The sequence below is a fragment of the Triticum aestivum genome, chromosome 6D, assembly GCF_018294505.1.
Source record: "Triticum aestivum cultivar Chinese Spring chromosome 6D, IWGSC CS RefSeq v2.1, whole genome shotgun sequence".
Taxonomy (NCBI): domain Eukaryota; kingdom Viridiplantae; phylum Streptophyta; class Magnoliopsida; order Poales; family Poaceae; genus Triticum; species Triticum aestivum.
In genome coordinates this window covers 393,997,015-394,069,103 of record NC_057811.1, presented here as the reverse complement: position 1 = coordinate 394,069,103, position 72,089 = coordinate 393,997,015, and the positions used below count along the sequence as shown (strand labels likewise).

Below are 72,089 nucleotides of genomic sequence, written 5' to 3'. Positions count from 1 at the left end.
GTGATTTTTCAACCAGCTTTGGTGCACTTGAGCATGTGCTTGTATTTAAAATTTGAATTATGCACACAAAGGTGACACGTTCCCTCTCAGAACCACGAGCCTTCTTGAGAGAAGCTCCGGTTTGCAAAAAGCTTATACCAAAACTTGCTCCTATTCTACAATTTTTTTTACCACAGCATGGTAGTACCATGACATGACACCATGCCAAGTTTCATGATTTTCAGGCGTGTTTTGGATTTACAAGAATTTTAAAACCAAGCTTCTCAATGTTCTCGGCTGAACCATGATGCCAAGATGTTTGAATTTCATTCCCATTTCTTGCATGGGACCTAGAAATTCACCCGAGGACACACATGTGATTTTTCAGTCAACTTTGGTGCACGGGAGCATGTGCTTGTAGTTCAAATTTGAATTATGCACATCAAATGACCAGAAACTCAATTAATGTATAAAAAAGGCCAAACGAACCCGGAACAATTCCAAAATTTAACAGGGCACTCATATAGTTCCATGTTGCCTCTTTAAAGAAAATCTGGGGGGAGGCAGCGTATATTGTTTCGCACACAAAGGTATAAAGAAATAAAGTAATAAAGAAATTAGCATACCTATTTAATTCTTGGGTTCTTATTATTTATGCCACTAGTTGTGTATCACTACTCAGTTTTGTCATTAGAAGTTACAACTACTCAAAAAATGCCATCGATCCGTGAGATGCCTGCTCAAAAATGCAATTAGATATCTAAAAAATGCCATCGTTAAGTTAGATGTTTGCTCAGAAATGCCATTAGACATTGTTATTTTCACGTCAAACCCGTTGACCATGTTACATGACAAAAATAAGACGATTCTCACAATGATAAGTTAATGGTGTCCAGCACAACACACCCCTCAAATAAAACTAAGCACCCTTGAATTCTTTGACAAAACTAAGCACCCTGAAATTCTTTGACAACTAAACTGCTGGCTATATGATGTTGGCCATATATATTGTACGTATATAATGTCAAGAAACGAGTGGTAGTACTATACCAACTAAAAGATGAAATGTACGAAATATAACAAGAAGAAACATAACATAGTTCTGCTGGGGGCTCAGCACAACACACCCCTCAAATAAAACTAAGCACACCAGAAATTAAACTAAGCAACTAATCTGGTAGACACTGCATTAGAACCACCATGAGCAACGACACTGCCACCTTACTCAGAGTCCTCGTCCACGTCCTCGACTTCGTCCTTGTCCCTCTTCCTCTTGGGCGATACTTCTTTGCTTGAACCGCACACTTGGCTCTTGCTCTTCATCCAAACCTTGTAGATATGGAAACAAAGGTAGCCATCCATTGCAGCGTAGTGGATGTGGTCTATATCTAGTACATTCCACTGCCATGCATGATGATGAAATGTGTACGGAGGTTTCTCTAGTTTACTGTATGAAGGATGAACCATGGCTTCTGCCAGGGTCAGCATTGAAGGCTGAGAGGAGGACACCAGGCTTGCCTTCTGGAGATCGAAGGGCTGGCCTACAATGAGGCCTATCCGACCCAGGATTTCCTTGTTGTTCCTAAAGTCTACAGTAACAAATTTGACTCGGCCGCCCTTGAGGAACTTCTTAAATTCCTCGCACTCAACGTCGGCATGGCATATGTGGTAGACCAAGCATAAGTCATGCACGCAAACCTGGATCACAGCGGGCTTCTTCTTCTCTGCCTCCTTTAGTTTCTTCTCGCTTCCCAGGACTGTGGTGTACTCAACATCTAGCCCAGCGACCCACTCATCATTTGAGTTTTCGAACATGCGTTTCAAGCGAGCAAGGCATTCTTTCACCGTTGCGGAAGAACGGGTGTAGATGACGTCGAACTCATCGCCGGTGATGGTTCTAACCTTGTACTCACCGCCGATCATGGAGATTTGGGACGCCATGGACTTGGGAGGAGGGTTAGGATTAGTGGAACTGCCGTAATGTGAAAGGACAGGACGACTAGGAGCGGTTTATCGATTGTAAAAATGTCGAGTGGGGGGCGCGTGCGAATGGCAGGGTAGTGGCTTGCCTGGTGGATAAATGGATTCATGCACAGTACTATGGGGGCCCAATTAGATATCATGTCTACTCGACACCCAATTAAATGGCTTTCGATGTCATGTCAAGCAACGGGAAAATTACAGGTGATACGAAGCTTTCCATTCTCCCATGATACGGGCTTCCGAGAGCCCTTGGATCTGAGATCGAATGGTTGCATGGCGTGATTCTAGACCTATGGCTGAATATCCTATCCTGGAGGGTTATTCTATAAATTTTCAGCAACTTAGCATGCGACCGTTCGATCTCAGATCCAAGGGCTGCCAGCAGCCCGTATCATGGTCGCGCCTACCATGACCGTCGCCTCGCTCGTGCGGTCGCGCCCTTGGAGATTTAACACGGTGCGTTAGGCTATATGATGTTGGCATTTCATACATAGTCATCACTTAGTCACTCATACAACAAGGTTAGCTATAAGGTTGGCTATAAGAGTATTTTTTGTTTACTTCTCTCTATCTCTTTCTTCATAGTATTTATTGTATTTGCCAAGGAGTGACCTCTTCCAATGAAATGTTGCTTAGATGAGGTGCTATGGGCATTAAATGGCTTAGCAACTCAAGTCCCCAATGCATAGGTGCTTAGTTTTTTGTTGCTAAGTTTGCTTCATCTAGGTACACGCGCTTATCACCGTTTCTTCCTGGGGTCACCAAACTAGTCTCTCTCTTCTTAATTAACTTGCCACATCAGACTTTATGCCTATGTGGCAGGCTTAGCACCTGTAGGATCAAGTAAAATAGTGGGCTATAAGCCCTCTTTACATGGCATTTTTGCATATGTGGGGGAAAGAGGCAAGGAAAAAGTGGAGGAGTGGGCTCTCAAGTAAGAGCCAGCCTCTACATGGTGGAGCATTGTGAGAGGCACCCATATGGAGGTGGTCAGGAATCGGGAGACTCACGCCGGTCGTAGCGCCGCAGTTAAAATGATAATGGCAAGTCAAATCACCGGGCCCCACCTGTCCAGAAGTAACTCGGTGTCAAATCACACAGCCCTACGTTTGCAGCAGCCTACTCCCTCCTCTTCTCGCGTCTCTGTCGAACCGACTAGGTGGAAGTGCCCCGCCTACCGCGCGGGAAAAGCCCCGCCCTCGACTTTTAAATAGTACAGTATACTGATTTTGTATCCATGGATTGCGCCATGGAGCAAAGCCTCAAGAAAATGGCGGTACACATGTACGGAGTATACAGCATGCCCGTCGCGTTCGCGTCGCAAACCAGACGGTCGGTCGGTCTGGCACGCCGCTCTCCGAATGGAACGCGCGTCATATTGCGTTTGCACACACATGTGGGACAGCAATTGGGAACCGACCATAGGCACACTCCCCGGCCCCGCAAGTCGGGTGAGTTAATAGAAGAGAGAGACGAGCGATAGTACTACTAGAGAAGTGTTGTAGGAGTACATACATTGGTACCTGGACGATCCCTGCAAGACACGGAAGATCAGTTCATCCATGCATGTGACCAGACTCCAGCAGACACGCCTGGATTGGCTATCGTCTACATATCGTGCAGGCTGTGTTGTACAGGGTTGTAGTTCTGGTGAGAAATCTAAAAAAAGGTTTCTTGTCATCTCGCAAAATTAGGTGTCATGTGCTTCGGATCACTGTGAGGGTTAAACAGCGCCAACTGAGTTGGGCTAGTCATTGGGGGACATGCACGAAAACTACTCGGCTGCCATCTAGGTCAAGCCGGCTATGTTAATTAGGACATTTATCGACGGACCCCTTTTCTACGAATTTATCTTTAATTTGAGCTTTGATCCTCGTCTAGTTTGTCTGTCGGGATTCATCTTGTCTCCTTTGGGCAGTGAGGTTATGATTTCTTGTCATGTGGCATTTTTTCGTGTTATAAGTTATAATCCGGTGCTTCAGATCAAAATGACAACAACTGCGCCTCCGGGGCACGTGCATGAAGACTTCTCGACAGTCATTGCCGAGGTCAAGCCGGCTCCGGCCGGTAGACAAAAGAAAACTAGTACTCCACTATATAGGCAGGAGCCTCCGCGCTTGCTTGCTAGTGTTGCTCTCTTCACACTGTCTCGTCCTCTCCAGATCTAAACACGACAACGGTGGCCACACTCTCTCTCTCTACTCACCGCTGGTCACAGATCCAGCCGGATCCTCTCCGCCGAGGAAGGTGAGAAGGTGCAATGTTCACGCGGTCGTCCTCGGCGACGGCTCTTACCCACTGCCGGTGTGTCCCGATCAGCATGCCTTGCCGTTCTCTCCCAAGCATCGCTGGTGAGGGAGGGCCTCCCACCCCTTCTTCCTCGCTGCCGTAGTGTGGGCAGATCCGGCCTCCCGCCGCCCACCTAGGGACATCCTGGCAACCCTCAGGTATAACTTCCTTCGAAACCAGCCTTGCTCTACTTCCCGAGCTCCTGACGTCGCTGCATTTGTATCTTTTACTATTTCTCAGGCCCCCTCGTGTAGATAGGATTGATCGGCTGTTCAAAAACCACCTAATTTTTTACTGTTAAGAGGTAAAACTAGTTCATGCACTCGAATCTAGTAGTACTTGGTTCGGACAAGGAAGAAAGGGGGTGGGGGAAGATTTGTTACCTGAATCTAGGACTTGGTCGAAAGAGGAAATAATGGGGGCGAAAAGTAGCAGAGACTGGCTATCCAACTGGTGTCTAGGTCTAATAGGGAAATAAAGGGAACACAGTACAAACTCAATATAAACCCGATCTATTGGTTGAAAAAGGAAAGAAAGTGGGGACTGGGGGACAAGTCAACAGAGTAATTCCAGCACTAGATTTGCTAGCCTCACACAGTATAAGGTGGCTATATACCGAACAAAAATGGGACCAACCCAGATATCCTCTTCGGATGTTTGTTGCCCCGAGCCGCTCTTATGTAATGCCACTGGTAAAATGTAGCAGTCGCACTGTTTAAGTAAGGACACGTTAAACCAATGTTGTTTTCAATGTAATGCCTCCAGTAATATGAATCAATGGCACTTTTTTTCATGTCCTGCTAAATTTCCCATTAAGATAAGTTGCTTCTTTTCCTTAGAGATGCAACTGTCCTGGTCCACCTACTCTCCAGGAGCTTCACGACCAACCTTGATGTTGCTCAATTTTATTGCAACTAATGAAGAAGAAACTCTGTGGGTTTCGTTTTCTGATGGAAATGGAACCGGGGCTGGAGCCCTTTTCTTAAAAGAAGAAGAAGAAGTTGCTAGCTCATGGGACATTGCTTCATTTTAGGTGAACTTCACCAAAAGGTCCCATGAATTGAATCATCCATGTTGGTGACTGGTGTCATCCCTTCTACGATGGCGTTGACTGCAGATATGGTTCCCATCACGAGGTATGTTCCTTTTTGGTCTGACCGTTTGCCGAAGATCCTGCATGTTGATCCTGCTCTTGTGCTACTGTTTTGGCACTGCCATGATAAAGCAGTAATGTTATTATTTTGCACCTTAATCTAGTGGCACTATTAATTTGAGGCAATGTTTTGGCACCGCTAGTTCCACTATTTTTTATATATCGAAAGAGGGGGTTGCCTCCGATTTCATTAAAGAAACCCAACCATAGAGAACTATTATCCAACAACATCTCAGTGTAAACGGGCAGTTATGCAACAACTACTAGAACGGACTGAGTACTAGAAGGAGACAAGTTCGCCACATAAGCTAGGCAGGCAGGGGGACGCAACACCAGATCGACCAAGTTCGGATTACAACCCAAATGCTACCACAGAAACATCAGGGGGAAGATACGGACTGAAAGAGCCAGCTTCAATATCCCTGTCTAAGCACCCCCGGCCTTCATCCTTGCGACGCACGGTACACCTCGTTTGCCACCTGCTTGACCCTAGTGTCACTGATAAAATGAAGTAATAATACCGTTAAAATAGAGCGAGTGTCCTCTCTATCATTTCATTTCCAATGTAGATAAAGAAAGTGCTTCTCCTTGTTAATGTATGTTTCATCAACTAGTCCCATTGTTAATGTTTAAGCGTTTCTGCAAACTGGGGTGCTTAATTTTAGTTGATCTGCACAAAAATAGAGATTTGAATGTCTCAAGGCCCCTCCTTGTACTACCGCTGTACACTGATGTTCATCACTGGCAGAAGGTGTATCGGGGAGACTTGGGTCGATTTCCAGTATGATGTAATATTTTCTTCTATTTATTAGTGTATGTTTCATCAACTAGTGCCACTATAATGTAATCACGCCTTTTCATTATCTGTGCAAACAGGGTTATTCAGCTGCATTTTGGTGGAACTGCACAAATGTACGGATGGAACCGGCATATATGTAGAGTGTGAGGTGCCAAGTAAAAATTACCGACACCAACCATGCTCCATCTAAGCATTGGCATCCACCACCATCACTGGGATGTGTGGCGCTCACTGTGGATGGATCTTTCTCGGCAGCAAATCCTCTAACCAAATACTAGTAGCTTAGACTTGAAAAATACTAGTAGCTTATATTGGCAGTTTTCTAGGGGTGTACTCTTTTCTGAAAGAAGCACCAATCTATTTTTCTTTATTTGTACACAGTGTCACAATTTTGACCCAAAGGTCCAGAGCTATTTTAGGGTGATTGGCGTAGTACTCAGAGACTGATTGTAAACATGATTTTTATTAGTTGTCACACTGATTGTAAGCATGAGCAGATGGAAGATTAGGTTAGTGCGAAGCTTACCTTAAACCCTACCGACGCCGTTGAAACGAGGCGAGCGTCGAGGGAACCGTGGAGAACGGCGGGGAAGCGACGTCGCGCCATCCGGCCTCCTCTTGCGGTGGGAGAACGAATACTCCTGTGGCTCCGGCTGGCTCTGCGCCCTCACGAACGGCACACCGTACTCGATCGATTCGTTATCCCCTGGGTGCTCGAACTTCGACCTGTACGCCCACCACCTCCGCCTGACTTTCGCCTCGGGCGAATCTGTCTGCTCCATCGCCCAGAGGAGATACTCGATGAACTCGAAGGACTGCGGCGTGACTGCCGCCGAGGAGTACATCGCCGCCCTCATCGTCGTCGTCTCGCTCTTTCGCATACATTGCCACATGGCCCTCACCGTTCTAGAAATCTCCCACTCATTGTCAAACCAAGTTAGGATCTGCTTCAACCTGGCTAACTTTGCCTGGTCGCCGCCGGTGATCGGCCTGATTCGCTGCTGCATCCCCTCCATAGATGTCCTTCTGAGTGGTCTGGTGCTAGCTTTGGAAGATGGGAGGAGAGACGGTGGTCTTGCAATAGAGAAGAGGTAGAGGCGAGACGATGGTTTTGGAATGGAGATGATGGAGAGGAGAGGGGGTGGTTTTGAAATGGAGAAAAGGGAGAGGTGAAACGGTGGTTTTGGAATGGAGATGATGGAGAGGAGAGGTTCCCCTGCCTTTCGGTCGCTGACAGGTGGGCCCCGCGCTTGGTGGGACCCATGTGTCAGTGTCTTAATGGCAGGATGGGCTACGTCAGGGGATCCTCGTCCGAGGAGAGAGGAGGTGGTTTTGCAATGGAGAAGAGGGAGAGGCGAGACGGTGGTTTTGGAATGGAGATGATGGAGAGGAGAGGAGGTGGTTTTGCAATGGAGAAGAGGGAGAGGAGCGTGCGGCAGCGATTTAGGATTGAATGAGAGGGCCGGCACGCTGTGACTGGATCAAAATCAAAATCAATTTACCCTTCAATTAAGAAAGTGACCCCACATTAACTAGTCTCCCTTTTATTCTGGGTCATAATTGACCAGGATTTTCGCAAATAAAATATATGTTATACATTGCAAAAATAATATAATTTGAAAGTACATTCAGATACGAACCAAACGATACAATTTTTGGTGACATGCATTCACATTTTGCTTGTCAAATACAGTACGTGGCCAAACTTTGACCCAAAATACGCAAAACAAAACAAAATACTTCCAAGACCAGTGCCGCTCTTCTCCTCTTAAACCACCGCCGCTCCTCTCATGTTCCAATCTAAATCCAGCGCCGCTCCTCTCCTCTTCCATTTCAAAACCACCGCCCCTCCTCTCCTGTTCCAATCCAAAACCAGCATCGCTCCTCTCCCGTTCTAAACCAAAACCAGCGCTGCTCCTCTCATCTTCCATTAAATATCCACCACCGGCGAGTGAAGGTGCTGTGGAGAAGTAGATCGATGGAGGAGTACAACCGATACGTGAGGATCGCAGACGGCGACCCTATGAAGCTAGCTAGGATGGTGGAGATACAGTCTTGGTTTGACAACAAGGACCAACTAGCGGCGACGGCGACATCCATGGCCAAATATCTGCAACAGAGCGAAAAGGCGATACTCTCGGAGGGAGTCGTGCGGGAGTACATAGAGCTGCTCCTCTGGGCCATGGAGCAAACAGATTCACCGATTCCGATCGTGAGGGAGCGGTGGTGGGAGTATCAATCCCAGATGGAGCATCCACCAGAGATTGAAGGATCGAGCATCTACAGGGTGCCGTTTGTGAGGGTGTCGTGCCAGAGCGAGCCGGTGGAGTCTTCGTCGAACGAACCCAACTGCAAGAGGAGAAAAACAGTTGGCCCGACGACGCTTCCCCACCATCCTCTCCCTCACCGTTCACATTGTCTCACGGGGCGGCTGTCTGCCACCGAGGAATAGGAGGGATTTCCCCCCAGACCAATAGTCGGGCAGGTTGTGAATTGTTAGGAGGAGCTTAGGGTTGCTAGTATTTGTAGGTTGTGAATTGTGTTTTGTGTTGTGTATTTTGAGAGTACTTTCAGATATGAATGTCTTTCGAATTTTAGATTTTGCAGTATTGAGCATGTGAAGTATTTTATGAATTCTAGAGATCTATTTTTAGCACTTAAAAAAATGTAGTTTCAAGGAGTATAAAAGTGCAGACAATGTGATTCTCATAGAAGAAACTGCAAGTTTCAGTTTCAGATAAGAAACTCCAAGTTCAGTTTCAGATAAGAAACTACAACTTTCAGAGGCAGAGCATTTATATTAACACGGCCTTTTCAAACAGTGTTAACATCATGCTGGAAGTTTTTTTCATGGTCAAAACTGGAACTACCAGCCAGTTAACATCATGCTGATCAACATTCATACATAGCACATCTTCATATGATGCACAGTCAAAAAGATATGCTATTTTCAAGATGCCCACACAATGTCAAGTGTGCGAAAAACAGAGAAAACGAGGGACGCTGTTGTCTGCCGTTGTGAACATGCTGAACAAACGAGAGGAATTTGGAGAGGACTGTACGTGGAGAGGCGGACAGTCGGGACCCACCAGGTCTATGGCCGTACGCAAGCAAGTGCCTCATCGAAAAAATACTTCCTCCTAATGCTATACTAACGTTGGGGCCCACGGGTTTGTCAACATAGTTACATTTTTTAGGTGCTTCAACGTAGTTACCATAGGACATAAATTCACAATGAAGCCGGGGAGCTGGCAGGTATCATTTATTATCACCGGGGCAGCAAGTATCAGCTGGGTTTTGGGCTGCCCCGTCTAGGCTTTCTTTTTTAACATGCGCAGCCCACGACCTCGGATGGGAGGTCCATAGGCCTGTTTGTATTTTCTTGAGGGCTGTCATGTATCGACCGGCCTATGGACCTCCCATCCGAGGTTTTATTTTTCCTGAAACATCGGCAGCCCAATTTATGTAATTTTTTTGAAGAAAACGCAGAGGTCTGTTCTATTTTTCTATATAAGAATAGGAACGCCTAGTCCAACTTATGTTTCCCTTCTAACTATATTATATATATTTAAATTATTTTATATGTTATTATATATTATTGTTATTGTCATCATATATTTAACAGATACTTACATATGTAAGAAAACAATATCCCACATCTTATTTAAATATATATATATAACAAAATGCTCAGCCCTGTTTATTTTTCATAACATTGTTGCGCCCACCCCAACATTATAATTAGAATAAGCCCAGCAAAATCATGTATTTCGAGAAAGTGCAAATGGCCTGTATTTTTTTAGGAAAAACATAAATGGGCCGCATGGACGCTACATTATTTGTTCACCGAGGCCAGCTAATGGACTGTAGTTCAAAAAAAAGAGATCAAATGCACTGTAAATTCTACCCCGCAAAAAAAGACTGTAAATTCTGAAAAAATGGGTTGAATACGTGCCACATTTTTGGAGGCTGAAATGTGGGCCAATAGTTCAAAGCCAATGCAAGTCGTTGTCAACTTAGTCAACAAATGATTCTGACATCGTTAGCCGTTGGATTTACATCCAACGACCGGCATCCATCTTCAATCTCTCGTCTTCTTCCTCCAGCGCCGCCGGGACCACCTGCTCCAGCCTCCTGCTGCTAGCAGCTCTGCTTAGCATGGTTCGTTGTGAAGCGCTACTCCACCGTTGGCCAGGCCATCCCTCCACCCCTCCACACCTCCTGTTCTTCTCCACCGACTGCCGAACCACACCGCACCAGAACCAGTTAACCCTCGTACACCTGTCCGTCTGCGACTCTACTCCCGCGTCTTCCCATCTCCGGCTCGTTGCTGTCCGGGGCCTCACCGTCATCCACCCCCTTGGATGCGCTCGACGTGGAGTGGTCAACGAATGACACCATCGGAAGTAGAGTGTGCGTGGAGAGGCTGACAGCTGGGTCCAAGGCCACACGCAAGGAAATGCTTCCTTATTACGCGCAAAATAATGATTCCGCCACCTGACAGCTAGGACCCACCGGAAGGGCCTCTGTATTTTGTGAAAAACGTTCCCATCGCTGACAGGTCGGACCCATCAGCTATATCTTCGCACGCAAGGAAGTGCCTCCTTATTACGCACAAAAAAAATGAATACCCCCTGCTAGCTGGGACCCACAATAGTGGGAGGCTGACTTGTGGGCCAACTAAGTTGACGGGGACAGAGGGCTTTGTCAACTTAGTCAATATGAACGATTCTAGCTCTAGTGACCGTACGATGTCCATCCAACGGCCGTAGTGCTTCTTCAACCTCTGGTCTTCTTGCTCCAGCCGCCCAAAGCAGCGCCGGTCGTGCCTCGTGCTCCTGCCTCCCATGGCCGGTTGCGATGCGGCGGAGGCCTCACCGCCCCCTACTACTCCCACCGCTGGCCAGGCCATCCCTCTACTCACCCACACCCCCTGTTATTCTGCGGCGACGGTAGCCTCACACCGCAGCGAACCAATGAACCCTCGTACTCCTCTACGCGTGGGCATCCACTGCCGCGTCTTCCCCGGCTCCGCGTCGTCCCCTTCCTAGGCCTCACCGTCGTCCACCGCCCTGGTGCTCTCGGCGCGACGTGGTCAACGTGATCAAGGAAAGGCTTCCATCGGACGTGGACTGTACATGGAGAGGCTAACAGCTGGGCCCACGGCCGCAGCAAGGAAGTGCCTCCTTATTACACGCAAAATAATTATTCCTCCACCTAACAGTGGGGACCCACCGGACGGGCCACCGTATTTCGCAAAAAAAACGTTTCCCCTTGACTGCTGGGACCCACCAGCTACATCTTCGCACGCAAGGAAGTGCGTCCGGGCAAAAAAAATGATTCACCCCCTGACTGCTGGGACCCACCAGCTACATCTTCGCACGCAAGGAAGTGCCTGACAGTCGGGACCCACCTGGTCGAAGCGTACGTAGCGTTGTCATTCTGGTCGCGAACGTGTACGTACATACTGGTCGATGTAGAGGTGCGCACGTGTCGTAGTAGAGGCGCGCACGTAGCATGTACACGTATGTACAACGGCCAGTGTGCAAGAAAGAAAATACGGCAACGTACGTACATACGGGCAGGGTCTCGAACGCCTACTCGCGCATACGTACGGCCAGGGCTTGTGTACATGGCTGGGTCAGAACGGAGAAACAGCATCGTCGTCGTGTTCATGGGGAGGCAACGGATTGCGTCGTGTTCATCGGGAGGCAACGGAACGCGTGGGAGCCAACCGCCTTGGACGGAATAGCCGATGGAAACGAGGCCTGGCATACCGCAGAACGGAGGAAACGGCCTTGTGTTTGACCGGCCACGTTCGAAATGGGATCCTGTTCATCGGGAGGGGTCGGGCGTACTGAAAAATGGAGGAAACGGACCTCCTACGGTCGAAACGGGGGTCCTGTTGATCGGGAGGGGTGTGGCGTACCGCAAAACGTAGGAAACGGACTTGTGTTGGAGCGCTACGGTCGAAACGGGGGTCCTGTTCATCAGGAGGGGTGTGGCGTACCGCAAAACGGGACTCCACGGGATACTGTTCATCTCCACCGTCAACCCCCTCCAGCCTCCACGGGCTACTGTTCATCCACCGTCGACCTCCTCTAGCCGCCACCTGCGACTGTTCATCCACGTGCTCCTGCTCATCCAGCCTCCATCGCGCGCTACTCCACCAGCTACTGTTCAACCAGCCCTCTCCACGGGCTCCTGTTCAACCACCCCTCCACGGGCTACTGTTCATCCAGCCCTCCACCATCTACTGTTCATCCTTCCCTCCACAGGGTGGTCTTGTTCATCCTGCCCTCCACTGGGTCCTGTTCATCCAGCCCCAACCGGCTCGATCGATCGGGGTCCTGTTCATCCAGAGGCAACACCACGGGGTCCTGTTCATCCACCCCCACCGGGAACTGTTCATCCAACCCCCAGCAACGCTCACTATTCATCCAGAGGCAGCATCGATCGGCTTCAGTTAGCAGCAGTAGCGAAGGAATCGCTCGATCGGGTTCAGTTAACAGCCATCGATCGATCGCTCGGGTTCAGTAACGCATAGCCTGCAGTGCAATCGCTCGGGTTCAGTTAGAGCCCAACGCCTCGCACCCACGCGCGTGCGTGTACGAGAGAAACGCGCATCGCTCGGCCCCGACCACCCACCGTAACTGGGAACACCCTGATATTTTCCTCGCCCTCACTTCTACCACGGTTTTTTCCATCATGTACGACCCAAAGAATGTCATGCAGCTGCGTCTCCGGCCCGCCCAGGACGAAAAGCCCATTTTCTGTCATGATTTTTTGTCATATAAGTAGAACCCCACCACATCTATGATGATACCTTGTTTTGTCACAATTATCGTCATAGAAGTGTCATAAGTATGACAGAAAAGATTTTCGTTCGGCCCAAAATGTCACGGATGTGTCTTTTCTTTCTAGTGTGTCCACCTGGAACTTCTTTTTTGCTGTTCAACATGTCCGTCCATGAGAAATCTCTTGTTGAAAAACTTACGCCTCATGGACAATAGTAACCTCGCATTCAACAGGAAGAATGTGACAAAGCTTCTGTTTGCCTGGTTGGATGCATATCCTTCCATCGTTATTGTCCTCAAACGAATGTCATGAGAACTGAGAAAATCCTGGTGCTTATTACGCCACCGATTGGATATATGTTTTTCTCTAGGTGTTAGTGCCTAAGTAGACATGAAGATTGAAAACAGTTAAGGTCTGAAAAAAGAGTATGTCAAAAGAGCGACAGTTGAACGTTAATTCTATTACAATATATATGGGCTTTCAATGTGCATGAAATCATCACCTTTATATATAAATTCTCCAGAGATCGAAAGCATCGCAGCAAGCCCATAATTATGTTCAGATCAAAACTAAACATTCGGATATATAAGATCTTGACAGAATCCAGCAGCATTGATAGGCCATCCATGGACGAACTCTTCATTGAGCATATAACATAATATTAGTACCCAAAGTGTACTCCAAGATGATATAAAACTTATGCGCACAAATGAAAAATGCAGCTTATGATTACAAATGTGTAAATGATAATATACAGTACCTGAAAAAGTGAGGAGCTAGACACCAACTTGTTGTGATCATTAAACGGATCACTAATTACACCCAAGGTCTCCAGTTTGGGCACGGAGACGACAGTTATTTGCGAAGGTTTATAACAATAATGAAGGAGCAACCTTTGAAGTGAAGGGGCATCTTTGATGATGAGCTATTGTCCTTCAAAACAAATTCCAATGCTTTTAAGGTGAGGCAACTTTATTTGGAGACAACTAATAGCTATTCCCAAAACAATCAGCAAGCTCTCCAGGGCAGGGTAACTGGAGTGGATGATGATGTGCAGTGAGGCCTCCAACAAATAAACCACCACAAGCAAAAGTTTTTTTAGCAGTGGGACTTGAAGCATTTGTAGTAGATCGTCTGGTAGATGGCACCGGGAGAAGGTGGCGGTGTGAAGAGAGGAGGAAAACCACGAGATGGACAATGGTGGTGTGGGCACAAATTCTTGGTGTTCGGTTCGTGGTATGAAACTTTCGTGGTAATGGTAGAACCCAAACTGCTGGAGTTTTTCGAATTCAGGGGATGTCAGCCAAGCATCCACCGTGCAGGGTACGGAGAGCAGGTAGCGTGTCGGGATGCTGAGGAATTGAACGGGGACCTGCTGTTGAGAGGAGACGATGGCCGCGAGGAGATCAAATTCAGGAAGGATAGATATCTGACAACAGTCGAGATTGAGGGGCGCGGTGCGCCATAGAGGGCGCCACCGAGTTGAGAGGACTTGTGTGCGGCAGCAATCCTTGGTTGGGAGAAGCGAGATGATCTCCCCAAGGATGTCGTCCGGGATATCGCTAATGCGGTCCACCAGAGATTCTATGGGTTCCTCAGATCTGGGTGGGGGGGCTCATCGCTTCTCCCCGCGCTGCCGGGTGCGGGATCTACAATCGGCGTCGCCGCTGGTCGGAGCCTCATCTTCTTGGCGCTGGGGCCAGACGACTCCATTTTCCTTCTGGGTGTTGTGCCGAGCTCGTGGGTTTGAGCAGAGTAGCCAGAGACGAGCCTAGTGGCAGTGCGAGTGGGGAAGAAGGAGGGCTGGGGTTTTCGGTAGGAGTGGAAGAAGAGGAGCAGGCGTTTTCTGTATGAGTGAGGAAGAAGGTGAGCGGGGGTTTTCTGTACGAGTGAGGAAGATGGGGAGGGGGAATTGGGGGGCAACGGAAGCAGGAGAGTCCAACGAGCTGCAGTATAAGTGGAAGCGAGGAGGAAGGAGGGTTTTTCTGGGATCGCCCCCTCTTCAAGAAATATGGGCTTCTCCTCGCAAAAAACAAAAACAAATGGGATTTAAGATGGATAGGCTTTTGCATCGGCCCAGTCGGCTGCCCGTGTTTCATACTGGAGGGCCTTAACACTAGAGGCAGCCCATTTGAGACACTCTACAGCTCTCCAGCTTATTGCCCATTCAAAATAAAATAAGAGACGCCTCCAGCTTAATTATGGCTCCTCATCGGTAACATTTTTCAACTTGAAAAAAAGTTATATCTCCTTTTCGGGCCGGCTTGGCATCCACCAAATTAGAGGATGGTGTACTGCATGCAGACAGTCACACTAGTCGTAGCGCGGCAAAATGAGGGGTCAAATAACATACCCACAATATACATAGATTAACTGGGATTGTGAGGGATTAGATCATGTACAAGCCAAATTCCCCTCCATTCCTCTCCAAACCCCTTGGGAGGAGGTTGAACCGAACAAGGCCTAAGACTAACCACACTGGGAGCAACTTAATTCCATACGGTATCATAATATGATATTCAACCCTCTCTTTCTTCATCTAATTCTACGCCACCTCATCAAATTTGCCTAGTTGGCATGCATGATACTACTTATGATACTCCCATTACAACCAGCCTGGTAGAATCAATATACCTAATCTAAATGGTCGCCGCCCGATCTCTTTGTCCTTCTCCAGCATCCGGCTGAAGAAGAATCGTGCAAGACACCGGCTGTTTTCGCCGTCGTCGCCTCGGCAGTAGCCTTCATGGGATACCAACGGCGGCGTCCTCCCGTGTTCTACTTCTCCACGATGATGGCGGCGGGCGGGGACGTGCTGGCCGTTACCTCGTCGACATCCGCGTAGCCGCATCACGTCGTTGCCATCCGCGGCGGCTTCTTTCTCTGCCTGCATGGCGTGGCTATGTGTGCGTCGATGGAGGATGGTGCAGTCGCAGGCACTAGAGGCGCTGTACGACGCGGCGGCGTCAAGGGCAGCGACGATGCCCGTGCCGCCGTGCTCACCGACAAGCCGACATGGAGCAAGTCGGCACACTTCCTCAAGTTGTATTGGAGCGGCCAGCTGCGGAACCACGCACTGGCTTAATGCGGCAACTACCTTCGACGGGTTAGGTGAGGTAGGTGGAGCAGCGAGCTGCCTCGCTCGTAACTGCCGGGCTCGGCGGGCCACCTAGACGACTTTTATGTCAGAGAACTGCTCTTCCTGCTCATCGGATGCCGCCGAAAGAGTGGAGAAAATGGTGGAATGAGGAGCTTGGCCGGCGTACTGCTCTTGAATGGACGTGTGTGGACGGAGTGGGTTTCTTGCATTCCACGCGGGTTTCTCTATCTCTACTCTTATAAAAACAGAGTTGGTGATGATGGTGTGCCTACCATCCTGCAATTTAGGCCGTCCGATTTATATCTCACAGATAGGAAGGAAACTATCATAATTTTGCAAAAAGAGATACCCACACCCCTCTCCGCATTTGCAAATAACGCCTTCCCTCATTCATCCTTTTCTCCCACAAGATAAACTACTCATACAAATGCATCTTCATGTTCCATGCAACGCATGGGCATCTTGCTAGTAAATGTAGGTTTTTGAATGCGGCGAGGAGGCGGGTACAGCTGGGAGTGTAGTGGGCGGCGCCCTCGGCCGGTGCGCCGCTTCAAATAGTGGATGCAGTGAGAGGCCGCGTCTGCCCTTACCCCCTTGACCGTGGACCTTGACCATGTACGTCCGGCTTTGAGGACATTATCCTTGACAGTGTATGCCATCTTGTGTCCAGATCTGAGATGCCACGTGTACCAGATGAATGAATCCAAGTTCGACCACCATGATGCTAGGTGCGAGCCGAGGAACACTGTTGGAGACACCCCCTCATAATTTTCCTACAATGGTCGTTTGATTCATAGGATAGAATGCTATAGGATTTTTTTCCTATGAAATCGCGTGTTAATTGGCAATCTAGCATCCACTCCAACTTTTTTTCACTTCCTTTGTTTTTCCTGTGTCAAACACTCTGGTTTTTTAGGGGAACACTATGTTAATGCTATGGGATTCAAGTGGACATGCCACTCCAATCCTTTAATTTTCCTATTCCTACGTTTTATGTTCCTACGAAGAGAGTACTTGCTCTAAATGATGTGCCGCTGCAAGAGCCGCCTATATTAATTAACCATGCTCTAAAGAGATGGACCGACTTTGGCTATAGTATACTGTACTAGGTTAGTAGTTGACCTTGCGCTTGGCTCTTCGCCTCTTCTGGAAGTCGAACAATAATTATGGTACTACAGTAGTACTTTTGGCAATCTAACACCAAATGAACTGCTGCACGTCCACCGCTTGTAAGCAAAAGTTTCTCCTCATACTGCGAGTCACCGCGCACGCGTTGGCGAGGGAGAAGGCGTAGTAAGCAAGCTTCTCGTCATTTTGCGAGTTGAAGGGACACATCAAACTTATTTAGTACTCTCTCCAAAAAGGGCCGACCATGTCCATGGCTACCATCCCGTGCTCCGTCATTGAGTACATGCACTATTCACGTGCCATCGAGGAGAAAAAATATTGCGTAGTAGGTGCCATCGAAGTGCACGACTCACTTACGCACTACTTATCTGATTATCTCAATTTTCTTGCATGACACGTGCACCTTGATGCTAGATGTCCCACGTGTTGGAAAAAGGATGAACAAAGCTCATGTCAAAAAAAAAGTGGAAGAACATAGATTCCCGACGACCGAGAAGGGGCAAGGAACCTCGCGGGTGGAGCGTTTGCACCCATAATATGTTATATTATTCAGCGATATAAAATCAACCAAATCTCTCCACATTCCTATACCATTCTATAGTGTGAGAATAACTTTGAATGTTACCTCTGTGGGACACCTAGTTATAGTATATCCAGCAGCCCGTATCGCTTCTCGCTCCTCATCCTTATAGCCTACCAACTGTACCTTATATACACTTGCTCTTTGAGCAAAGGCCTCCCTAAGCACGCATTAATTTCCTGGGCATGCTTCTTTCTACTCAATGTTGCGTGCACTTTGAGCATGTTGGCAACTTCACTGCTAGCTTGCTGGCTCATCTTGCAATTGACGCTAACGCATTGCAACACTCCTGCAAGGCCCAGAGGTTAATTTGAGAACAAGTACCTCGAGGTCAATTTGACACACATGCCTTATAGGTGGACATAAGTCATATCACTTTTTTTGGAAAGATGTCCTTAAGTAACACGATATACCTTCATTCAAGCCAATTAACATGTGTTTAAAAAACAAATATTATCAAAAAGTAACGCGATAGACCTTCGATTAACATATGTTCAAAAAACAAGTACGACTGCAAGACCCAGAGGTTAATTTGAGAACAAGTACCTCGCGGTTAATTTTACAGACATGCCTTATAGGTTGACAGAAGTCATATCACTTTTTTGGCAAGATGTCGTGAAGTAACACGATAGACCTTCTTTCAAGCCAATTAACATGTGTTCAAAAGACTTTATCAAAAAGTAACGCGATAGACCTTCGATTAACATGTGTTCAAAAAACAAGTACTCCTACAAGACCCAGAGGTTAATTTGAGAACAAGTACCTCGAGGTTAATTTGACAGACATTCCTTATAGGTTGACGAAAGTCATATCACTTTTTTGGAAAGATGTCATGAAGTAACACGATAGACCTTCCTTCAAGCCAATTAACATGTGTTCAAAAAACAAAAAAATATCAAAAAGTAACGCGATAGACCTTCGATTAACATGTGTTCAAAAAACAAAAAATGTCAAAAATTACAAAACAAAGACCTCGAGGTTCAACTAATAGGCCGGAGCACTGTATACATTTAAGCCAACTAAACGTTTATAGTAACCCATCCCATTAGTTTAACATCGAGTCCACTTCCCATTCGGTCACCCATTTGATGACTACTCCAGCCTCATCACAGTTAACTTGGGAGTTCTATTGGATGAGCAATCGGTAGGGGCTGGTCCTTGCCGATATAGGAAGGCTCTTTGCATAGTGGGTAGTAACATAACTGTGGTGACATGCAAATCTTCATTTATTAGGTTATAGACTCATATTGCATTAGGACATGTGATGTTACAGTAACTAGCTAAGTTACTCAAACTACCTCTCTCCTCATTAACTCATTGCCACATAAGCAAATTTGCTGAGTTGGACTCGATGTTACTCCTGAAGTTACTCCCACTGTGGCTGGTCTTATAGTATAACCGAACTCTTTGAGCAAAGGGACTCCCTAAGCACGCATTAATTTCCTAGGCATGCTTCTTTCTACTCAATGTTGCGTGCACTTTGAGCATGTTGGCAACTCCACTGCTAGCTTGGTGGCTCATCTTGCAATTGACGCCGACAGATTGCAGCACTCCGGCAAGGCCCAGAGATTAATTTTAGAACAAGTACCTCGAGGATAATTTAACAGACATGACTCATAAGTTGACAGAGGTCATATCACCTTTTTTGGAAATATGTCATAAAGTAATGCGATAGACCTTCTTTCAAGTCAATTAGCATGTGTTCAAAAAACAAAAATTATTAAAAAGTAACGCGATAGACCTTTGATTAAACTGTGTTCAAAAAACAAAAAAAATCAAAAATTACAAAACAACGACCTCGATATTAACTAGATGGATGGGTCACTCCAAAGGTTTATTATAAACCTTTTGCAGTGACCCATCAATCTAGTTAATATCGAGTACACTTCCCATTCGGTCACCCATCTCATGACTACTCCAGCCTCAGCACAGTTAACTTGGGAGTTCTGTTAGATGAGCTATCGGTAGGGAAGTGATGTCTACTATGCAACTTTATTCTTGTAGACACGTGTTGGGCCTCCAAGCACAGAGTTTTGTAGGACAGTGGAAAATTTCCCTCAAGTGGATGACCTAAGGTTTATGAATCCGTGGGAGGTGTAGGATGAAGATGGTCTCTCTCAAACAACCCTGCAACCAAATAATAAAAAGTCTCTTGTGTCCCCAACGCACCAAATACAACGGGAATTTTTATAGGTGCACTAGTTCGGCGAAGAGATGGTAATAAAACCGTAGTAATGATAGTAGATATTGATTTTTGTGATAGGAACAATAAAAAAACAGCAAGGTAGCCAGTAACAAAACTGAGCACAAACAGTATTGCAATGCTTGAAAATGAGACCTAGGGTCCGTACTTTCACTAGTGCAACCTCTCAACAATGCTAATATAATTGGATCATATAACCATCCCTCAAAGTGCGATGAAGAATCACTCCGAAGTTCCTATCTAGCGGAGAACATAAGAAGAAATTGTTTGTAGGGTATGAAACCACCTCGAAGCTATTCTTTCCGATCAATCTATCCAAGACTTCGTACTAAAATAACACCAAATAATTTCAGATTCATAATACTCAGTCCAACACAAAGAACCTCAAAGAGTGCCCCAAGATTTCTACCAAAGAAACAAAGACAAGAACATGCATCAACCCCTATGCATAGATTACCCCAATGTCACCTTGGGAATCCGCGAGTTGAGTGCCAAAACATATATCAAGTGAATCAAAACGATACCCCATTGTCACCATGAGTATTTCATATGCAAGACATATATCAAGTGCTCTCAAATCCGTAAAAGTATTCAAACCGATAAAACGAAATCTCAAAGGGAAAACTCAATTCATCACAAGATAGAGAGGGGAAAACACCATATGATCCGACTATATTAACAAAGCCCGCGATACATCAAGATCGTGACATCTCAAGAACACAAGAGAGAGAGAGAGAGATTAAACACATAGCTACTGGTACAAACCCTCAGCCCCGAGGGTGGACTACTCCCTCCTCATCATGGCGGTCGTCGGGATGATGAAGATGGCCACCGGTGATGATTTCCCCCTCCGACAGGGTGCCGGAACAGGGTCTAGGTTGGATCTCGTGAATACAGAGGCCTTGCGACGGTGGAACTTCTGATCTAGGGCTGCCCCCAGGGTTTTTGGAATATTTTGTGATTTATAGGGCCAAGAGGGGTGCGGGAGGCCACCGAGGTGGGCACAACCCACCTGGGCGCGCCTGGGCCCCCAAGCGCGTCTTGGTGGGTTGTGCCCCCCTCGGGGCAACCCCCAGATGCTATTCTAGCGCGCTGGATGTCTTCTGGTCCAGAAAAAATCCACAAAAAGTTTTGCGGTGTTTGGACTCCGTTTGATATTGATTTCATGCGATGTAAAAAACAAGCAAAAAAACAGCAACTGGCACTGGGCACTGGGTCAATAGGTTAGTCCCAAAAAATGATATAAAGTTGCTATAAAATGATTGTAAAACATCCAAGAATGATAATATGACAACATGGATACTTCATAAATTATAGATATGTTGGAGACGTATCAGGAAGCTGATCCTTGCTGATATAGGATGCCTCTTCATATCCTTTATGACGTACCCGGATGACCGCCTGTTGCTGCCCAATGGCCAATGCCATGTCCCCCACGAATGTAGAAGCTTCCCTCCCTCGTCTAGCTGGTTCGCGCGTTTTCCCCTATTTTTTGCCGCCTGTCCGCCTATAGAACCGCCTTGCGCCGACCAATTCCTCTCCAAGCACCTAGGGAGGCAGTTGAGCCAAACAAGTCTAACTTGTTTCTAGTGGGTACATTGACGTGGCATCGAAAGGGTGTGATAGCTGACTCTAGCAAAATAATTGACTACCACGTTTGCATACATGAGCATGGGGCCCACTTGTCAGCGTGCTAGACCGAGGAAGGAACGCAAGAAAAAATGGAGCACGGAAGGGTGCAAATCGATTGGCTCACGTGTGATGACCACTGGAGCAATCCACTCAGATTATACTACGTTAAAAAATTCATGCAAACGCGGTCGGTTATACTGTGAGTAGGTGATCGTGCGCTTGGCTCTTCGCCTCTTCCGGAAGTCGAACAATGATGATGGTACTACGGTATAGATACTTCTTGCAATCTGACACCGAATGAACTGCTGCACGTCCACCTCTTGTATTAAGCGCACTATCGTAAAGCAAAATCTTCTCCTCGTCCTGCGAGCCACCGCGCGCGCGTGAGCGAGGGAGAGGTCGTACTAGTAAGCAAAGCTTCTCCTCATTTTCGAGTTGACGGGACACATCAAAAGTAGTGTATTAGTCTCCAAAAAGGGCTGACCATGTCCATGGCTACCATCCCGTGCTTCATCATTCAGTGTGTGCACGATTCACGTTCCATTGAGAAAATAATGTTACGTACTCTCGTTTCAAAAAAAAGGTGCATACGTGCCATCGAATAGAATAACTTAATTTATAAAAAACGTGCCACCGCGTCATGATCGAACTTTGATTCATCCACGTGTGGTTCCCATGAACAACTACTACACTCGCCAAATTATCTAGTGAGCTACCTCTTCGTACAGAAATGAGCTCACCGTGTACCCGCGCGTCAGTTATAGGGAAAGAGGCAAAGAGTACCTGCGTCGGTGCCTGCACCTCTTCTTTTCGTGCTCGTATTCCTTTTTTTGGGTGATTCGTGCATGTACTCCACCTACGTTCATGACCATTGGTGAGTCTCTTCTACTATACTTAACTCCATTTTCTTGCATGACAAATGGACCTAGATGCTGGATGTCCCACGTGTCGGCAAAACTTAGAAGAACGCTTTCCGACGACCGAGAAGGAGCAAGAAACCTCACGGTGGAGCATCTGGACTCTTTATATTTTTATTCGGTGATATAAAATCTACCCAATCTTCTCCACAGTAGACTGGAAGAGTCTGAAACACGGCAGCCCAGTGTAGTTACGTCATACATGGCCAACCCACACTATCACCATATTTCTTGGCCTCCGTGCGACACCTAGCTCTAGTAATCCACCAGCCCGTATCGCTTCTCGATCCTCGTGTCTCAAAGTGCGGCGGGCTGGCGATTTTGCCGTCTATTGAGGTCGGTTAACTCATCACATGTTAGTGACATGCCAAGAGCATTCTAAAAAATTTACTGTACTCTATTGTTATGCCAAGAAGAGGAAGCACTTTGACCGACAGACCAAACAGACGTGCCGTGCCGTGAGTGGGTCCAGTTTCTCATTTTGAACTTGTTTGGTGTAGTAGTAACACTTGGTTTGACCATTGATAAGATTTTATGTAGGGCCTAATGTATTCTTCGAGTTCCCTTTGACTATTGATAAGATTTTATATAATTTGAAAATTATATCATTCGAAGAAACTTTCATGTTCTGTTTCCAAAAAAAGATCCTTTCACGTATGAATTTAATGGTATGCTTTGAGCAACTTGCATGTCCTATACTGCTCTTGTTTGGATACTCTAACTTAGCTAGAGGTTAGACTAACTCATGACTAACCCTGAACTAACTCTAGCCAACGAGGTGTTTGGATGACAGGGTTAGATTGACAATAAATGCACTTTATGGAGAGTGAAAATTGATTTTTCAGTGGGCCCCACGAGAACTAGCTCCAATTAGCACCACTTGGCTGGTGGGATAGAGAGAGAAAAGTGATTTTTCAGTGGGCCCAATGAGAACTATCTCCAATTAGCACCTCTTGGGTGGGATAGTTTTTTTGGTGGGTTTGGTGCAACTTGCTCCAATTTAACCCTCGTGTTTGGATACTTTAGGGCTATTTGAGTCCCAACTAGCTCAAACTAGCTCTAACCCATGGATCCAAACAAGCCCAAAGTTAGTCTCGGAAAACACATTAAGCCCTATATACATGGACAGACGGAGTACATGATACTAGCAAACGCTCACCATTAGTAGTAGTTCATTTTTTGGTTCGATTTTTGATTCAGCTGCTGTGTTGCTACCGTCCAATATTCGCATATGGTTGTTTCTAGAATAGAAAAGGAGGTAGTACTTATTGTGGGAAAGGTGAAGTGATGGTTGCTTCACCTATTACTCTGGGAATATTGGAGTACCAGCGGATTGAACGAAGAGAGAAATGATGTTGCTTCGTCCGAGCAACTTACTGTGGCAAAGGTGGGGCTCTGTGATTTGACTGCTCACTAGTCATTATTACTGCGGCGCAATAACCGTGGTGAATCTTGCCTGCAGTTGTGCACTCAATATTGTTGCATGGCAGGTGGACCCGGATGAAGGATGTCCCACATGTTAGCGAAACAAAGTTGAATTGTTTCTGGCATCGCTATCAATCCATCAGGATTTGTTTATATGTACACATAATTTTCCAGCATAATGAAATTGTACTGTGATGCTATGAAGGTTTCAACTTTGGTTCCCGCAGGAAAAAAAAGGTTTCAACTTAGGATTCATGTGTCCTCTTGCCTCAAGATTGTCTCATTACAACTTTCCATCAAATACAAATGAAACTACCATGGCTGCTAATGCATCTCAATGGTTCGCAGATCAGCGCCGATATTCACATCACAACTGAAGACAAAGTTGTGAGAAGGTGTACAAATAAAGAAAAAAAATATAATTGATCGATGTTGTTCATAGGCATGGCTCCATTTCCCGGGCACAGTGTTCATTGGTTGTTAGCTAGTTTCACCCAGCTTTGTAGCCAAAAAAGAGGTGTATGGAGGACATCACAATCCGATCATTTTGTCCAACTCCACTAAAATCGAGTTGATCATCCCTGTTTGCAAATATATTCAGTCAGTGTGATTACAATAATAGTGGAACTAGATGATGAAACATAACACACACAAATAGAAGCTGATCACCTCTGTGATCTATCTTTAGGACTAACTACTTGTTGGAGGAGATTAGGCACGGAGTTGGATGAGGAGGATAGAAAAACCAATCTCCCTTTCTGCGGTCCAACAGAAATGTAAAAACATTGCCCGTGTGACATTTTGGCAGAACTGCACAAAACACTCTTAAGAAAAAAGTGATTTGTGCAGTTCACCAAAAGGTCGCAATAGAAACGAGGTGGAATGGATAGCCCTGTTTGCAAAAGGAGGTAGAAAGGAAATAGTTACTGCCCAATAACACGAGTTGAAGACACATAGCCGACAAAAAAGAAGCATTCCATGTAATAAGGGACAACATGGTGGTTTATCAAAACCGGTTTGAGGACAAGATTGCAAGATGGAACGTATGCCGGCCTAGATACATTTTAAGCAAACAACTAAAGAGGATCCACATGCAGCGACGTGGGAAGATGGGCAGTGGAGCAAGGCCGGTCGGGATACCTGGGGCACTACAAGAAATATGTCAACTAGTGACCTTCTGTCAGTGACCCTGGAAGAATTGGTCATAGATCTATGACCATTTGAGACCAATTGGTCAAAAGCTGTTCAGGGGGCTCCAAACCCTAAACCATTGCGACCATTTTGGTCCGAATGGTCGTAATTTCCTTACACGAAATGGTCATAAAGCAAACAGCGCTGGTCGCTGCCTTATTTCTAGTTGTTAACGACCAATATAGATGGTCATAGCCTTGTAAATTATGGTGGGTTGTGATGACCAGGCGCCATCTCATCAGTTTTGCCTATGTGTCATGTCCATGTGTCAATTTTTGCCCTAGGTTGTGAAGCAACCTATATTTATGTTATTCCAAAAATTCCCAAAAAATTCTCATAAATTGTTTGGATCATATCTTCATCAAATATGTCAAAAACCTTCCTTCCCTAGTTCAAAAATAACTCAACATTATTCATTTTCCTATTCTGTTCAGAGCAGCACTTTGTGAAGGAAGTGTTATTTATATATTCTTGATTTCCCTAAAAATTTGTGAAGACATTCTTCTTAGTATATGATCATCCTCAGCCAAAACTCACGCCCATTGGCCATGTGCATTTCCCGTACGGCTAATCAAACACTTGGCTGCTAATTCATCTTTGAGCATAGTTCGGTCTCCTCATGAGAATCTTATGTTGTAATTTTCTTCCTAGCACCTACCTGGGGAGTGCCCAACCCACTAGACATGCCTAGGCCGCCCAGAACGCATGGCAACACCACGGTCACACGGTGACCACGCGGCGGGCATGCGAGCTTATGCGCTTTAGAGTTGGGGCCCTCGGCCACCGTCCAAACCTCAATGTCTCGCCATAAAACCATGTATTTTTGACTAAATAGATACTTATTTACCTAGAAATGATTTTTGGAAAAATTAAGACCAAACCATGAGGCAGCTGCAGTTCAAATTTAACCCGCTTCCAGCTGAATCGGCGGGAATTTGTCTTTTTCACCAGAGGTGGGTCAAAACTTTTGACACCCAACCATTTTGTCAATTGTGCATTAAATATGGCCTAGTATTTTATAAAATTGATTAGGTCCAATTTTGCAACAAATATATGGTAGGTCCTTCAAAAAAAAACTCATTTCGGGCACTCGAAAAATGGAAAATGTATTTTCCGTAAAAAGAAAATGAAAACTCCCTTAGGCAACATTGTTTGGAATTCCAAGATTGATCATTTGAACAAACTATGCCATGAATGTGGCCATAAGATTGATCATTTGGCTTGAAAGACATGAATCTTCACGCATGATAGCTCATTTCTGAGAACACTTTTTTAAAATAATTTCCGTATTACAAGTTTATTATTTTTCCTGGAAACTTGGTCACATATAATGACACAATGCGAAGGTTTTCCAATTTTTTGATATTTTTTGAATTTTTTATGCCTGTTTCAAAATGCGGTCAAAACGGCGGGCTTGACCATTCCTAGCTAGTGGTTGAATCTTAGATTTTTTTTGTGTTTCTCTGATTAAATAGATACTTATGTACCTATAAATGATTTTTGAAAAAAATTAAGAGCAAACTATGAGGCAGCCGCAGTTCAAATTTGACCCGCTTCCAACTGAATCGGCAGAAATTTGTCTTTTTCATGAGAGGTGGATAAAAGCTTTTGAAACCCAACCATTTGGTCAATTGTGCATTAAATATGTCCTAGTATTTTAGAAAATTTATTTGGTACAATTTTACAACAAATATTTGGTAGGTCATTCACAAAAAAACTCATTTTGGGCACTCGAAAAATGGAAAATGAATTTTTCGTTCAAAGAAAATGAAAACTTCCTTAGGCAACATTGTTTGTCATTCCAATATGCACCCTTGTGCACAATATGAGATCATTTGAACAAACTATGTCATGAATGTGGCCATAAGATTGATCATTTGGCTTGAAAGCAATGAATCTTCACACTTGATAGCTCGTTTCCGAGAACACTTTTTTAAAAGAATTGTCGTATTACAAGTTTATAATTTTTCCTGCTGACTTGGTCACATATAATGACGCAATGCGAAGGTTTTCCAATTTCTTGATTTTTTTTGAATTTTTTATGCCCGTTTCAAAATGCGGTCAAAACGGCGGGAATGACCGTTCCTTGCTAGTGGTTGAATCTTGGATTTTTTTGGTATTTCTCTGCTTAAATACATACTTATGTACCTAGAAATGATTTTTGGAAAAAATAAAGAGCAAACTACGAGGTAGATACAGTTCAAATTTGACCCGCTTTCAACTGAATCGGCGGAAATTTGTCTTTTTCACGAGAGGTGGATCAAAACTTTTTACACCCAACCATTTGGTCAACTGTGCATTAAATCTGTCCTACTATTTTAGAAAACTGACTTGGTACAATTTTTCAACAAATATATGGTAGGTCCTTCACAAAAAACTCATTTTGGGCACTCGAAAAATGGAAAATGAATTTTTCGTCCAAAGAAAATGAAAACTTCCTTAAGCAACATTGTTTGTCATTCCAATATGCACCCTTGTGCACAATATGAGATCATTTGAACAAACTATGCCATGAATGTGCCCATAAGATTGAGCATTTGGTTTGAAAGCCATTCATCTTCACACTTGATAGCTCGTTTCTGAGAACACTTTTTTAAAATAATCGCTGTATTACAAGTTTATAATTTTTGCTGGTAACTTGGTCACATATAATGACACAATGCGAAGGTTTTCCAATTTTTTGATTTTTTTTGAATTTTTTATGCCCGTTTCAAAATGCGGTCAAAACAGCGGGCATGACCGTTCCTAGCTAGTGGTTGAATCTTGGAATTTTTTTGGTGTTTCTCTGATTAAATAGATACTTATGTACCTAGAAATGATTTTTGGAAAAAATAAAGAGCAAACTATAAGGCAGTTGCAGTTCAAACTTGACCCGCTTCCAACTGGATTGGCGGAAATTCGTCTTTTTCACCAGAGGTGGATCAAAACTTTTTACACCCAACCATTTGATTAATTGTGTATTAAACATGGCCTAATATTTTAGAAAATTGATTTGATCCAATTTTGCAACAAATATATGGTAGGTCCTTCACGAAAAAACTCATTTTGAGCACTCAAAAAATGGAAAATGTTTTTTTGCCAAAAACTCATTTCTCACGACACCTTTTAAAAGTTATTTATCTTATTTCTTGTTTGTTATTTTTCCTGAAAACTTGTTCACATTTGGTGACACAATGAGAAGGTTTTGCATTTTCTTTTTGCATTTTTTAGGTCATAAAATAGCTGACATGATTTTAACACATTAATTTTAGGCAACTATGACCTATTTAGATGGTCATAACATCATACTGCATCCTGATTGGTCCGTGGACATCTCACGCGGATCACGCATCATACGGCGTCGGATGCTCGCGGATCCAACGGCCGTCCTCAACCCTTCCACACCAACCCTGAAACCCTAACTGGTCATTTTCCATGCACCCCACCCGCCTCCTTTCTTTCCCACATCCATCCATCGATCCCCTTCCATCTTCTCGCTTAGCTTCAGTCTTCTGTCGTCGTCCTCCCCATCTCACATCTGCATCGCGCCGCCCCTCCTCCCAATCCTGTCCGGCGTTGCCGCACCCCACACCCGTTGCTGCCCCCACTCCTCTAGTGCCATCGTCTAGCCACTCCAGCGCCGCCTCCCTCCCCATCGACCAGCGCCTCACTGGTCGTCCAGCGCCGCCACCACGCCTCCAACGCCATTCTCCCACCCCACCGAGCGTCGAGCCCTCGCCATCCAGCACCGCCCACCTCCCCATCAAGCACCTCCCCATCAAGCGCCGCCAAGATTCCGGGAGAGACCCCCGCCGCGATGCCGAGAAGGTGGCAGGTCTGGGGCCGGCCCGGCGGTAGCCAAGTCTGGGTCCCCGCCCCCGACCCTGATGCGCCGCCCCCGCCACCGCCCGCCGCAGCCCCGCCTCTTCCTCCGCCGGGGCACGCCGCGGGGACAGCCGCCGCTTCATTCGAGGATGCGCCGGTCAAAGGTTCCCCCCCCATAGTGCTCTCATCTCGGCGTGGATTCCTTCCTAAAAATGGTGATGGATACTGACTTGACTGGCGCCTCTCCTGCGTCGTCATTTCTCCGATCCAAAACCCTAGGCCGGGGTGCTGCCGACGGATGCCGCATCGAGTCCATGGCCGACCTCCTCGTCCAAGGTACGGCCTCCTCCCTTCACCTCTTCTATTTGGTCCTTGTCTGTGTGAGCACGCATGTGCCCCTACCTACATCCTCAACTATTGAAATGGCTGCGCGCGTGCTCAAGCATCTCTAACCGATCCCTATATGGCCTCTTATCTTTAACTCCTCAAATTTGCTCCTCTATAAATTAGTGGTTCCTAGCTGAATCCTTAAACTTAACTCCTTAAAAAAATTAAACACAAATTCATGCGAATTTGATTCAAACTAGTCCATCAAACATGATTTGAACTCGATTCAGACTAGTAGCATAAACTATATTACTACATAAATTTAAATGATATCTAAACTAAAATTGCATAAAAACTAGAACATGTTGTAGTGTCCCTTGCTGTCAAAAACTCGGTGGTGGTGAAATGATGGTGATAGGATTTGTTTTCGGCTTTATGGGCATAGTCCACACTCTGGAATGCTACACCGTTGAAGTTTAAATGAATTGTGCAAAAAAAAATGTTGTCTTCTATTTTACTGGTGTCTATTCTTGTCATGTATAATTGCCATTTAGTACAGAAGGATGCAGGCTTGGAATTCTATCGTTTGATTAAATGAATCAAAACCTGAAGGAGATCTAGATTATCAGTAGAATCACATAGTTGTAATTACCCAGGTGTGCTTGAATAAAATGGCGCTCATTTGCATCATTGTATTTCTGCAGAGTTTTAAGAAGAATTCGGGTACGAACGCACTGACCTATACTTGTACATGTGCAGCTGAGGAACCTCCTGTGGGCTACTTCCAAGCATGATGTGTACGTCATGCAGAACTATTCTGTGAGGCACTGGTGGTCCTTACTCAGGAGAGGAAAAGAAGTGCTCAACGTGGCATGCCCAAATCAGGTGATCTACCACAGAGCGATGTGATAGTCCTGCATCATCGGAATGCCAGTCAATCTCTGATCCACTGTGCGACCACACTGTTCAGGATATGCGGGGAGGTCGGCCCTTGTCCAGGGTGAAGATCAGCACCATGACGGTGAAAGACAACCTCCTGGCGGCTGGTGGTTTCCATGGGGAGCTGATCTGCAATGTAAGGAGGCCGGAGTAGGCACGCAGTGCACACACAAAGCATTTTTTCTGTGTTGAGAACATGTAGAAATGGAGAGTTGTAGCTTGACACTTAGGTATTTATTATTTTGTTAGTACCTTGGGAGTGAATTCTAGCAGCGAAGCCTCTTCATTTTGAGCAGCGATAGCCTGATTGGTAAACTAGTGCTTTGTGTGTGCTAGTACCTCACAATGTCATCCTTGTATATGCACAGATGAAATTATTCACCCCGCCATTGTCATTGTTTCCTAATCGAGTACAACAAACCTCCTATGGTTTTTTGTGCAAAATAAGTGTGAAACATTGTAGTGCTAACCCAACATGTACCTAAAATTTCTGATGTGTATTTCCTTTGATTCCCTAGGCTTAACCTGGAAGCTATAATAACTTTGAATCGGTCTGTGGGAAATTGGGCACATTGGGTTGGTAAATATAGAACTGTAGAGATGTAGAACTAAAGCGTGGTACTTAGCTATTTAAGTTGTTGGTACTTGGTAGTACCTACACAGTGAAGTCTAGTTGATTCAGGAAAACTTGACTTGAGATTTTCTTTCTTATGATTTACTGATGAAACCTTGATTGTTGAATCTTGATGTAGGCATCCCACCGCCGATCCATATCCAGATCAGCTGCGTCATCGGTTCCGCACACAGGTCAACATGCCCTGTTTATATGAATTGTTTTGTATCTAGTGACTAGTTGTCACACTGATTAAAATCTCCGCGCAATGAGCAAGTAATCAGTGGCCGTGAAGCAACGTTTATAATATTTGTATCCTACCATGCAAAGAAGTAATACTTGACTGCTCGCTAGCAAGATTTCAATCATAATCTGTGCATACTTGTTTATGATATTTGTGTGCCCATGTAAAACGTATGTGGTTCGTCCTAGGCTAGATCCCAACCCGCGTTAGATCTGCACACTATGATTTCCTCTTGCCAGTGAGTACTTGTCAGTAGTCGATGGGACGCTCAAGCTTCACTGCTGCTTCTGTTGTATATTTTTTGTAACCATGTTTCTACTTGCAATCAGCATACAATTTTGCGTCAAATGGTTAAATGTTTCCACATTTTGTAGGATTAGTGCATCCTGTTGCTTGTTGCTAGCTGTAGGATCTGACTTTTGGTTGTTGTTTTGGTGATGTAGGCCAAGGGAATGACTACCGTTCCAGGGTCTCCGGTCTGGGAGCTCGTGAAGAAGAACAACTACTTCTTGATCAAGCAGTTCGGCAACAGCAACACCAAGGTGCAGTTCAGCAAGGAGCCAAACAACCTCTACAATATCCAGTCCTACAAGTTCTCGGGTCCGTAGCTCTTTGCACTGTTTTTAACCCTTTTGTTTGCAAGTGTCTCTGCAAGGAGCTAACTTTCTGTGGGGCTGATGTGGTTTCAGGCTTGGCGAACAGCAAGACCATGGAGGTCCAGCCATCAGCGGGAGAGGACAAGGCTGTTGTCCTGTCCACGACCAAGACCAAGAAGCAGAACACCCCTGCCAAGCTCCAGCACAAGACTCTGATGCGCAAGGAGTTCCGCAAGATGGCCATCTGTCAAGAACTAGGTATTAACTCTAGAGTTTTGTACTTGAATTGCCCTTATGCTTGGCTTCTAAGCTACAACTGTAAGTCACGGCTTGTCTCTGCTTCCTCCGTGAGTTCAGAGTTGTGGCATGGCATGCTTGATTTTTTGGTGGACTTGTGTCCCTGATGATGCACCGCTGTTGCACTACCAACCATCAGATGCAGTAGCTGCTCCTGCTTGCTACTCCGCTGCCGCCGCTCGTTGTTTTGCTACTGCTCCTGCTAGTTAGGCACTGCTGCTGCCCCTAAGCACTGCTCGTAGATGCTGCTACTTGCCGCTGTTGATTCCTCCTATAGCCTGGCATCTGCCATTTTAACTTCATGCTGATGTAACATGTGAATCTGTTGGTCCTGCTTATTGTCTTTAAAGAAGTCAATGTACCTACATTATTTTGTGCTCTGTTATTATCTTTGCTTAGTATCAGTTGTGTCTCTTGGAGAGACACTCCTACCTTTTCTGACTTGAGTTGTTAACTATTGTTCCATACTTCTGTTAGCTACAATAAAAAATCTTTGAATTTGGTACTGCATTAGTTTTTACTACTGCTTACATAGAGAGTATTTGCTACTACTAAAACAGCGATTTTGTATGCACTGCTACCTGATGAGTGCTTTCTTTGTAATATTTCACCTTGGCATGCATATGTTTGTTCGGTTTGAACTTTGCATGACATGATATAATTATTTCCAGTGTTTTTCTCAACTTATTTTCATTGACACTTGATATATACTTAGCTTGTACTTGAAGCTGGGGGTTAATGTGGTGATTTTGTTCTACTTGGATGCATTGGTACCCCCATAATCGAGCACATGGATGCAATGGCAAGAAGATCATGGCTGTGCGCATCATCAAGCACACCACGGAGATAATCGACCTCCTCACCGATGGTAACTCAATCTAGATCATCACTTTATACTCTCCTACCTTTGTGATGTTAGTATACTTTTGCTGACTATGCAATGTGACTTACAATTCCTAGCTGTGCATGATGTAGACTGTTGACTGTAGTGTGGTACACTTCCTGGGGCATTGTAATGCCTTACCAAGTAGCAATTGCATGAAGGTCCACAACACAAAAACTATGTGTAATGGATCCATGACTTATAATCTGTACGCGAATACCATGTGTAATGACTGTTATTTTTTGCATCGTCTGAACATTTTTTTGCTGCTGTATTGTTTCTCACTCATGATTGATCTACTGCCAGGTGAAGGTTTTCAAATGTTGAAGAAGGAGGACAATAGGAACTTCTATGATGTCTTGTCATCTATTTTCTTTTCTTTGCTGTAGAATAGTTTTGTTTGGCACTTACTGGTTCCTTGGACATAAAGATATGTACTGCTAGAATAAATGCATGTAAAGATATTTTGAGCTCCTATAATATTCCATGTTGCTTTGAAAATGTATCGGAACTAGGCTAGGCCCAAGATAACTTGTAGTGTGATGTGTTGTAATGTCAATGGCATAATAAAAGAAGTTGGATTGGATCAATTATTTCGGCCCAGCCTAAGATATATTGAACAATTATTTCTGAGGGGAAAACTTGAGAGGCCCAGCAAAGAAATGGCCTAGCAAAAACAAGACAAAAAATCTGTCAAAAGGGATAGGCCAAGAAATTTAAAAGGCCGAATTACTGGGCCTGGCCCATGTAGCTAGCAAAAATTAACAAAAATATATATTAAAAAGGCTGAATTAATGGGCTCGGCCCATCTAAAGAACTGAAATGGACCGGGCTGATTCTAAGTAACGACCTTTTGAATTGGTCGCAATTTTACCACGTCAGATTGCCACGTCGGATCCGACGTGGCCTGGGCAGACGTGGCCTGGGCAGACAGCCAGTGACCAAAACAAAAGGTCATGTGTTCCACGACCTTCTGTAAGAAGGTCATTAATTTCAGTTTACGACCGCCAGCTTTTGGCCTTTTGTTTTTGGTCAAAAAAGGTCACAAATGAAAAACAATGACCTTTCAGAGACCAATAGTGAGGGTCACAAGTTGACATATTTCTTGTAGTGGGGGTCATCGGGATGTAACTAGGAGAGCGGCGGCGGGCGCGATCTGCCCATACTGCGGCAGCGAGCAAGTGGCGTAGGCCCTACCGTGCCGGAGCTTCACTTCTACAGGATGCTGCTAACGCGACACTACGATCAGAAACCCTTCGATGAAATTGTGTGTGATGCAATAATCGCAAACGATGGTGTAAAAAACCGTCAAAAAAGGTGCAAAACATTTGCAATGGAGGATGCATCAAACACGGTTTAGATTTTAGTTGCGTGTGCGATGCAGGGCATACAGTTCAGTTCAATTAACTGTTTGCGATGAGGAGGAACAAAAGAAATGGGTAGCCAGATGAAGGTGTGTGCGATATACAATATACAGTTCACTCGGATGAACTGTTTGTGATTAGGCAACACAAAAGAAACGGTCAGTCAGATCAAGGTGTGTGTGATATACGGCATACGATTCAGTTAAATGAACTGTTTTCGATTACGGAAGAGAACAATAAACGGTTCAACTTAACAAGATGTGTGTGATACGCGGGAAAAAGGCCCGGAGGTTAATTCGAGAACAAGTACACAGAGGTTAATTTTACATACATCACTTATAAGTTTCACAGAAATCATATCACTTTTTTTGGAAAACATTTAATTGCGTTGAATAGTGCTCCGTCCTATTAGTTGAATTAACCTTGAGGTCCATGTTTTGGAAATATGTCGTAAAGTAACGAGATAGACCTTCATTCAAGCCAATCAACATGTGTTCAAAAAACAAAAATTATCAAAAAGTAGCGAGATAGACCTTCTTCAAGCCAATCAACATGTGTACAAAAAACAAAAAATGTCAAAAATTACAAAACAAGGACCTCAAGGTTAATTCAACTAATATGATGGAGCACTATATACATTCAATGCAATTAAATGTTTACAGTGACCCATCACATTAGTTAATTTAACATCGAGGCCACTTCCCATTCGGTCACCCATCTGATGACAACTCAAGCCTCAGCACAGTTAACTTGGGAGTTCTGTTAGATGAGCTATCGGTAGGGAAGCTGGTCCTTGCTGCTGTAGGATCCCTCTTTGCATCCTTTATTGGAAACCCGGACGACCGACTGTTGCTGCCCAATGGTCAATGCCACGTCCCCCGCATGGCAGTTTTTGCAGCGGGTAACTACATCGTTGTGCCGCTCCCGACGCAACCGCATGCACACGAACGTGCGTGATCGTGCGCCGGCCCCAAACACTGGCAGCACAACTTATAAATTGATGCATGGAGTACTAGTTACAGTGATGCATATAATTAAGCAAAGGGATCGCGCATGTCTGTATTGACTGGAATGAGAATGCAATAGCACAATAAGAATTAAGGCCACAATGATGCAATAGCAGTGGTGGTTACAGGAGGCAAGAAGAAAGATGCATCCATCAACGTACGACCTCCTCGACCTCAACTCAGTGCGCCAGGCCACCCACCGGCGGCTAAGGAGCGGCGACTTTTGTGGCGAGGTCAAGGTGCTTCTCAGCAAAGGCATCCAAGGCTTCCAGCCGGTTGAAGAAGGCCAACGTCGTAACGTCCTCACTAGCCTTATAGATACCTATGTACACGATTTGCTCGTACACGTGGATGTGTAGGTCGACGAATTCTCGCAAGGCGAGGCGCCTCGCGGCGAGCGCGACCTCCAGGTGGACATTCTTCGTGGCATCGGCGGGCAGTCGTAGGGCCACCAGTGCTTGAAAGAGGTTCCGACCATGGAGGCCAATTAGGGTGGCAGGCAATGAGGAGCCAGGGCGCGCGGGCTGGAGGAGTATGGCGATGTCGCCCGCGAGTTTCTTGACGACGGTGAACTTGTTGGTGGTGGCAATGATCATCTGGTCCAACTGAGAGTCGTAGCTGGTGTCGACGGCCCATCCACCAGCCGGTCGCCAACACTGTCTGGAGACGATCGTCGGTGCCATGCTGCAGGCCGACGTCGTGGACCATCTGGCACAGCCGCTATCCACTCGCGCGCATTGCTGCCATGGGTCTGGAGTGAGCACTTTTGCGCTTATTAGTGTAGGTGCTTAGGTGCGTATGATGTGGTAGACGCATTGGAATGGAGGGGCACCTTTATATGAGTGCAAACTATGTTGCATTCACATCGTGCTGCCTGTTTTCCCGATCCTCCTCCCATTACTTCCCTCATGCATTCACACGATGCTAATTGATGGAGGATGCATCATTGGCCGTTCAACATTTCAGGAATCTCTACCCTCTCCCTCGTCTGCACTAAAGCCGTATCGGGAACTGCGCCGCCCGCTGTCAAATCGAATAGTACTGCGCCGCCCGCTGCACGCCTGGCTGAAGACGCCTCCTCGCCTTCATCTATGCTTAATTACTGAATTGTAGTTGCAAAAATTAGATACTGCTAGTGATTTTTAGCTTCATATTTAGACAAATTGCAGTGTTACAAGGTTGACAAATGGCAATGTTACTAGATCAACAATGTCAATCCTTCCAGTTTGACAAATGGCAACATACCCAATACGACAGATGCAAATCTTACCAAATTGTTTGTAAGTGGTTGCACACGGGTCATCCAAAAGAACCGTTTGCGTTCAAGAGATGCACAAATCCTGCTCTCACTTTGCATACGGGTATTCCATCTAAAACATTTGCGATCAAGATCCATTAAAACCTATAGCCATTCAAACCAAGACACGTGGCATCACGTGAATGGTTAACAGAACGCACATGGTCTGAATTATACAAACGCTTGAGATATTAAAGTGGTAGCTATTTTTTCAAAATGCCTTTGATGGCTATTATTCTAGTGCGCCTTCTCTCAAAATGGACACGAAAAATACCACAGCATGTTGGGTGCCATTCCATGATAGCATGCCAAGTTTCATGAATTTCAGACGAGTTTTGGATTTACTAGAATTTGAAAATAAAGTATCTCAACGTTTTCCCGGCAATCAATGGTGCCCTTGTGTTTGAAATTCATTCTCATTTCTTGCATTGGACCTAAGCATGCACCCAAGGACAAAGATTTGATTTTTCAACCAATTTATATGCTCTGGAGCATGTGCATGTAGTTCAAATTTGAATTATGCACATAAATGCATAGAAAACTCAGTTAATGCATAAAAATGTCCAAACAAAGCCCAAAAAATCACAAAAATTGACACAACACTCCTATTGTTCTATGTTGACACGAGAAATTTTTTGAAAGCAATAAGGGGCAATGGATATCGTTTCGTCCCCAAAGTTGGGACGTTCCCTACCGAAACCATCGTGCTTGCTGTGAGAAGCTCTAGTTTGTGAGAAGCGTATACCCAAACCTGCCCCAAATGGGACAAAAATTTTACCACGGCATGTTGATGCCGCTCCATGATAGCATGCCAAGTTTCATGAATTTCAGACGAGTTTTGGATTTACTAGAATTTAAAAACCAGGTATCTCAATGTTTGCGGCCGAGTGACGGTGGCAGGGTGTTTGACATTCATTCCCATTTCTTGCATGGGACCTAAGCATGCAACCAAGGACATATATTTGAACTTCCAACCAATTTATATGCATTAGAGCATGTGCATGTAGTTCAAATTTGAATTATGCACATGAATGCATTGAAAACTCAGTTAATGCATAAAAATGTCCAAATGAACCCCGAAAAATCCCAAAAATTGACACAACACTCCTGTTGTTCTATGTTGACATTGGAAAAAATTGAAATCGAGAAGAGGCAATGGATATCGTTTTGTCCCCAAAGGTAGGATGTTCCCTACTGAAACCATCAGGTTTGTTGTGAGAAGCTCTGGTTTGTGAGAAGCATATCCCCAAACCTGCCAAAAAGGGGAAAAAAAATTTACCACGACATGCTCATGCCGCTCCATGATAGCATACCAAGTTTCATGAATTTCTGACGAGTTTCGGATTTACTAGAATTTAAAATCCAGGTATCTCAATGATTGCGGCCGAGTGACGGTGGCAGGGTGTTTGACATCCATTCCCATTTCTTGCATGGGACCTAAGCATGCAACCAAGGACACAGATTTGAATTTTCAACCAATTTATATGCATTAGAGCATGTGCCTATAGTTCAAATTTGATTATGCACATGAATGCAAAGAAAACCCAGTTAATGTATAAAAATGTCCAAGCGAACCCCGAAAAATCCCAAAAATTGACACAACACTCCTGTTGTTCTATGTTGACACTAGGAAAAAAATGGAAATCGAGAAGAGGCAATGGATATCGTTTCGTCCATAAAGGTGAAACGTTCCCTACCAAAACCATTGCCACCTCTTAAGCTTGCGTTGGTTTTTCCCTTGAAGAGGAAAGGGTGATGCAGCAAAGTAGCGTAAGTATTTCATTTAGTTTTTGAGAACCAAGGTATCAATCTAGTAGGAGGTTACACACAAGTCGCCTTATACCTGCACAAACAAATAAGAACCTTGCAACCAACGCGATAGAGGGGTTGTCAATCCCTTCACGGCCACTTGCAAAAGTGAGATCTGATAGAGATAATAAGATAAATATTTTTGGTATTTTTATGATATAAACTGAAAGTAAAGAATGCAAAGTAAAAATAGATTGGAAACTTATATGATGGAAAATAGACCCGGGGGCCATAGGTTTAACTAGTGGCTTCTCTCAAGACAGCATAAGTATTACGGTGGGTGAACAAATTACTGTCGAGCAATTGATAAAAAAGTGCATAATTATGAGAATATCTAGGCATGATCATGTATATAGGCATCACGTCCGCGACAAGTAGACCGAACCATTCTGCATCTACTACTATTACTCCACACATCGACCGCTATCCAGCATGCATCTAGAGTATTAAGTTCATAAGAACAGAGTAACGCATTCAATTTGGAATGTTATACATAGATCATCATTGCATATCATGTTTTATTGCATTTTGACAAATCCTCGACAAATCCTAAGCAACTCAAGGACCCTCGGAGAGAGTTGGGGATTTTCTCGAATTTTCATATTTGATTTTCATCAAATAATAAGACGAGGATTTTATTTTAATTATTTTCTCTCCGGAAAAATATTTCAATTCTAAAATGAACGAGAGGAGAAAATATGACTTCTCCAAAACAATTGAAATCCTGGAGGAAAAATGTTAAAATCATTATTTGGAATTTATTTGGATTTTATTTGCAATTTTTATTGCATTAAAAATATTGCATCTTTTCAAAATATTTATTTTGGATTATAAAAATGTTCACCCTATTCTAGATTTTCTAACTAGACGGAAAATTTATTTCATATTTTTCTGATTTTTATTTATTTTTCTACGTATTATTTTCCGCGGAACTTATTTAAAAAAAAACTGCGCCCGCGCGCCGACTGGGCCAAAGGCCCAGCCGACGACCCAAGCCCCGCTGCCCCATCGTCTCCATCCCGGAGACGGGATCGCCGCCCGAGTCCCGGCCGGCTACGCCGCCGCCCGGTGCCCCCTTCCCCAAGCTCGGACCCCCCTCCTATATATAGCCCCCCTCTCCTTTTTCTTCACCATCGCCGCCGCCGGAGCCACACCCGTCGCCGCCCGCAGCACGCCCCGCCGCCGCCGCCGCCGCCGCGTTCGCCCGTCGGAGCCGCCGCCCCTCGCCGCCGCACCCCCCGAGCCCCGTACCCCGTCGCCGAGCCCGGAGCCCGTCGGAGCTTCGCCGGAGCCCGTCCCCGTGGTACTGCCGCCGCCCGTACTTTGCCGGTTTTCGTTTTAAAAAAAAACCTTCGTTTAAAAAAAACCCTAGATCGGTTTTTTTTGGTTTTTATTATTTTGCGAGCGTTCACCGAACCGTTCGTTTTAACGAACGCGTTCGTCGGTTTTTCTCTGTTAACGAACGTCCGTTATTTAACCGTTCGTCCGTTTTTCTTTTCGTCAGATTTTCTCGTTATTTTCTCAGATTCGATTTGTGATCGAATCTTCAATTCTGTTTAACTTCTCGCTCGTTTATCGGAATCACGCGATTCAAGCGCCTAGAGTTTCGTCTCGAAATTCTCTATCCGTTTAACCTACTCAAACAAGTTTTTGCTACAGTAAAATTTGACCTAGATCCAGATTAGCAAACGAAGTTTCTTTCTTTCGCCGTTTGACTTTCGTTGCTTCTTTCGAGTTGATTCTTTTTGCAAACCGGAGTTCTTAAGTTGAACTTTCTGGTTGGATCTTTCATTCGAATTTTACCTGTGCATTAGATGAGTACTGATTGTATGCTTGTTTGTTTGCGATAGAGTACCCGGAGTGTGCCGCTTGTTACTTCGAATCGCTAGGTTTTGCGGATCATCAGCAAGGCAAGTAACACTTTGATCATACCCCGTTCATACCCAGTTTTATTGCATTAGATCTGTTTTCCTCAAACACTTGCATGATTAGGATCTAATTAAATTGTGGGAACTGGGAAGTAGTTGAGGTAGTACCTATTACCTGTTTTACTTTATCAAACCCTTGGGAGTTACTTCTACGTTGCTTTTATTATTGCCCATGCTATGCTCGTAGACGTGGATTGGGTTTGAGTGACATCCATGACAGATGTGAGATGTTTATTAATGGTTCAACTTAAGGTGGCAACTAAAACTCACATCTGGGTGGATTGAGGCACCTGGAGAACCCAGTGTTGTCTGTATGTATAAGGTCCGCCACCCAGGCTCAAAGGGATCATAAGATTATTCATGCTAGAAACTTCCGTGTGCAGCCGCAAGCTATTATGGGCTCTAGCATAGCTCAGTAGGTTACAGGATCTCTTGAAGAGGTGGACTAGCAGATGTAGGGGAAAGTAGGCGTACCGGTCCATCCAGAGTAAAGAGTGATTGTTTCTGAAAGACTGTGTCTCGGTCATCCATTTCTCAAACATCATGCAGTGCGAGAATCAAGCGGAGGCGATCGAGTCTTGTGGGGAAAAGTGCGCAAACCTCTGCAGAGTGTACAAACTAATCATGATTAGCCGTGTCCCCGGTTATGGACAACTTGAGTATCTAGTACCTGGATTATCATTTGAATCTCATCACCGTGATACTTATAATTAATTTTGTTGGGTTCATGATGACACTTAATTGGGATTGAGTTGGAGGTACCTTCTCAATGTTTCAACCATGATAGTTAAATAAAATTTATTCCTTTGAAGTAGGATAAAATTGGCTTTTCGCAAAAACTGTAACCATAGAGCTTTCCACCAGCCATATATGCATATAGTATAGCATTATTATTGTTCATTGCTCTCTATGTGGTACATTGCCAGCATATTCTATGTGCTGACCCGTTTTCGGGCTGCAACGTTTCATGTTGCAGACTTTTCAGACGATGAGTAAGATGCTTTAGGTCGTGGTCTTATACTCAGTGATGCCGCTGGAGTGATGGACTCACTTATCTTCCAAGTCTTCCGCTGTTATCGGTTTTAGATGGCCTTAAGCCATGTTTATCATACTTATTCTCTTTGGAGATATTCGATGTAATAAGTGTGTGATTGCTACTCTGTTATAAATCCTCCATTTGTACTGTGCGTGTCTGCATTACTGATCCAGGGATGACACTGGTGCACAGCAGCACAGGCCATTTGTGGTCTGGTCGCTACAAAGTTGGTATCAGAGCACACGCTGACTGTAGGACACGACCACTAAGCTTAAGCCCTAGAAAACTTCTCTCTTCTCATTTCTGACCTCTCTCCACTTTCTACTCTTTTAGGAATGGCGAATGCAAGGAGCAAGTTCATGCAACCAGATGAAGACACGCCGTTTGGTCGACACTTGAAGGAAGTCACCAAGTACTTGAATATAGGAATACCAAGCATCACCGGAACCTACAATGCCACCTTACCTGAAGAGGAGAGCTGGAAGATTCAAGTTATCATTCCAGGAAGGACGTTTGTGCCAATTACGGAACCCATGAGATTGGTTTTCGAAGCACCAACTTGGAGTTTAGGGAAGAGCATGGCCGCACACATCGCCATGGGACGCATTGGAGAAGTCTACCACCAGGAGCTTAAGGATACAATTTACCAAATTTGTGGACGTCGAGACGCGCAATGGGAGATGATCAAGGCCAAGAAGGATGGATCAATTGCAGCTTTCATCCAGGAGCAGAACCAACATATTCGTCGCCAGGAGAACCAGATGTGCACGGACAAGGAAGAACTGAAGAAGGCATTAACAAAGATCAAGGAGCTCCAAGAAGAACTCAAGGCTACACACGAAGATTACTTGGAGGAAATCAACGCACTAGTAGGGAAGATTGACGACCTGGAGTATAAGATTGGAGCTTTCGTGGGAAATCCAGTGCCAAAAGCAGAAGTCGACGAATGCACTTGTCCGGATAACTACATCATCATCGACGACACCGACTCGGAACCAAGTGAAGACGACTGGATTGATGAAGCTGGAGCAGACATCATGGAGTCTTCAACGGATCAGAATTTCTAGTAGACCACCATATTAGTAGTAGTTTTCCCCCATTTAATAGTATAGTTCAAGCACTTTGTAACGCTAGTTAGATCGATTGTTTGGCCTTGTTTGGATTGATTGAGTGATATTGATTGAATTTGTCTCATGAGCATATGGGTAGTGTTTTCTCTCTAGACCTCATTCTATTCTTAACTCTCATCTTTTCTAAACCTATCAGATGCCTCCGAGACGCGACACCGGATTTGTTTTCCCGCCAGAGATCACCCAGTTGATTCAGCAACAGAATGCCCTGATGAAAGTGTTAGTTCAGAACCAAGGCAACAACAACCCACCGCCACCACCACCTGGTGATCACTTAGCCCGTTTCTTAAGGCTAAACCCGCCGATGTTTTCCAGTAGCACCGAGCCGATTATAGCAGATGATTGGCTCCGCAAAGTTGGAAGGTAGTTGACCACTGCAGGATGCACAAATGCGGAAAGAGTGTGTTTTGCCGCACATCAGCTTGATGGACCCGCAGCATCATGGTGGGAGAATTATACAGCCACGCACCCTATTGACACTGTCACATGGGACCAGTTTCAGCAAGCTTTCCGTACAGCTCATGTTTCAGCAGGAGCTATGGCTATGAAGAAGCGTGAGTTTCGCAACCTACGCCAAGGAGGACGTACCGTAGGCCAGTATGTGGAGGATTTCAGTAAGGTAGCACGTTATGCACCAGATGACGTTGCTACAGATGCAGCCAAGCAGGAGAAGTTTCTGGAAGGATTGAATGATGAGCTGAGTATGCAGTTGATGGTAGCAACTTTCAACAACTACCAGGAGCTGGTAGATAGAGCTCTCATGATTGAAGGGAAGCAACAGCAGATTGAAAACCGTAAGAGGAAGTATGGACAAGGGAAGTATAATTCTGGAGCCCAGCAGAAGCCCCGATTTACCCCGAAGTCGGGAGGACAGTTTCAGCATACCCATGGAGGAGGTAGCTCGCACCACCATAATGGCCCCAAGAATGGTAATGGGAATGGAGGAGGAAACGGACAGAACCGCACCAACCCATCTACCCCAACCAAGAGAGATCTAAGTCACATTACTTGTTTCAAGTGCCAGAAGACGGGACATTATGCTACTGATTGTCCCGAAGCCCAAAATGGAAATGGCAATGGAAGCTCTAGGAAGAAGCCGAACCCGTTCAACAAAGGACATGTGAACCACGTGAGCGTGGAGGAGGTTGAAGCTCAGCCTGATGCAGTAATAGGTAAGTTTTTGGTTAAGTCATTTACTGCAACCGTTCTTTTCGATACTGGTGCATCGCATTCATACATATCAAGGGGATTCGTAAACAAGTTTAAGATGTCCACCCAAGTTCTCAAAACCCCTATGTTAGTAACCTCGCCAGGAGCAGAGTATATGGCCACCCAAGGATGTTTTCAGATACCGTTGGCCATTGGTAGGCATGTTTTCCCCTCAGACCTCATTGTTTTGGAATCGCAAGGTTTGGATGTGATTTTGGGAATGGATTGGCTATCGTTGTATGGAGGAAACATCGATTGTGCCAGCAAGACGATTTTGCTTACCACCCCAGAAGGAAAAAGGATCAAGTATGTATCCCGGCATATGCCGAAGAGGACTCAAGTGAATTCCTTATCAGGAGTTGTACAGGAGGAAGTACCAGTGGTGAAGGATTATCCGGATGTATTTCCAGAAGAGTTGCCAGGCATGCCACCAGATAGAGACATTGAGTTTTTGATTGAACTTTTGCCAGGCACAGGGCCAATATCTAAGAGACCGTACAGGATGCCCGCAAAGGATTTGGAGGAAATTAAGAAGCAGATCAAGGAGTTACTGGATAAAGGCTATATTCGCCCAAGTTCGTCACCTTGGGGATCACCAGTACTTCTAGTGGAGAAGAAAGATGGATCGCTGAGGATGGTTGTTGATTACCGAGGATTGAATGAAGTGACCATCAAAAACAAGTACCCACTGCCGATGATCAATGATTTGTTTGACCGCCTGCAAGGAGCTAAAGTATTTTCCAAGATCGATCTACGATCAGGATACCATCAGTTAAAGATTCGAGAGCAGGATATACCCAAGACGGCATTTACCACCAGATATGGATTGTATGAGTATACCGTTATGTCATTTGGACTGACTAACGCACCTGCCTATTTCATGAACCTGATGAACAAAGTGTTTATGGAGTTTTTGGATAAGTTCGTCGTGGTGTTCATTGATGATATTTTAATCTTTTCCAAGGATGAAGAAGAGCATGAGGAGCATTTACGATTGGTACTTGAGAAGCTCAGAGAACATCAGTTATATGCCAAGTTCAGCAAATGTGAGTTTTGGCTGAAGGAAGTTGGATTCCTTGGACATGTTATTTCTGGAGAAGGAATAGCAGTAGACCCTGCCAAGGTTGACACAGTGACAAGTTGGGAATCACCCACGACAGTTGGAGAAATCCGGAGTTTTCTTGGACTTGCAGGATACTACCGGAGATTCATCGAGAATTTCTCAAGGATTGCTAAGCCCATGATTGAGCTATTGAAGAAGGACACCAAATTCAATTGGACTGAGGAATGTGAAGCTAGTTTCCAGGAGTTGAAGAAACGATTGGTTACCTCACCAGTGTTGATTCTGCCAGATCAACGCAAGGATTATGAAGTTTATTGCGACGCTTCTCGTCGAGGACTTGGAGCAGTGCTTATGCAGGAAGGAAGAGTTGTGTCGTATGCTTCACGACAACTTAAACCCCATGAGAAGAATTATGCTACGCATGATTTGGAATTAGCAGCCGTGGTGCATGCATTGAAAACATGGAGACATTTTCTCATCAGAAACCATTGTGAGGTGTACACGGATCACAAGAGTTTGAAGTACATTTTCACGCAGAAGGAGTTAAATCTCAGACAGAGAAGATGGTTGGAGCTCATTAAAGATTATGATATGAGATTGCATTATCACCCCGGAAAGGCTAACATAGTAGCAGATGCGTTGAGCCGCAAGAGTCATGTCAACACCCTCATGACAGGAGAGTTACCTCAGGAGTTAGCCGAGGACCTTCGCGAGCTATGTTTGGAGATAGTCCCAAGAGGCTATTTAGCGACATTGGAGATTCAGTCTACCTTGATGGAAAGGATCAGAGAAGCTCAGAAGTTAGACAAGGAGATTGAAGAGATAAAGGAAAAGATGAGCAAAGGAAAAGCCAAGGGATTTCGTGAGGATGAGCACGATACCTTATGGTTCGAGGACCGCGTATATGTGCCAAATGATCCGGAGATCAGGAAGTTGATTTTGCAAGAAGCCCATGATTCACCATACTCGATTCACCCAGGGAATACCAAGATGTATTTGGATTTGAAGAATACTTTCTGGTGGACCGGAATGAAGAAGGATATTGCGGAGTATGTAGCAGTTTGTGATGTATGTCAGAGAGTGAAGGCAGAGCATCAGAAGCCAGCAGGATTGCTACAACCATTGCCGATACCCGAATGGAAGTGGGATAAAATAGGCATGGATTTTATCACAGGATTACCCAAGACTCGTTTAGGCTATGACTCGATATGGGTTGTAGTTGATCGATTGACGAAAGTGGCTCATTTCATTCCAGTAAAGACCACTTACACCAGTGCTAAGTTGGCTAAGATCTACATGACCAGGATAGTATGTTTGCATGGAGTTCCAAGGACCATTGTATCAGACAGAGGAACCCAATTTACCTCGAAGTTTTGGAAGCAGTTACATGAAACATTGGGAACCAGGCTGGAATTTAGTACAGCATTTCACCTACAGACAGATGGACAGACCGAGAGAGTCAACCAGATTTTGGAGGACATGTTGAGAGCATGTGCACTAGATTATGGATCTAGTTGGGACGACAATTTGCCATATGCGGAGTTTTCGTACAACAACAGTTACCAAACCAGTTTGAAGATGGCCCCTTTCGAAGCCTTGTACGGAAGGAGGTGTAGAACACCGTTGTTGTGGGACGAAGTTGGAGACGGTCAGTTGTTTGGACCAGATTTGATTAAGGAGTCTGAACAGAAAGTGAGGTTGATTCGCGATAGGCTCAAGGTAGCCCAGTCCAGGCAGAAGAGTTATGCCGATTCTAAACGAAAGGAGACAGTTCACGAAGTCGGAGACAGAGTGTATCTTCGAGTATCACCACTTCGAGGAGTGAAGCGCTTTGGAGTTAAAGGAAAGTTAGCGCCCCGTTTTATCGGACCATACAGAGTGTTGGAACATATGGGAGAAGTTGCATACAAGTTGGAATTGCCCGAAGGATTGTCTGGAGTACATGATGTATTTCACGTTTCGCAGTTGAAGAAGTGCCACGCAGAGATGGCTAAGATACCGCTAAGAGATACTGTGCCACTGGAAGCGATACAGTTGGAAAGTGATTTGACTTATGAGGAGAAGCCAGTTAAGATTCTCGAATATGCCAGCCGAGTTACCCGCAGCAAGGTCATCAAGTTTCGCAAAGTTCAGTGGAGTCACCACACAGAAGATGAAGCCACCTGGGAGCGAGAGGAAGATCTACGGAAAGACCACTCCCACCTGTTTTCTAGCCAACCCGAATCTCGAGGGCGAGATTCATCTTTAGGGGGGTAGGTTTGTAACATCCCAAATTTTCAATTTGGAATGCTATACATAGATCATCATTGCATATCATGTTTTATTGCATTTTGACAAATCCTCGATAAATCCTAAGCAACTCAAGGACCCTCGGAGAGACTTGGGGATTTTCTCGAATTTTCAAATTTGATTTTCAAACGAGGATTGTGGTTTTAATTATTTTTCTCTCCGGAAAATATTTCATTTTAAAATGAACGAGAGGAGAAAACATGACTTCTCCAAAACAATTGAAATACTGGAGGAAAAATGTTAAAATCATTATTTGGAATTTATTTGGATTTTATTTGCAATTTTTATTGCATTAAAAATATTGCATGTTTTTCAAAATATTTATTTTGGATTATAAAAATGTTCACCCTATTCTAGATTTTCTAACTAGACGGGGAAAATTTATTTCATATTTTTCTGATTTTTATTTATTTTTCTAAGTATTATTTTCCGCGGAACTTATTTAAAAAAAACTGCGCCCGCGCGCCGACTGGGCCAAAGGCCCAGCCGACGGCCCAAGCCCCGCCGCCCCGTCGTCTTCATCCCGGAGACGGGATCGCCGCCCGAGTCCTAGCCGGCTACGCCGCTGCCCGGTGCCCCCTTCCCCAAGCTCGGACCCCCCCTCCTATATATAGCCCGCCCTCTCCTTTTTCTTCACCATCGCCGCCGCCGGAGCCACACCCGCCGCCGCCCGCAGCACGCCCCGCCGCCACCGCAGCACGCCTCGCCGCCGCCGCCCCTCGCCGCCGCACCCCGTCGCCGAGCCCGGAGCCCGTCGGAGCTTCGCCGGAGCCCGTCCCCGTGGTACTGCCGCCGCCCGTTCTTTGCCGGTTTTCGTTAAAAAAAACCCTTCGTTTAAAAAAAACCTAGATCGGTTTTTTCGGTTTTTATTATTTTGCGAGCGTTCACCGAACCGTTCGTTTTAACGAACGCGTTCGTCGGTTTTTCTCTGGTAACGAACGTCCGTTATTTAACCGTTCATCCGTTTTTCTTTTCGTCGGATTTACTCGTTATTTTCTCAGATTCGATTTGTGATCGAATCTTCAATTCTGTTTAACTTCTCGCTCGTTTATCGGAATCAGGCGATTCAAGCGCCTAGAGTTTCGTCTCGAAATTCTCTTTCCGTTTAACCTAATCAAACAAGTTTTTGCTACAGTAAAATTTGACCTAGATCCAGATTAGCAAACGAAGTTTCTTTCTTTCGTCGTTTGACTTTCGTTGCTTCTTTCGAGTTGATTCTTTTTGCAAACCGGAGTTCTTAAGTTGAACTTTCTGGTTGGATCTTTCATTCGAATTTTACCTGTGCATTAGATGAGTACTGATTGTATGCTTGTTTGTTTGCGATAGAGTACCCGGAGTGTGCCGCTTGTTACTTCGAATCGCTAGGTTTTGCGGATCATCAGCAAGGCAAGTAACACTTTGATCATACCCCGTTCATACCCAGTTTTATTGCATTAGATCTGTTTTCCTCAAACACTTGCATGATTAGGATCTAATTAAATTGTGGGAACTGGGAAGTAGTTGAGGTAGTACCTATTACCTGTTTTACTTTATCAAACCCTTGGGAGTTACTTCTACGTTGCTTTTATTATTGCCCTGCTATGCTCGTAGACGTGGATTGGGTTTGAGTGACATCCATGACAGATGTGAGATGTTTATTAATGGTTCAACTTAAGGTGGCAACTAAAACTCACATCTGGGTGGATTGAGGCACCTGGAGAACCCAGTGTTGTCTGTATGTATAAGGTCCGCCACCCAGGCTCAAAGGGATCATAAGATTATTCATGCTAGAAACTTCCGTGTGCAGCCGCAAGCTATTATGGGCTCTAGCATAGCTCAGTAGGTTACAGGATCTCTTGAAGAGGTGGACTAGCAGATGTAGGGGAAAGTAGGCGTACCGGTCCATCCAGAGTAAAGAGTGATTGTTTCTGAAAGACTGTGTCACAGCCCCAGATCAGCCCTTGTTTGACTTTTGCTTGTTCCTCATGTCATCATGTTTAATTTTGAAAGAAACTTGAAATGGGGATTGCCTAAACCCTAGCATTAAAGGAATTCACTAGGTTCAACCAAAATATTTCCAGTAAATCCAAATGGCTTTCAAAAATGTTCATCATTCTTGGAAAAATGCTGGAAACAGTAACCAGAGGTGATGCACATCTTTCCATGTCATATTTGGGCTCTGGATTAAATCATACTCTATTTGCATTTGGGCATTTAAATGCTATTAAATATTTTAAATGCTCAAATAATCATAAACTAAAATGTTTACTGTAGGATATATTCCCAACAGTGATCATGAGTAGTTTCATGAATTTTTGGAAGTGTCTAAGTATTTTTAATAAAGCCCTAAAGACTACAGAATATTAGAAAAACAAAAACAAATTAGAAAGCAGAAGAGGGAGAGAAAGTTACCTGGACCTACCTACTGTGCAGCCCACCTGGCCGGCCCAGCTGGCGGCCCAGCCCACCAGGCGCTCTCCTGTCGCCTTCCTCCTCGCGCCAGTAGGCGAGGGCGCGTGCCCGACGCGCGCCGCTACACGCCGCGGCCACCTCCTCCCTCCCTGCCTGCCTGGCTCCGCCTCGACGCGTCTGGACGATGCCACGCGACCCCCAGAGCCGTCCGGCTCTCTCTCGCTCTCCCCCTCCTCTGTTCTTCCCGCCCGAACGCCTCCGTCGCCGCCGCTCGCCACCACCGCGGACACCGCCATCCCGGCGACGCCCTGAGATGCCCAAGAGCTCCGCCTAGTATCCCTCTTCCTCCTCGTCGAGCTGTGCAATGCCGGACGCCCCGAGTGCCTCCACGTCGTCGTCTTCAACCTCCCAACGCCGGAGATCCCTCTCGCCGCCCCGCTCGCTCCGGTGCTTCCCCGGGCACGCCGAGGCCACCTCTGCACTTGCCGTGAGCTCCTCTACCGATTCCCCCTTCTCCCATGTCCATTAGCTCAGCGTAGCCTTCGTTTCCGTCGAGACCGAGACCTCACCGGCGCCGGACTTGACGCCGTCGTCATTTTGGTTCGCCTCCGTTTAAACCGAGCACGTAGCCGTGCTTAGTGCACCCCCAGGAGGCCATAGCACCCCTCCGCACCCCCTGTCATGCTCCCTAACGCCGCCCCCGTGCTAACCCGAACTCCGGCGGCCGCAAAAGAGCTCGCCGTCGTTGACTCCGTCCACCCCCACTCGAACCACGGCCACCCACAGATGCGCCTCGCTTCCCTCTTTCAAACGCGCCCTTCCGCGCGTCAAACGGTGGCCTGTAGGCGAAACCCGTGTCACTCCAGTGCGCCTCCGCCGCGTTTTGGTCGCCGCCGGCGTAACCCCGGCGAGGGTGATGTGGCAGATTAGTTAGGGCTAATGACGCACTTAGTCAACACCTAGTGACACTGACAGCAGGGCCCCACTGACTAATTAAACATAGATTAGTTTCTATTTAGTTTTAACTAATCACAGTGGCCCCACGCGTCAGCGTTGACCATGCTGACGTGGCCATTGACTGGGTCCACATGTCAGTGACCCTAACTAGCACCGTGACGCCGACCAGTGGGACCCCACTGGTCAGGTTTGACCCTGGCCAGCCCGTTGACTCGCTGACGCAGTGATGACGTCAGGCTGACGCAGTATTACATTTTCTGGATTTATTTTTAATCAGGAAATTCCAGAAAATAGTATAAACTTCTAAAAATCATATAAAATCAACCGTAGCTCAGAATGAAATAATTTATATATGAAAAATGATCAGAAAAATGCAATATATCCATCTGTATCATTTCCATGCATGTCAAACTAAGTTATACCTGCTGTATAGGTGAAAACATGATAATGCACTATTTGAATTCATAGTTTGAATTTGAATTTGAACCTCGAGTTCAAATCAACCCAAACCTTTCTGTTGCTAGTTACATTAGGCCAAATCACGTCATATTGCCATGTCATGATCATGCATCATATTGTGCATTGCATTGATTGTGTTCTTCTTTGTTTGCCGGTGATTGTCCCCTCTCGATAGCCGTGATTCCGACGATGAGTTCGATGACACCGATGAAGAACTATAATATCTTCAGAAGTGCCAGGCAAGCAAACCCCCTTGTTCATTCCGATACAATCCCATTCTCTCGCTCCTGCTCTCTTCTACTGCATTAGGTCAACATCGATTCAACTGTTACATGTTGCGGTAGTTGAACCCCTTTTCCTCTGCATGACCTGTCATTGCCACAGTAAATAGATGAAACCCACTAGCATGAGTAGGAGTTGTTTGAGCCCTGATGTGCCTACTCATTCATGCTTGTTTGTCATGCCTGCTACTGCTTAGAGTTGAGTCGGGTCTGATTCATCGGGGATGAATTGGAATGGTGATGAACATGTCCTACTGTGTGTGAGCTAAGTGTGTGAACACGATTTGGTAAAGGTAGCGGTGAGAGGCCATGTAGGAGTACATGGTGGGTTGTCTCATTGCAGCCATCCTCGGGAACTGAGTTCTGTGTTTGTGATCCATGATACAGTTACTACCACGCATTGGGCCCGAAACCAATGGACCCTCTCGGCTTCTTAATCACCCTTGTCCTCTGTCCAGGAGTTGCAAGTAGTTTCTGGTGTTGTAGTATGCTGGAGGCCGTGGACAGTGCTGACCGAGGGGTGGGCTGTGATGCGGTAGGCACGTGGCACGGTGTACCGGGCGCCCGTTTGGTGTCTCGGGAACCCTGCACACATCGTTCGGGGCCGTATGTGGAAACCTCGGCCGGACTCCCTGCGGATGGAACCTGAATAGGCGATAAACCTGGACTAGAGACTTGAGTGTTTAGGTAGGCTGTGGCCGACACCCACGTTGGGCTTCCGCTTGAAGGTTGCCGAGTACATGTCGTGTAAACGACGGTAAGTGGTGAGAGCGTGTGTGTCGAAGTACACCCCTGCAGGGTTAATATGATCTATTCGAATAGCCGTGTCCGCGGAAATGGACTTCTGGGTTGCCTATAACAGTTCATAGACAAGTGAAAGTGGATACCCTAAAATGCGCAAGATAAGCGTGAGTGCTATGGATGGCGTTCTCGTAGGGAGACGGGAGCGGGTCCATAGTGGAGTATTGATATGGTGAATATGTGGACTCGTGTGCGCCACCTCAAAAGAGTTCCTTGCAGTCATAGTTAGGATAGCTACCGAGTCAAAGCTAGCTTGCTGCAGTTAAACTCCACCACCCCCTTTGTTGATACCGATGCATATGTAGATAGTTCTGATGTAATTCTTGCTGGGTACATTTGTACTCACGTTTGCTTATTTTATGTTTTGCAGAGAGACGTCAGTCTCGCTAGTAGTTCCGTGTGGACTTCGATGTTTAGCTTGATACCTCAGCTACGATCTTGTGCCCTCGGCAGGATCTAGTAAATAGTCAGGCTTTGCAGCCTTTTTCATTTGTAGATGTCTGTACTCAGACATGTTAAGCTTCCGCATGTGTTTGACTTGTATGCTCTGAATGTTGGGTCATGAGACCCATGTTTGTAATATCTGGCTCTTCGGAGCCTAATGAATAAATACTCTGAGTCGTAGAGTCTTGTTGTGATGCCATGTTGTATTTGCACATATCGAGCATATTGTGTGTATGATTGAAATGCTTGGTATGTGTGGGATTCGACAATCTAGTTGTCTATCCTTAGCAGCCTCTCTTATGGGGAAATGTAGTCTAGTGCCTCCTTGAGCCATAATAGTCCGCTACAGCCCGGTTCACCGGAGTCCTGCTAGCCCAGCACTACTGCTCTGGACACTTGACTGGCCGGCATGTGTTTCATATCGTTCCTGTGTCTGTCCCCTCGGGGAAATGTCACGCGGTGACATCCGGAGTCCTGCCTAGCCTGCTACAGCCCGGGTTCCCGGAGTCCTGTTAGCCCAGTGCTACAGCCCGGATTCTCACGCTGCTGACCGACACGTTCGATGTTGATTCACGTATGCCTGTCCCCATACGTTAGTGCCGCTTTGGGTTCACGACTAGCCATGTCGGCCCGGGTTCTCTGTCATATGGATGCTAGCGACATTATCATATACGTGAGCCAAAAGGCGCAAACGGTCCCGGCCATGGTAAGGCGACACCCGTGGGGATACCGTGCGTGAGGCCGCAAAGTGATATGAGGTGTTACAGGCTAGATCGGTGTGACCTAGAATCGGGGTCCCGACAGACTGTGTCTCGGTCATCCATTTCTCAAACATCATGCAGTGCGAGAATCAAGCGGAGGCGATCGAGTCTTGTGGGGAAAAGTGTGCAAACCTCTGCAGAGTGTACAAACTAATCATGATTAGCCGTGTCCCCGGTTATGGACAACTTGAGTATCTAGTACCTGGATTATCATTTGAATCTCATCACCGTGATACTTATAATTAATTTTGTTGGGTTCATGATGACACTTAATTGGGATTGAGTTGGAGGTACCTTCTCAATGTTTCAACCACCATGATAGTTAAATAAAATTTATTCCTTTGAAGTAGGATAAAATTGGCTTTTCGCAAAAACTGTAACCATAGAGCTTTCCACCAGCCATATATGCATATAGTATAGCATTATTATTGTTCATTGCTCTCTATGTGTTACATTGCCAGCATATTCTATGTGCTGACCCGTTTTCGGGCTGCAACGTTTCATGTTGCAGACTTTTCAGACAACGAGTAAGATGCTTTAGGTCGTGGTCTTATACTCAGTGATGCCGCTGGAGTGATGGACTCACTTATCTTCCAAGTCTTCCGCTGTTATCGTTGTTAGATGGCCTTAAGCCATGTTTATCATACTTATTCTCTTTGGAGATATTCGATGTAATAAGTGTGTGATTGCTACTCTGTTATAAATCCTCCATTTGTGCTGTGCGTGTCAGCATTACCGATCCAGGGATGACACTGGTGCACAGCAGCACAGGCCATTTGAGGTCTGGTCGCTACAACATGATGTAGAGGTATAAACTCAAGCAATGTGATATAAACCCCATCTTTTTATCCTCGATGGCAACAATACAATAAGAGCCTTGCTGCCCCTGCTGTCACTGGGAAAGGACACCGCAAGATTGAACCCAAAGCTAAGCACTTCTCCCATTGCAAGAAAGATCAATCTAGTAGGCCAAATCAAACTGATAATTCGAAGAGACTTGCAAAGATAACCAATCATACATAAAAGAATACAGAGGAGATTCAAATATTGTTCATAGATAATCTTGATCATAAACCCACAATTCATCAGATCACGACAAACACACCGCAAAAAGAGTTACATCGAATAGATCTCCAAGAAGATCGAGGAGAACTTTGTATTGAGATCCAAAGAGAGAGAGAAGAAGCCATCTAGCTAATAACGATGGACCCGAAGGTCTGTGGTAAACTACTCACACATCATCGGAGAGGCTATGGTGTTGATGTAGAAGACCTCCGTGATCGATTCCCCCTCCGGCGGAGCGCCGGAAAAGGCCCCAGGATGGGATCTCACGGGTACAGAAGGTTGCGGCGGTGGAAATAGGGTTTCGTGGTGCTCTTGGATGTCTTTGGGGTATATGGGTATATATAGGAGGAAGAAGTAGGTCGGTGGAGCTGCGAGGGGCCCACGAGGGTGGGGGCGCGCCCAGGGGGCAGGCGCGCCTCCCTACCTCATGGCCTCCTCGCTTCTTTCTTGACATCCACTCCAAGTCCTCTGGATCATGTTTGTTCCAAAAATAACTCTCCCGAAGGTTTCATTCCGTTTGGACTCCGTTTGATATTCCTTTTCTGCGAAACAGTGAAATAGGCAAAAAGACAGCAATTTGCACTAGGCCTTCGGTTAGTAGGTTAGTCCCAAAAATAATATAAAAGTGCTTAGTAAATCCCATTAAACATCCAAAACAGATAATATAATAGCATGGAACAATCGAAAATTATAGATACGTTGGAGACGTATCAAGCATCCCCAAGCTTAATTCCTGCTCGTCCTCGGGTAGGTAAATGATAAAAACAGAATTTTTGATGTGGAATGCTACCTAGCATATTTCTCAATGTAATTTCCTTTATTGTGGCATGAATGTTCAGATCCGAAAGATTCAAGACAAAAGTTTAATATTGACTTGAAAATAATAATACTTCAAGCATACTAACAAAGCAATCATGTCTTCTCAAAATAACATGGGCAAAGAAAGTTATCCCTACAAAATCATATAGTCTGGCTATGCTCTATCTTCATCACACAAAGTATTTAATCACGCACAACCCCGATGACAAGCCAAGCAATGTTTCATACTTTTGATGTTCTGAAACTTTTTCAATCTTCACGCAATACATGAGCGTGAGCCATGGACATAGCACTATATGTGGAATAGAATGGTGGTTGTGGAGAAGACAAAAAGGAGAAGATAGTCTCACATCAACTAGGCGTATCAATGGGCTATGGAGATGCCCATCAATAGATATCAATGTGAGTGAGTAGGGATTGCCATGCAACGGATGCACTAGAGCTATAAGTGTATGAAAGCTCAACAAAAGAAACTAAGTGGGTGTGCATCCAACTCGCTTGCTCACGAAGACCTAGGGCATTTTGAGGAAGCCCATCATTGGAATATACAAGCCAAGTTCCATAATGTAAAATTCTCACTAGTATATGAAAGTGACAACATAGGAGACTCTCTATCATGAAGATCATGGTGCTACTTTGAAGCACAAGTGTGGTAAAAGGATAGTAACATTGTCCCTTCTCTCTTTTTCTCTCATTTTTTATTTGGGCCTTTTTCTCTCTTTTTTATGACCTCTTTTTTTATTTTATTTTTCTTTTCGTCCGGAGTCTAATCCCGACTTGTGGGGGAATCATAGTCTCCATCATCCTTTCCTCATTTGGGACAATGCTCTAATAATGATGGTCATCACACTTTTATTTACTTACACCTCAAAAATTACAACTCGGTACTTAGAACAAAATATGACTCTATGTGAATGCCTCCGGCGGTGTACCGGGATATGCAATGAATCAAGAGTGACATGTATGAAAGAATTATGAATGGTGGCTTTGCCACAAATACGATGTCAACTACATGATCATGCAAAGCAATATGACAATGATGAAGCGTGTCATAATAAACGGAACGATGGTAAGTTGCATGGCAATATATCTCGGAATGGCTATGGAAATGCCATAATAGGTAGGTATGGTGGCTGTTTTGAGGAAGGTTGGTGGGTGTATGATACCGGCGAAAGGTGCGCGGTATTAGAGAGGCTAGCAATGGTGGAAGGGTGAGAGTGCGTATAATCCATGGACTCAACATTAGTCATAAAGAACTCACATACTTATTGCAAAAATCTATTAGTTATCAAAACGAAGTACTACGCGCATGCTCCTAGAGGGATAGATTGGTAGGAAAAGACCATCGCTCGTCCGCGACCGCCACTCATAAGGAAGACAATCAATAAATAAATCATGCTCCGACTTGATCACATAACGGTTCACCATACGTGCATGCTACGGGAATCACAAACTTTAGAACAAGTATTTCTCAAATTCACAACTACTCAACTAGCGTGACTCTAATATCACCATCTTCTTATCTCAAAACAATTATCAAGTATCAAACTTCTCATAGTATTCGATGCACTTCATATGATAGTTTTTATTATACCCATCTTGGATGCTCATCATATTAGGACTAATTTTATAGCCAAAGCAAACTACCATGCTGTTCTAAAAGAATATCAAAATAATATAAGTGAATCATGATAGATCAATAATTTCTATAAAATAAAACCACCACCGTGCTCTAAAAGATTTAAGTGAAGCACTAGAGCAAAATTATCTAGCTCAAAAGATATAAGTGAAGCACATAGAGTATTCTAATAAATTCCGATTCATGTGTGTCTCTTCCAAAAGATGTGTACAACAAGGATGATTGTGGTAAACTAAAAAGCAAAGACTCAAATCATACAAGACGCTCCAAGCAAAACACATATCGTGTGGTGAATAAAAATATAGAATCAAGTAAAGTTACCGATAGACGAAGACGAAATAGGGGATGCCTTTCCGGGCATCCCCAAGCTTAGGCTTTTGGTTGTCCTTGAATTTTACCTTGGGGTGCCTTGGGCATCCCCAATCTTAGGCTCTTGCCACTCCTTATTCCATAATCCATCAAATCTTTACCCAAAACTTGAAAACTTCACAACACAAAACTCAACAGAAAATCTCATGAGCTCCGTTAGCGAAAGAAAACAAACCACCACTTAAAGGTACTGTAATGAACTCATTCTTTATTTATATTGGTGTTAAACCTACTGCATTCCAACTTCTCTATTGTTCATACCCTCCGATACTAGCCATAGATTCATCAAAATAAGGAAACAACACACGAAAAACAGAATCTGTCAAAAACAGAACAGACTGTAGTAATCTGTATCAAACAGAAACTTTCTTTAACTCAAAAATTCTACCAAAATAGGACGACCTAAATATTTTTTTTATTGATCTACTGCAATTCGATTCAGTATTTTATCACGTTCTGGTGATTTTTAACAATTGTTTTTGTGAGCAGAAAGTTTCTGATTTTTTCAGCAAGATCAAATAACTATCATCCAAGAAGATCCTATAGGTTTTACTTGGCACAAACACTAATTAAAACATAAAACCACATCTAACCAGAGGCTAGATCAAATATTTATAACTAAACAGAACCAAAAAGCAAGAAACAAAAATAAAATTGGGTTGCCTCCCAACAAGCGCTATCGTTTAACGCCCCTAGCTAGGCATTGATAATTTTGATGATGCTCACATGAAAGACAAGAATTGAAGCACAAAGAAAGCATCATATAGTATATGAAAAACACATCTAAGTCTAACATACTTCCTATGCATAGGCATCTTATAGGCAAACAAATTATCAAGGCAAGCAAAAACTAGCATATGGAAGGAAGCGGAAAGAAACAATAGCAATCTCAACATAACCAGAGGTAATTTAGTAACATGAAAATTTCTACAACCATATTTTCCTGTCTCATAATAATTACATGTAGGATCACAAGCAAATTCAACAATATAGCTATCACAAAACATATTCTCAACACGATCCACAAGCATACGAAGTTGACACTCTTCCAAAATAGTGGGATCAACATTAACTAAAGTCATGACCTCTCCAAACCCACTTTCATCAAAAATACCATAAGATTGAACATTATCCAAATATGTGGGATCTAAAGTTGACACTCTTCCAAACCCACTTTCAATATTATTGCAAACACTATTATCAATCTCATATTCATCATGGGGCTTAAATAAATTTTCAAGATCATAAGAAGAATTACCCCAATCATGATCATTGCAACAACTAGTAGACATAGCAAAACTAGCATCCCCAAGCTTAGGGTTTTGCATATTATTAGCACAATTGACATCAAGAGAATTTATAGTAAAATCATTGCAATCATGCTTTTTATTCAAGGAGCTATCGTGAATCTCTTCATCACAAGATAATCTAGTGCAGTCAAATCACTAGAAATTGGTTCATCATAACTGGATCTCTTAAAAAGATTAGCAAGGGGATGAGGATACATAAACTTTGAGCAAGCGAAGATGCAAGCAAAAAGAAGGCACATAACACAAGATCAAACGGAAGGAGGGTGAAGAAAAGGCAAAGGTGAAGTGGGGGAGAGGAAAACGAGAGGCAAATGGCAAATAATGTAATGCGAGGGATAAGAGTTTGTGATGGGTACTTGGTATGTCTTGACTTGACTTGGCAACTGCGCCTGAGATGGCTAGATGCTAGGAGATCAAATCTTGACTTGACTTGGCGTAAACCTCCCCGGCAACGGCGCCAGAAATCCTTCTTGCTACCTTTTGAGCTTGCGTTGGTTTTTCCCTTGAAGAGGAAAGGGTGATGCAGCAAAGTAGCGTAAGTATTTCCCTCAGTTTTTGAGAACCAAGGTATCAATCCAGTAGCAGGTTACACACAAGTCGCCTTATACCTGCACAAACAAATAAGAAACTTGCAACCAACGCGATAAAGGGGTTGTCAATCCCTTCACGGCCACTTGCAAAAGTGAGATCTGATAGAGATAATAAGATAAATATTTTTGGTATTTTTATGATATAAACTGAGTATAGAATGCAAAGTAAAAATAGATTGGAAACTTATATAATGGAAAATAGACCCGGGGGCCATAGGTTTTACTAGTGGCTTCTCTCAAGATAGCATAAGTATTATGGTGGGTGAACAAATTACTGTCGAGCAATTGATAGAAAAGTGCCTAATTATGAGAATATCTAGGCATGATCATGTATATAGGCATCACGTCCGCGACAAGTAGACCGAAACGATTCTGCATCTACTACTATTACTCCACACATCGACCGCTATCCAGCATGCATCTGGAGTATTAAGTTCATAAGAAGAGAGTAACGCATTAGGCAAGATGACATGATGTAGAGGGATAAACTCAAGCAATATGATATAAACCCCATCTTTTTATCCTCGATGGCAACAATACAATAAGTGCCTTGCTGCCCCAGCTGTCATTGGGAAAGGACACCGCAAGATTGAACCCAAAGCTAAGCACTTCTCCCATTGCAAGAAAGATCAATCTTGTAGGCCAAACCAAACTGATAATTCGAAGAGACTTGCAAACATAACCAATCATACATAAAATAATTTAGAGGAGATTCAAATATTGTTCATAGATAATCTTGATCATAAACCCACAATTCATCGGATCTCGACAAACACACCGCAAAAAGAGTTACATCGAATAGATCTCTAAGAAGATCGAGGAGAACTTTGTATTGAGATCCAAAGAGAGAGAAGAAGCCATCTAGCTAATAACTATGGACCCGAAGGTCTGTGGTAAACTACTCACACATCATCGGAGAGGCTATGGTGTTGATGTAGAAGCCCTCCGTGATCGATTCCCCCTCCAGCGGAGCGCCGAAAAAGGCCCCAAGATGGGATCTCATGGGTACAGAAGGTTGCGGCGGTGGAAATAGGGTTTCGTGGTGCTCCTGGATGTTTTCGGGGTATATGGGTATATATAGGAGGAAGAAGTTGGTCGGTGGAGCTGCGAGGGGCCCACGAGGGTGGGGGCGCGCCCAGGGGGGCAGGCGCGCCTCCCTGCCTCGTGGCCTCCTCGCTTCTTTCTTGACGTCCACTCCAAGTCCTCTGGATCTCGTTTGTTCCAAAAAATAACTCTCCCGAAGGTTTCGTTCCGTTTGGACTCCGTTTGATATTCCTTTTCTACGAACCACTAAAATAGGAAAAAAAAACAGCAACTTGCAGTGGGCCTTCGATTAGTAGGTTAGTCCAAAAAATAATATAAAAGTGCGTAGTAAAGCCCATTAAACATCCAAAACAGATAATATAATAGCATGGAACAATCAAAAATTATAGATACGTTGGAGACGCATCAACCATCAGGCTCGTTGTGAGAAGCTCTGTTTGTGAGAAGCATATCCCCAAACCTGCCCCAAATGGGATAAAAAAATTACCACGGCACGTTGATGCCGCTCCATGATAGCATGCCAAGTTTCATGAATTTCAGACGAGCTTTGGATTTACTAGAATTTAAAAACCAGGTATCTCAATGTTTGCGGCCGAGTGACGGTGGCAGGGTGTTTGACATTCATTCCCATTTCTTGAATGGGACCTAAGCATGTAACCAAGGACACAAATTTGAATTTTCAACTAATTTATATGCATTAGAGCATGCACATGTAGTTCAAATTTGAATTATGCACATGAATGCATAGAAAACTCAGTTAATGTATAAAATTGTCCAAGCGAACCCCGAAAAATCCCAAAAATTGACACAACACTCGTGTTGTTCTATGTTGGCACTAGGAAAAAATTTGAAATCGAGAAGAGGCAACGGATATAGTTTCGTCCAGAAAGGTGAAACGTTCCCTACCGAAACCATCACACTTGTTGTGAGAAGATCTGATTTATGAGAAGCTTATACCCAAACCTTCCCCAAATGGGATAAAAATTTTACCATGGCATGTTGATGCCGCTCCATGATAGCATGCCAAGTTTCATGAATTTCTGACGAGTTTTGGATTTACTATAATTACAAAAGCAAGTACGTCAATGTTTGGCGGAGAGCCACGGTGCCGTGGTGTTCAAAATTCATCCCCATTTCTTGCATGGGACATAAGCATAAACCCATGGACACATATATGATTTTAGAACCCATGTTGGTGGATCGGAGCATGTGTATGTAGTTTAATCTTGAATTGTGCACCTGAAATGGCTAGAAAACCAATTTAATGTATAAAATGTCCAAACGAACCCCGAATAATTCCAATTCTTTTAAGACACACATATAGTTGCATGTTCACTGCAGATAAAGGTTCTAGCAATTCAAACACCACCCATTGCCGCCGTGACCCCATTATGTAATTCAAATCAAGACGAAAAATCAAGTAGATCCCACACAATTTATTATAACCAACCGTGTGAGATGCAGCACAAAATATATTGGAGCACCGTCAGAGTATAGTACGCATACAACTTACGTGAGAAGGTGCGACGGCTACAGTCCACAGCCCGCTCTGAATAAGGGACCGTGTCTGATGACACTTTGCGCACCAGTTTTTTCACTGAAGCGATTCCAAATTTTCGGCTTCCGCGGAAATATCTACCTCCCCGCCCCCTCCCCCTTACCAAAAGCCACATTTCCGCTGTTTCAGCCTTCCTTTCCAAGTTGAAACCTTCACTCCTTGCTTGCAGCACCGCCTCCTCCCCGGTGACCCTCCTTCACGCTGCTCGGCCTCGCCTATCCAGGCAGGTAATCGACACCTGACCCCCATCCTCCTCCTCCCTCCACATCCCACATGCCCCGACCGCCGGTGCGAGCGCGACACCTTCCACCCAAATGACTGACCCCTCCACCAAATAATCGCCGCCCTAAGCCATGGTGCACGCAGTATAGCCAGGATCTCAAGGAGCATTTGGCAGCGGAGAAGCAAATCGCGGCCGCACACACAGATGAGGTTGCGATGGCTGCCATTCGTGCCGACCCCCAGATCTTGGAGGAGCACCTCACCGTCGAGGCCACCTCGACGCCTCGCGCGCCGAAGCCGCGACGCGGTTGGCTGCTTTAAATGATATTTCGTGGCATTTTCTTGAGGCCACCGTCGGTGCCTTCGATGAAGACTACAATGTGTTTCCTCAGCGTGCACGTGCTTACCTCATCTCGAGAGCCAACAGGTTGGTGCCTGGAGCGGCTCGGGCAACTCACCACTACGACGAGGGCACCCACGAAGCGGAGGCCTCGCCCTCTTCCATGTCCAAGGAGCCAATCGTCATTGATATCCCCTACAATGAGGAGTAGCTTGTCTTATTAGCTCACTATAAGGACCCATGTTCAGTTTGCTAGCTATTGCCTTTCCTTAACAAATTCTAGTGAATTGTGCTATCTACTTTTACCATGCAATCTTCTTCTCTAGAGTATATATTCTATATGTCGTGCAATGTGGTGTTCAGTTAACTGTTTGGTTCAATTCTGCAAATGTGATGTTCAATTCTTCAGGGTGCAATTTTCCAAGTTGTCAAGCATGCTTGGTTTGGTTAACTGTCTGATCTTGTATTAGGAGTATGTTATATTGTGCAATGTGGTGCTCAGTTAACGTTTGGTTCATTTGTTGTGGTCTTTAGTTAACTGTTTGGTTCAATTCTTCAATGCGATGTTCAAAAATTGTTGTGGGTGCATTCTGTTATTGTATACCATGTGAGAAATAAATCGAATTTGGTTGTACTAAATACATGAGAAACAAATACAATTGCTATATTTCCAAGTTGTTAAGCATGCTTGGTTTGGTTAACTATCTGATCTTCTATTAGGAGTATGTTATATTGTGCAATGTGGTGCTCAGTTAACGTTTGGTTCATTTGTTGTGGTGTTTAGTTAACTGTCTGGTTCAATTCTACAATGCGATGTTCAATTGTTGTGGCTGCATTCTGTTATTGTATACCATGTGAGAAATAAATCGAATTTGGCGATACTAAATACATGAGAAACAAATACAATTGCTATATTTCCAAGTTGTTAAGCGTGCTTTGTTTGGTTAACTGTCTGATCTTCTATTAGGAGTATGTTATATTGTGCAATGCGGTGATCAGTTAACGTTTGGTTCATTTGTTGTGGTGTTTAGTTAACTGCATGGTTCAATTCTGCAATGTGATGTTCAATTGTTGTGGCTGCATTCTGTTATTGTATACCATGTGAGAAATAAATCAAATTTGGCTGTACTAAATACATGAGAAACAAATACAATTGCTATATTTCCAAGTTGTTAAGCATGCTTTGTTTGGTTAACTGTCTGATCTTCTATTAGGAGTATGTTATATTGTGCAATGTGGAGCTCAGTTAACGTTTGGTTCATTTGTTGTGGTGTTTAGTTAACTGCTTGGTTCAATTCTGCAATGCGATGTTCAATTGTTGTGGCTGCATTCTGTTATTGTATACCATGTGAGGAATAAATCGAATTTGGCTGCACTTAATACATGAGAAACATATACAAATGCTATATTTCCTAGTTCTTAATCATGCTTGGTTTGGATAAATGGGTTTTCCATGTGGCTTGAATTAATCTGATGAATCTGCAATGTGCTTATTTATCATTAACATATTTTACTGATAACATGCGAAGCCTTACTTAACCTGATGACTAACTACCTTATATGTGTTGCAGGGAAACAATGGGAAGCACTGAGGTTTACAAGATGGTACTAACTATTATACCTTGTCTTTTTTTATTCCTTTGCCCCATTTCCAATATAGAGAAGATATTTATGCACATCATTGTTTTCAGGCCTTTCCAAAGCAGTTCACTGATGATTACCTCTCAAACCACCTCTGTGGTCAGGAGGCGAGGAAAGTTTTCATACAACACCCACGTTTCAATATTGAAGTGTTCCTGAAGAGGTTGAAGGATGGACGGTCAATCATCCATAGGCACTGGCCTAAAGTTGCAAAGACCTTCAACATGAATGAAGGCTCAATATTCACCTTCCGCTTCAGCAGTTTTCCAGATGAGATGCATTTGTCTATGTACCGTCTATGATGCTAATTTCGAAAGGTTCTAGATGTTGCATGTGAAACTTGGTGCTGGTGCAGTTGTGTAATGGGGTAGCTGAGTGCTGAAGCTATATCATGTTGTACTCGGATGTATTTCAATTATGAAATCCTGCTTCCTTAATATGGAAATCAAATATATTATGTGCTTAATATGATTGTCAATTAGATTAGTAAATGTATTATTAATAATAGGGCAATTAGCCTGCTAATTGGGTTTTCCTATTGCAAACGGTTATAGAGAAAACACCATGGGTGATGACCTCAGGCAACACACACAGTTTCTAGGAATAACCCGTGTTGGATCAATGAATAATCACACACGAAATTCTCTTGAAAATTGTTTGCGTTACGCCACCTTGCGCAAACGTTTTCCTTGGATGACTGTGTGGGATGTATATACAAACGGAAACGTTTAGCGGGGACTGACTGTGTGGGATGTACCTGACCGGAAATGATTTCGCCTTTATAATTGTATTTTTTACCACTACTGTACGTACAACTATATTTGGTCGCTCGCCGGTCGCACACGACCTCATTTTGCCGAGCGTGTGTGCCAGGAGGGCATATCCCCGACGGTTTGTGGGTCGTGTGGGAAGGACCCCCTATCACAATCACTTACTAGGTGACGGTTCCGAACGCCGTCGCGAAAAGGGGTTAAAACCGTTTGAATAGCTAATGATGTTTGCTAAGACTACATCGGTATTTCCCCAAAGAGGAGAGGATGATGTAGCATAGCAACGGTAGGTATTTCCCTCAGTAAAGAAACCAAGGTATCGAACTAGTAGGAGAACCAAGCAACAAAACGTAAACAGCCCCTGCACACAAATAACAGCCACTTGCAACCCGACGTGTTAAAAGGGGTTGTCAATCCCTTTTGGTAACGGCGCCAAAAGGCATGTTGATGGGAGAAAATTGTAATAGATTGAAATAATATATCGCAAATAAAATAAAGTGCAGCAAGATATTTTTGTATTTTTGGTTTAGTAGATCTGAATAAAAATGCAAATAAAAAGTAGATCGCAAGGCAAATATAAGAGAAAGAAGACCCGGGGCCGTATGTTTCACTAGTGGCTTCTCTGGAGAAAAATAGCGAAAGTGGGCAAACAAATTACTGTTGGGCAATTGATAGAACTTCAAATAATCATGACGATATCCAGGCAATGATCATTACATAGGCATCACGTCCAAGATTAGTAGACCGACTCCTGCCTGCATCTACTACTATTACTCCACACATCGACCGCTATCCAGCATGCATCTAGTGTATTAAGTTCATGAAAAAACGGAGTAATGCAATAAGAACGATGACATGATGTAGACAAGATCTGTTTATCTATTATGGCGGTAGATATAGATCTCGTCTTTTTATCCTTAGTAGCAACGATACATACGTGTCGGTTCCCTTTCTGTCACTGGGATCAAGCACCGTAAGATCAAACCCACTATCGGGTACCTCTTCCCATTGCAAGATAAATAGATCAAGTTGGCCAAACAAAACCCAAATATCTGAGAAGAAATACGAGGCTATAAGAGATCATGCATATAAGGGATCAAAGGAACTCAAATAACTTTCATGGATATAAAAAGATATAACTGATCATAAACTCGAAGTTCATCAGATCCCAACAAACACACCGCAAAAAGAGTTACATCATATGGATCTCGAAGAGACCATTGTATTGAGAATTCAGCGAGAGAGAGAGAGAAAGCCAGCTAGCTACTAACTACGGACCCGAAGGTCTACAAAGAACTACTCACGCATCATCGGAGAGGCACCAATGGAAGTGGTGAACCCCTCCATGATGGTGTCTAGATTGGATCTGGTGGTTCTGGACTCTGCAGCGGCTGGATGAATATTTCGTCGACTCCCCTAGGGTTCTGGGATTTTTGGGGTATTTATAGAGCAAAGAGGCGGTTCGGGGGGCACCCGAGGTGGGCACAACCCACCAGGGGGGCCTCCTGGCACGCCCTGGTGGGTTGTCCCCTCCTCGGGACTCCCCCCAGGTGCAACCAGGGCCCAACTTCTTCCATCTGGCCTATAAAAAATCATCATGGAGTTTTGTGGCATTTGGACTCTGTCTGATATTGATTTCCTGCGATGTAGGAAACATGGAAAAACAACAACTTGCACTTGGCACTATGTTAATAGGTTAGTACCAAAAAATGATATAAAATGACTATAAAATGATTATAAAAATCCAAGATTGATAATAAAACAGCATGGAACAATCAAAAATTATAGATACGTTGGAGACATATCAGCATCCCCAAGCTTAACTCCTACTCGTCCTCGAGTAGGTAAGTGATAAAAACAGAATTTTTGATGTGGAGTGCTGTTCGTCAAGTCATATCAAATTCTTTTCTTCATAGCATGGACATTTGGATTTTTATGTGATTCAAAGCAATAGTCTAGTTTTGACATGATAATTTAGATACTCAAGCATATCAACAAGCAACCATGTCTTTCAAAATATCAACGCTAAAATAAGTTATCCCTAGCCCATCATGCTCAAACATTGATCCATTCATGAAACACATTCAAATACTAGCTCTACCCAATAGTTACTCGCGATCATATTGCCTCTTAGTTGGTGCTTTTGTAAGAGAAGATGGAGACTCAAATCCAAAAATAAAAATTGCATAAAGTAAAAGAAAGGCCCTTCGCAGAGGGAAGTAGGGATTTGTAGAGGTGCCAGAGCTCAAAGCGAAAAATTAGAGATAAAAACATTTTGGGAGGTGTATCCATGCTAGATATGCCATAGGTGGTTCCCAAACAGAAAATAAAGTTTATTCCCTTTTCCACCATACTTTCACTTTCCATGGCTAGCCGTATCCACGGGTGCCCTCCATACCAACACTTTCCAAGCAATTTATTATTTGACAACAAAAAGTAAATTCATTTTTGCATTTTGGGACTATGAATCCCTAAAACCTTTGCCTTACTCTCGTGCAATGACAAGTGAATAACCACTCATTGTGAGAATAACACATCCAGCATGGAAAATATTAGCCACCCGTTACCGTTCCGCGAGCGAAACAAACACACAAAAGAGAAGTTTATTTTGAAAATTAGAGATAGCACATGCAAATTTGCTTAGAATGGCAAAATAATACCGCATATAGGTAGATATAGTGGACTCATGTGGCAAAACTGGTTTAAAGGATTTTGGATGCGCAAGTAGAGGTCATACTTAGTGCAAAATGAAGGCTAGCAAAAAGATTGAGAAGCAACCAACCAAGAAATGAATAATTTCGTAAAGCAAGCATTAAGCATAAGTAACACCGAATAATGCACCACAAGTAGGATATAATTTTCATTGCATGATTATTGACTTTCGTGCATGCATAGGGAATCACAAACCTTAACACCAATATTCTTACTAAAGCACAATTACTCATCAACATAACTCACATATCACATCATCATGTCTCAAAACTATTACTAAGAATCAAGGTTATTTTGTCCAATGATCTTCATGACATTTTTTTACTTTATACTTCTTGGATATCTATCACTTTGGGACTAAGTTTCATGTGTTGCTTTTCATAAGCTCAAACAAATATAAGTGAAGATCATGAGCATAACAGATTTTCTTTCTCTCAAAATAAATTAAGTGAAGCACGAGAGAATTTCTTCAAAATTTTACTAACTCTCAAATAAATCTAAGTGAAGCAAGAGAGCATTTCTTCAAAAATAACAAAGCACACCGTGCTCAAAAAAATATAAGTGAAGCACTAGAGCAAGTCCTAGCTCATAAAAGATTTAAGTGAAGCATAGAGAGCAATTCTAACAAATCATGATATAATTTTGGCTCTCTCAAAAAGGTTTGTCCAGCAAGGATTGATGACTTAAAACACAAAGTAAAACAAGCAAAGACACATATCATACACGACGCTCCAAGCAAAACACATATCATGTGACGAATAAAAATATAGTCTCGAGTAAAATACCGATAGTTGTTAGAAGAAAGCGGGGATGCCACTCGGGGGCATCCCCAAGCTTAGTTGGTTGCTCATTTTAGGATAGTAGCTTGGGATGCCGGGGCATCCCCAAGCTCAGGCTCTTACATCCTTCCTTCATCCATCATAAGATAACTCAAAACTTGAAAAGTTCAATCACACAAAACTCAACAAAACCTTCGTAAGATCCGTTAGTATAAAAAAAGAAAACCACTACTATAAGTGATGTATCAAACCAATTCATATTTTGTTTTTGTATCATATCTACTATATTCCAACTTTTCTATGGCAAAAACTCATCAAAGAAAACCATAGAGCCATCAAAATAAGCACACAACACAAAGAAAACACAATCAGTCAAAACAGAACAATCTGTAGTAATCTGACTTTTGCGAATACTTCTAGAACTCCAAAAATTATACCAAATTAGGACGACCAGGATAATTTGTATATTAATCTTCTGCAGAAAGAATCAGGGCAAGAGCTCTTTTCTGTGATTTATGAAAATTATTTTCGTGAGCACAAAGTTTCTGTCTTTTTCAGCAAGATCAAACAACTATCACTCAAGCAGATCCTAAAGGCTTTACTTGGCACAAACACTAATTAAAACACAAAAAACACAATCATAACATTACCATAATTGTGCAAACACACAAAAACAGAAAGCAAAAAGCAAAAATAAATTTTATTCATTGGGTTGCCTCCCAACAAGCTCTTTCTTTATAGCTATTAAGATAGGCTTGAGATTTTATTGATGCTCACATGAAAGATAAAATTTGAAGCATCAAGAGAACATCATAAAACATGTGACAAACATATTAAAGTCTAACATACTTCCTATGCATAAGAATTTTATAATCAAACAAATTATCTAGACAAGAACCATCTAGCATATGCAAAGAAGAGGAATAAAACATTGACGATCTCAACATAACGAGAGGTAATTTAGTAACATGAAAATTTCTACAACCACATTTGCCTCTGTCATAATAATTACATGTAGGGTCATATTCAAATTCAACAATATAACTATCACAAATAATATTCTCTTCATGATCCACATGCATGTAAAGTTTACACTCTTCCAAAATAGTGGGATTATCATCAAATAAAGTCATGACCTCTCTAAACCCACTTTCATAAAAAATCATAAGATTGAACACTCTCCAAATATGTGGGATTATTCTTAGCTAAAGTTGACACTCTTCCAAACCCACTTTTAATATTATCGCAAGCATATTCATCATGAGATTTAAATAAATCTTCAAGATCATAGGAATCATCACCCCAATCATGATCATTGCAACAAGTAGTGGACATAGCAAAATTAGCAACCCCAAGCTTGGGGTTTTGCATATTAATTGCACAATTGAAATTAATAGAATTTATAGTAAAATCATTGCAATCATGCTTTTCATTCAAGGAGCTATCATGAATCACTTCATAAATTTATTCATCACTATTTTCAGATTCACGAATCTCAAGCAAAACTTCATAAAGATAATCTAGTAAATTCATTTCACTAGCAATGGGTTCATCATAATTGGATCTCTTGAAAAGATTAGGAAGTGGATGAGGATCCATATCAATTGTTTTTTAGCACGAGAAGATGCAAGCAAATAGAAGACACATGGCAAAACAAGCAAACATGAGATCTGACGAGGAAAACGGCGAACGAAAAAGAGGGGCGAATAAAACGATAATTTTTTGTGAAGTGGGGGAGAGGAAAACGAGAGGAAAATGGCAAATAATGTAAATTGCGAGGAGATAAGATTTGTGATTAGGAACCTGGTTATGTTGAAGATCCTCCCCGGCAATGGCGCCAGAAATTCCCTTGATGATGTTTTCTAAGACTACGTCGGTATTTCCCCCAAGTGGAGAGGATGATGTAGCACATCAACGGTAGGTATTTCCCTCAGTAATGAAACCAAGGTATCGAACCAGTAGGAGAACCAAGCAACAAAACGTAAACAGCCCCTGCACACAAATAACAGCCACTCGCAACTCACGTGTTAAAGGGGTTGTCAATCCCTTTCGGGTAACGGCGCCAGAAGGCACGTTGACGGGAGAAAATTGTAATAGATTGAAATAAGAGATCGCAAATAAATTAAAGTGCAGCAAGATATTTTTGTATTTTTGGTTTAGTAGATCTGAATAAAAACGCAAATGAAAAGTAGATCGCAAGGCAAATATATGAGAAAGAAGACCCGGGGGCCGTAGGTTTCACTAGTGGCTTCTCTCGAGAAAAATAGCAAACGGTGGGTAAACAAATTACAGTTGGGAATTGATAGAACTTCAAATGATCATGACGATATCCAGGCAATGATCATTACATAGGCATCACGTCCAAGATTAGTAGACCGACTCCTGCCTGCATCTACTACTATTACTCCACACATCGACCGCTATCCAGCATGCATCTAGTGTATTAAGTTCATGGAAAATGGAGTAATGCAATAAGAACGATGACATGATGTAGACAAGATCCGTTTATCTATATGGCGGTAGATATAGATCTCGTCTTTTTATCCTTAGTAGCAATGATACATACGTTTCGGTTCCCTTTCTGTCACTGGGATCAAGCACCGTAAGATCGAACCCACTACCGGGTACCTCTTCCCATTGCAAGATAAATAGATCAAGTTGGCCAAACAAAACCCAAATATTGGAGAAGAAATATGAGGCTATAAGAGATCATGCATATAAGAGATCAAAGAAACTCAAATCACTTTTATGGATATAAAAAGATATAACTGACCATAAACTCGAAGTTCATCAGATCCCAACAAACACACCGCAAAAAGAGTTACATCATATGGATCTCTAAGAGACCATTGTATTGAGAATTCAGCGAGAGAGAGAATGCCATCTAGCTACTAACTATGGACCCGAAGGTCTACAAAGAACTACTCACGCATCATCGGAGAAGCACCAATGGAAGTGGTGAACCCCTCCGTGATGGTGTCTAGATTGGATCTGGTGGTTCTGGACTCTGCGGCGGCTGGATGAATATTTCGTCGACTCCCCTAGGGTTCTGGGATTTTTGGGGAATTTATAGAGCAAAGAGGCAGTCCATGGGCACCCGAGGTGGGTTGTCCCCTCCTAGGGACTCCCCCCAAGTGTAACCAAGGCCCAACTTCTTCCATCTGGCCCATAAAAAATCATCATGGAGTTTCATGGCATTTGGACTCCGTCTGATCTTGATTTCCTGCGATGTAAAAAACATGGAAAAACAACAGCTGGCACTTGGCACTATGTTAATAGGTTAGTACCAAAAAATGATATAAAATGACTATAAAATGATCATAAAACATCCAAGATTGATAATAAAATAGCATGGAATAATCAAAAATTATAGATACGTTGGACACGTATCAATAGCACCGACGCGTACTAGTGTTTGGTCAGAGAGAACGGCGGGTACTGCAGATCGGGATGTGCTGCCTCAGCGCCGTCGAACGGAGAAATGATGCACATCCTCCCATTCCACCGGCGGACGGGATGCGACCGGATCAGTGACCAACGGTGAGAGAGAGAGAGGCCACCGCCACCTTGTCTGAGATACTCTAAAGGGAGACAAACCCCGGCAGGCAGGCTCCATTATATATAGTGGAGCGGACTACCTTTTTATCCATAAAAATTGATTTATATTCTGTGTACGTGCCATTGAGCGATATAACTTTATTTAAAAATAACGTGCCAACGCATCAAGTCGAACTTTGTTTCGTGCACTGATGTCTACTACGCAACTTTATCTTGTAGACTCGTGTTGGGCCTCCAAGCGCATAGTTTTGTAGGACAGTAGCAATTTTCCCTCAAGTGAATGACCTAAGGTTTATCAATCCGTGGGAGGTGTAGGATGAAGATGGTCTCTCTCGAACAACCCTGCGACCAAATACAAGAAATCTCTTGTGTCCCCAACACACCCAATACAATGGCAAATTGTATAGGTGCACTAGTTCGGCAAAGAGAAGGTGATAAAAGTGTAATATTGATGGTAGAAATATGTTTTTATAATCTGAATAAATAAAAACAGCAAGGTAGCAAGTAGTAAACGGGCACAAAAGTGGTGTTGCAATGCTTTAAAACAAGGCCTAGGGTCCGTACTTT

General features: G+C 44.0%; 1 pseudogene; it reads left to right on the top strand.

Moving 5' to 3' along the window:
- Nucleotides 1-29,979: 29,979 nt before the first annotated feature.
- On the top strand, nt 29,980-32,207 carry LOC123142637 (uncharacterized; annotated as a pseudogene).
- The last annotated feature ends 39,882 nt before the right edge of the window (nt 32,208-72,089 follow it).